Source organism: Lingula anatina, chromosome 9 (assembly GCF_051362555.1).
Source record: "Lingula anatina isolate TDL-2025a chromosome 9, LinAna3.0, whole genome shotgun sequence".
Taxonomy (NCBI): domain Eukaryota; kingdom Metazoa; phylum Brachiopoda; class Lingulata; order Lingulida; family Lingulidae; genus Lingula; species Lingula anatina.
In genome coordinates, this window is record NC_141775.1 from 16817571 (window position 1) to 16889403 (window position 71833).

General features: G+C 36.8%; 2 protein-coding genes, 3 long non-coding RNA genes and 1 pseudogene across 6 annotated transcripts; 2 read left to right on the forward strand and 4 right to left on the reverse strand.

Moving 5' to 3' along the window:
- Positions 1–18433: 18433 nt before the first annotated feature.
- LOC106166139 (uncharacterized) lies at positions 18434–45007 on the reverse strand. Of its 2 annotated transcripts, none has more exons than XM_086995398.1 (4): positions 44276–45007; positions 41669–41778; positions 20464–21387; positions 18434–20129 (listed from the first exon to the last, which is right to left on the reverse strand). In XM_086995398.1, the coding sequence occupies exons 1-4, from the start codon at positions 44991–44993 to the stop codon at positions 19704–19706; spliced, it is 2178 nt and encodes a 725-aa protein (XP_086851524.1). In that variant the 5' UTR covers positions 44994–45007; the 3' UTR covers positions 18434–19703. The 2 variants fall into 2 exon arrangements, with proteins under 2 accessions (XP_086851524.1, XP_086851523.1); XM_086995397.1 differs by having other exon boundaries at positions 41669–41781.
- LOC147760003 (uncharacterized) lies at positions 22314–23134 on the forward strand (annotated as a pseudogene).
- Positions 27745–30878, reverse strand: LOC147760004 (uncharacterized). The gene is made up of 6 exons (XR_015331058.1): positions 30676–30878; positions 30185–30353; positions 29413–29444; positions 29058–29089; positions 28504–28595; positions 27745–28292 (listed from the first exon to the last, which is right to left on the reverse strand). It is a non-coding gene; the product is annotated as an uncharacterized LOC147760004 (long non-coding RNA).
- Positions 30887–39561, forward strand: LOC147760005 (uncharacterized). The gene is made up of 2 exons (XR_015331061.1): positions 30887–31059; positions 38773–39561. It is a non-coding gene; the product is annotated as an uncharacterized LOC147760005 (long non-coding RNA).
- LOC147760006 (uncharacterized) lies at positions 33964–36651 on the reverse strand. Its single transcript, XR_015331059.1, has 3 exons — positions 35221–36651; positions 34884–34971; positions 33964–34468 (listed from the first exon to the last, which is right to left on the reverse strand). It is a non-coding gene; the product is annotated as an uncharacterized LOC147760006 (long non-coding RNA).
- Positions 45008–45012: 5 nt separating the features above from the next.
- Positions 45013–50418, reverse strand: LOC106179251 (uncharacterized). The gene is made up of 2 exons (XM_086995396.1): positions 47931–50418; positions 45013–45408 (listed from the first exon to the last, which is right to left on the reverse strand). The coding sequence occupies exons 1-2, from the start codon at positions 50236–50238 to the stop codon at positions 45362–45364; spliced, it is 2355 nt and encodes a 784-aa protein (XP_086851522.1). The 5' UTR covers positions 50239–50418; the 3' UTR covers positions 45013–45361.
- Between the last annotated feature and the right edge of the window lie 21415 nt (positions 50419–71833).

Consider the following 71833-nt stretch of genomic DNA (forward strand, 5'->3'; position numbering starts at 1 on the left):
GCACCACAAAACAGGTATTCTTCTTCTTACAGATGAAAGGACAGAGGTTCTACTGGTGTAACTGTTAGGGCTTTGTTTCATTGTGGAAGTAGCTGCGTATGATGAATGTCTGCAGCAAACATTTTTCTCAAAGGGTAGATAGTGGTCCGTCTTTTGCATTCAGGAAACTCATTTGTTACTTTTGAATATGCTTTTCACAACCCACAAGGCAACCCACCACGTTGAACGCGGGATTAAGTACAGTATCCAACGGATGACGCTCTGACGCCAATTTGAGGGGAAAAAATGCCGTTTTCGGTATTGGGATTTTCTTTATAACCAAGACAGCTATTCAAGTGATTCAAAAGGCCTCATAAAGCTGGGTAAACGATCGGTTGCTCAGATAGTGAGATATACGTGGCAGCGATTAACTTATCTCGTCAATATAGAAAGCTGTTAAAACAGCCAAAAACGTTCACAGGTTGCTTAACAGGGCTTATAAGTCAAATGCTTAGCTGGCAAATTTATCTGTTATCGGTTATACGATCAGATGGAACCATTGCTCATTGTCATCTTAAAATGTTTTGTTAAGGTGCTTTGAAAGGGCAGAAAATCGTGCTTTTGTTACATTTCCCGACCACCCGTTAGGCTTGTAAGCGTGCCGCCATTTTGATTGACAGCTCTGGAGAGGGCCCTAGCCTAGTGATGCCCAGCAGGGTGTCAAGGATATGTAGAAGGAAGCGCTAACAAAGGCGATTACGTTTAACCGCAATTAAGAGGTGTGAAGTTGCCTTTGAACGTTTCAATGGGTATCCCTCGGCAATCGAGTAATTTTACCTTTTCTGTTATCGGCAAAGTGATCAGATAAAACTGGGAGACAGTAGTAGTTCTTAGCTGATTTTTATGGTAACTGTGAACTCGGGGGTTGAGGGGGGGGAGATATTAATTTTTTCAAGAAGTCTTTTTTTGATTTTTATTTTGGGTACATTTTGAACTCTTTCTTCCCGCTTGATCTCTGATTTTGACATTGTTTTTCTCCAAACATTGCAAAATGCAAGTGAACATGCGTTTTTATTTTCATTGTTATTTTTTAAATCATACTGTCAACCCTTGCTTGGATTTCTCTCGTTTGGCCATTCACATCAATTTTTTGCGTGTCTCTAAAGCTCCTTGATTTCATTTATTGGAGAATAAAATTATATTTTGTCAACATTAGTTTTTACCTTCGACAAACGGCGTCCAACAATCATTTCCAGTTTCGTAACGTGTCGCAGATACGCTCACCGATATATATCGCCAAAATTAAGAGCTAGGCTAAAAGTATCGTTTCTAGCTTTTTTTTTCTCTTAGTAATACGTTTTTCGTACAAATACATTTCTCAATTAATTTAGATGATTCGATTTACTCTTTCACCCATTTATTAGGTATACATAAAGAAAAAAGAAAGACGAATAATATTAAACATTTCATGATGCTTTTATTTGAGCTGTACATGCGCCAATGGCTGTAACTGCCTTTCGACCAACACAACGTCGCCGCCACACACAAGACAAACACACGACTTGTAGGCACTTTCTAACAACTGTCCACTATGCCAAAGCCTGTACCCAGTAGCTACTCTTTCTTCCTCACGATCACTGTCAAAAGACTCTGAGGGCTGTTCAAAGTCCTTCAAAATCTTACGAGCGCTCACTCCAGGTAGATTCTCTCTCTCGGCATCCGACTGAACAAATACCGGTTTTCCTCCAACCGCCCACATACTCTCAAAATTTTCTTTCTTTCCTCTGGAAATTGACTTTTAACACGAACTTTTCTCTTCCCCATAGCGTACTCAACTTCTTCACTGCTTAGCTGATGTAAGATTTATGACCTATCTCCGCACACGTAATCGGCTTATAACTCATTGACTATGCTCCGCCCCCCTCATGGCAACGGCTCTTAGCAACGGAGTTGTCAGCCTGACTGGGGCGCGTGGCGGTTGAAAAACTCATCAAAAGACACATTTTGCGGTGCAAATTCAAATTAATTTTTACATCCAACGTTAGATACTATTTTGATTAATAGAAACACACAAAAAACTCAAAAACATGATTTTAAGCGTAGTTAACCCTATCAGTCACCTTAAAAGTCCATTTCCAGAGGAAAGAAAGAAAATTTTGAAAGAGAGTAGGGCCTATGCGTGGCGGTTGGGGAAAACAGGTGTGACAGGAATGGAAGTCCGAGGCATGGAGGTCCGGGCTCCCATATGATTAGTACAGGTTAGGGTTAGTTGGAGTATTGGGGTTAGTATATGGGACGAATATCACCTGTACAAAGTAATGGGTGGCGGACTACGGTTCCTAGCGGACTTCCATTTCTGTTACACCGGCCCTATTTGTTCAGTCGGATAACTGATTTCTGTATACCTAATAAATGGGTGAAAGAGTTAATCGAATCGCCTAAATTAATTGACAAATGAAAGAAAAATCGATAAATAAATTTAAAAAAATGCTAAAAGGATACTTTTAGCCTAGCTCTTAATTTTTGCGATATTAATACCGGCGAGCGTATCTGCGACACGTTACGAAACCGGAAATGATTGTTGGTCGCCGTTTGCAAAAGGTAAATTTAATGTTGACAAAATAAAATTTTATTCTCCAAGATATGATATCATGGAGCTTGAGAGACACGCGAAAAATTGTGATGTGAATGGCCAAACGAGAGAAATCCAAGCAAGGGTTGACAGCATGATTAAAACAAAAATAAAAACGCATGTAAGCGGCTTTGCATTTTGCGATGTTTGGAGAAAAACAATTTAAAATCACTGATCAAGCGGGAAGAAAGAGTTCAAAATGTATCCAAAAATGAAAATCACAAAAAGACCCCGAAAATAGTCAAGACTAGCAGGTAAAAAGCAAATAGGGTCTAAGTGTCATGTGTGTAAAAATAAAATATTTATTCAAAAGCCTTCTCTCAGCCACTTTTACCGCTGAATCTTGTGCAGCTGAGCGTCTCCCCTTTATCTTAGCTGGCATTTTGAGAGAGACCGCTCTGAAGTAATCACTGGATTTTTCCGTTGATCTGACGATTACCAAGTGCCGTGCAAAATAATCCTGCAGCGTTACCCGTCAAAAAACTCTTATTAACACAAGTGACGGCCACTTGCTCTCGACAGACAGTTTTATCTGATCACTTTGTCGATAACAAAGAAGGAATCTCTCAGGTAAAATTACTCGTTTGCCGAGGAAGAGCCATTGAAACGTTCAAATGCAACTTCACACCTCTTAATTGCGGTTAAACGTAATCGCCTTTGTAAGCGCTTCCTTCTACATATCCTTGACACCCTACTGGGCATCACTAGGCTAGGGCCCTCTCCAGAGCTGTCAATCAAAATGGCGGCACGCTTACATGCCTAACGAGTGGTCGGAAAATGTAACAAAAGCACGATTTTCTGCCCATTCAAAGCACCCAAACAAAATATTTTTAGATGACAATAAGCAATGGTTCCATCTGATCGTATAACCGATAACAGGTAAATTTGCCAGCTAAGCATTTGACTAATAAGCCCTGTTAACCAACCTGTGAACGTTTTTGGCTGTTTTAACAGCTTTCTATATTGACGAGATAAGTGAATCGCTGCCAAGTATATCTCACTATCTGAGCAACCGATCGTTACAAAACTTGCACCTATTGTTGTTAGGAATGTGGACTACAGCATGATATCAGGGGTTTAAGGGAAAATTGTTTGCTTGTAAGTTATCGCCTTTTGAAGTGAATAACCCATTGAAATATGGGCTGATTTAACATAAAAGATGATAATATCAAAAGTAAATAGTTTAAGACAATTCCCTGGTACCCCGCTGTAGTGCTTTCACCCAGCTTTATGAGGCCTTTTGAATCACTTGAATAGCCGTTTTGGTTATAGAGAAAATCCCAATACCGAAAATGGCATTTTTCCCCTCAAATTGGCGCCAGAGCGTCATCCGTTGGACACTGTACTTAATCCCCGTCATTAATTGGCCTTTTGGGAAGTTTGTTTTAATTTTTTACAAAAACTTATAAGCCCAGGGCTTTGTTTCTATGACTTTGGTCCTTTTACTATTAGTGACCTTAACACGAACTTTTCTCTTCCCCCATAGTGTACTAGCTAGACTTCTTAGCTGCTAAGCTGATGTAAGACTTATGACCTATTACCGCACACGTAATCGGCTTATAACTCATTAAGGCTTCGTTCACATGCAATGTCTATTTTCTAAATTCTATTTTCTATTCGCGCTATCTTATGATCACGGTCTGTGCACTGAATATCCCGCCGCGTAATTACTGGCAGCGCGAGCCAGTTACTATAAGTTACTATAAGTAACTTGCTCGCGCTGCCAGTAATTACACGGCGGGATATTCAGTGCACAGACCGTGATCATAAGACATGCCGCAAATAGAAAATAGAATTTAGAAAATAGACATTGCATGTGAACGAAGCCTAACTGTGCTCCGACCCCCTCATGGCAACGGCCCTTAGTAACAGAGGCGTGGCTTAGTTGTCAGCCTGACTGGGGCGCGTTCCGGTTGAAAAACTCATCAAAAGACACATTTTGCGATGCAAATTCATAAAGATTATTACATCCAACGTTAGATACTTTTTTGATTAATATAAACACACAAAAAACTCAAAAACATGATTTTAAGCGTATTTAACCCTATCACCGGCCTTAATTGGCCTTTTGGGAAGTTTGTTTTAATTTTTTATAAAAACTTATAAGCCCAGGGCTTTGTTTCTATGCTTTTATTCCTTTTACTATTAGTCACCTTAAGCATTTATGTATTGGTTATAGTCAAGTTATGGGGTCGAGGAAAAATACAGGGGTAAATTTTGGATTTCAAAATTGAGGGAAAATATAAAAGAAAGGATTTTTAAATGCCATGATCATCCTCAGTTTTTACTTACTAGTTGTATTGTCATTAAAACGAACATATATATTTCCTAGATTTTCTTACAAATCACAAGCAATCCATTTTATTTAAACAAAGACGTGAGCAATTTGTGAATATGCGGTAATTTGAAACAAAAATTCTACTTGGGGATCAAAATAAGTACAGGTATACTCACACATGCAACCACAAAGAAAAGTGACATAAATACCTTAATTAAGTAAGACAATTTAACCCTCATCCACAAGGAAATGGAACCCTACGTACATGTAAACCCTGAAACCGGGCCTCAGAGGCCAGGTGTACCATGAAAATCTGACTCCCCCCAAAAAAAAAACATTCAAAAATCTAATTTAATTTGAGTAAATGACTATGATCTTGTAGTATGCATAATGGAGGACACATTGGCACTTTTTGTTAGTTTGCAGGTGAAAATTTTCATGAAAAAATTTTAAAAAAATTAAAGATTTGTATTTAACCACCCAAGGACTCCCCTATGAAAAAGCTATTTATTTGACATTTGATGACCATTTCAACATCTTTTCTTTGAGGATACTTTATGAGGATATATTGAAAGTACTTGAAAGTTTAATGGTTAAAAAATTGGGTGAAAAAAAAAAAATAATAAAAAACACATTAAAAAATAAGAAAAATTAAAGATTTATATTCTAACACCCAATGACCCCCCTATGAAAAAGCTATTTATTTGAGATTTGATGATCATTCTGACATCTTTTCTTTGAGGATACTTTATGAGGAATATATTGAAAGTACTTGAAAGTTTGATGGTTAAAAATTGGGTGAAAAAAATAATAAAAAAACACATGAAAAATAAGAAAAATTAAAGATTTGTATTCTAACACCCAATGACTCCCCTATGAAAAGGCCATCTATTTGATATTTGATGATCATTCTGACATCTTTTCTTTAAGGATACTTAATGAAGAATATATTGGAAATATTTGAAAGTTTGAATGGTAAAATACTGGGTATGCTATATGAGAAGAATTCAGTAAAAAGGCGATGGGGCCAATTTCTTGAGTTAAAAATGTAGCATTTTGACAAAGAAGTGCAAAACCTACAGGTAGTAAGATGAATACTTGTTTTAAAAATATCCACCAAAATTTTCACCACCAAACTTTCAAATAATAACAAAATGCACATCTCTGTGCAAACTATGTAGAAAACAATGGTATGGTGACTGAATATAAAATAGGTCCTTTTCTTTATGGGAATCCAAATCTCATGGGTATAAAAATGAAGATTTTCATGATTTATTTTTCATTCTTTCACTCACTATTTTATCATCAAACTTTTAAATATTTCCAATATATTTTTCATAAAGTATCCTAATAGAAAATATGTCAGAATGATCATCAAATATATCAAATAAATAGCTTTTTCATAGGGGAGTTATTGGGTGATAAAAAGGACATTTTTAATTTTCTATTTTTCATGTTTTTTTTTTAGTTTTTTCACCCAATAGTTTACCATCAAACTTTCAAATATTTCCAATATAATCTTCATAAAGTAAATTTAAAGGAAAGATGTAGAAATGATCATCCAATATCAAACTAGAGGATCAGAGAGACGATACCGCCTCCGAATATTGTACCACCAGCTGGAGCAAGCGCATTCGTATAGACCCCCACATACACAAAATAAGGGACACAGCCACCAGTCTTGTGCTTGACAAGCTGTAAACATGCAATCAACAAGAATTTTCAATATTTGCAAAAAATATATGAAACTAAAAATGGTACAATCAAATTTAAGTTCATCGTAAGGTAGGTGAAAGGTCATTTTCAAGGTCACAGTAAATTGCCAGTATATGACTTCCTATTCAAGTTCAATAGTAACTATGGACCTATCTCTGCCAGGTTTGGAGTTAAAAGAGAAAGAAATTAGCAGAGTTCAGTTCATGATAATAAGTAGATCAAAGGTCAATTTCAAGGTCACACTTAGATTGCCAGTATATGACTTCCTATTCAATTTCAATAGTAACTATGGACCTATCTCGCTAGTTTTGGAGATAAAAGGGAACCAAAATTTGCAAAGTTCAATTCATGATAAAAAGTGGGTCAAAGGTCAATTGCAAGGTCACACTTAGATTGCCAGTATATGACTTCCTATTCAAGTTCAATAGTAACTATAGACCTATCTTTGCCAGTTTTAGAGATAAAAGGGAAGCAAAATTTACAAAATTCAGTTCATGGTGAAAAGTAGGTCAAAGGTCAATTTCAAGGTCACAGTAAGATTGCCAGTATTTGACTTCCTATTCAAGTTCAATAGTAACTATGGACCTATCTCTGCCAGTTTTGGAGATAAAAGGGAAGCAAAATTTGCAAAGTTCAGTTCATGGTGAAAAATAGGTCAAATGTCAATTTCAAGGTCACAGTAAGATTGTCAGTATATGACTTTCTATTCAAGTTCAATAGTATCTATGGACCTATCTCTGCCAGTTTTGCAGATAAAAGGGACTAAATGTTATAATTTTGGAGTTACCATAAAGTGCCATACATTTCCTACAGAAAAAATTAATTAAAATAAAGAAAAGGTCATTTTGGTCAAAATTCTTGAAATGGGAGGTGCTCTGAAGTTCCAGGTGTTCAAATTTGATGAAATAATGTCATTTTTGACCACAAGTTGTCTGATTTGCCAAGCCTTATGTATTATTTTTCCGGAGTTCAAAATTTATTATCCATTACCGTACTGCACATTTTGCTTTCACCACCAATATGTATTTTTTGATACAGCATAACTTGAAAACCGTATGGAATACAAAAAAATGGAGACCACCTTCAGTGTTGGGCTTTACATGCTCTACAAAATGCAAAAAAGAATGGGTCTCTAGCATTAACGGTTCCCGAATTAGAGACAGTTTTCAGTTTCGGTACTTTATGGCCGCTACTCCAGTGAAAATGCACCGATTGACCCCAAATTCACGGAGATGAAAGATGACCCGAAGGGTAACACTTTCCAATAATATTATTGGTTAAGTCTGTGTGGTGTCTGAATAACAGGGCAAAAAAAATTTTTTTCGTAAAAAATTTCATTTTTTTGAAAATTTTGGCCCGTTTGACCTTGAAATAAAGGTCAAAGGTCAAATCCAAGGGCATATTTGAAATCTACACATATGACTTTTGGAAAGCTGTCTGTAGAAATTTTTCCCATAACTCCTTCCGTAGGGTAGATAATTAGCATTTAATTTTGCCATTTTTAGACAAGGGTGCATTGCAATGAGTGCCACACCTAGACCCCAATACCGACAAAGCCCAAATTTTACGTGGAACGAGTTGAGATTATAGGTGACCTAAATCCAAGAGATGGGTACAGGGGCCCTTACCGTCTAGGAGGAGAAGCGGTAACGGTGACTTGGCAGCGGAGCCGGCGGAGCCGCAGGAGCCGGCGGAACATACGGGTCGGGACTAAAACCATGGGTACCGCCAGCGCCTACGCTGGTGGTACAATAAATAGCTTTTTCAAAGGGGAGACAATGGGCGGTTAAGTGCACATTTTTAATTTTCATATTTTTTTCATGAAAATATTCACCTGCAAACTTAAAAAAAAGTGCCAAAGTATCCTCCATTTTACATACTACAATATCACAGTCATATACTCAAATAAAATAAGGTTTATGAACATTTCTGGTGGGGGAGTCAAATTTTCATGGGGAGTCAGATTTTCATGTTACACCAGTCCCTTGCTCCCTTTACCTCCACCTGGGTGCATGAGTATACACTGTGTATGGAAAATGCAGAAAAACGTTTTTTTTTTTCCTCAAAATGGAAAGTTTCGCAAAGGTAGCGCAGTCTATCAGGTATGTAATAATGATAGAAGCTCTTCTGTTCTATTATCTTTGAAAACAGAGACGAAAAAGGAATAATTTGGCCCGTAGAGCAGCAATGAATCGACTATCTACGGAGATAATATCACCAGAGATATTCACGGAAATATTAATGTTCGGAGCCGAGATTTAATTACTGTACCCAGCAGGGACGACGTGTGGGGAGGCGTGTGAGAGGCAGAGAGGCCATTTTTAGGTCACCGGCTTTGTAAAGCCTAGCTTAATTCGTTGAGAATGCGCTCATATATATGCTTTTTACATCTTTCAAAGAATATATAAATGTAAGGTACATGGTGTTCATATTGTCTTAATTTCCATATAAACTTTTTACACATATACAGTGGTTTTTAAAAACACAATTTAACACAATGTTAAATATTCAAACATATACCACAGGAAATGTAAAACTAATTGATGAACTTATATACACACTGTATACACAAGCAAATTAAGATATATGTCAATCTATGCTCTGTGAATGAGAACAAACTATATCATATCTTACATGTAACAAATTGAAACTTTTCTGCACACATAAATATCTGTGGTGTTGTCATCTTTGAGGGAATATATATTACTATACTGAGAGTATAATACCTTGTATACATATTGATATCAATATAATAAATAGACTTACATGTATACGCATGTTAAATTATCAAACTATACTCTGTGTGGGACAAAACTGAGAGTATAATACCTTGTATACATATTAATATCAATATAATAAATAGACTTACATCTATACGTGTGTTAAATCATCAAACTATACTCTGTGTGGGACAAAACTGAGAGTATAATACCTTGTATACATATTGATATCAATATAATAAATAGACTTACATGTATACTTGTGTTAAATTATCAAACTATACTCTGTGTGGGACAAAACTGAGAGTATAATACCTTGTATACATATTGATATCAATATAATAAATAGACTTACATGTATACTTGTGTTAAATTATCAAACTATACTCTGTGTGGGACAAAACTGAGAGTATAATACCTTGTATACATATTGATATCAATATAATAAATAGACTTACATGTATACACATGTTAAATTATCAAACTATACTCTGTGTGGGACAAAACTGAGAGTATAATACCTTGTATACATATTGATATCAATATAATAAATAGACTTACATGTATACTTGTGTTAAATTATCAAACTATACTCTGTGTGGGACAAAACTGAGAGTATAATACCTTGTATACATATTGATATCAATATAATAAATAGACTTACATGTATACGTGTGTTAAATTATCAAACTATACTCTGTGTGGGACAAAACTGAGAGTATAATACCTTGTATACATATTGAAACATCTTCCACATGTATTTGTGGTGCTGCCATCTTTAAGGGATATATTTACATCAGTTACATGGTAATGAAATTATCAGAAGAATATATTTACATAAAATACATATGGATGTTTTTTAACATATATACAGTGCTTTTTACAAATATCCATTTTTGTTTGTGGAAATGAACTAAAGGAGTAATTTATAAGCTAGTTTAAATAGATGGGTATAATAACATAAGCTACCATAGCATATATAGGATCATGACACTGTACCAGTAGTAGGGACACAGTGTACTTGTTTCTGTTGTATCCAATGCATGTGGCTGCCGATTGGTCGCGTCTTGACCATGGCCACCACCTGGTGAATGACGTGGTAATAAATGAAAGTATATGGAAGAAGCACATGGCGAGTTCAATTGAGTTATGTTAAATCGGTCATAACATTGGCGACGAGGACGGGATAGAAATAGAAATACTAACATGGCACAGGGAGAACCGCCGATTCAATACATCCACGTGGCAGGAATTGTTCTGCACGTCACACCGTTTAATCCACCGGAAAATCGACTAAATACCGGACCAGCATGGGAAACATGGCTGGAGGAATTCGAAGAAGAAATGCAGTTGCAAAAAGTGCAAGAAGCAGACAAGGTAACTTGCCTTAGGCGCTACGGTGGGAAAGAGATAAGAAACAAAATAAAATACTTACCAGATCCTCCAGTAATTGAAGATGAAGAAAGTGCATACCAGAAGGAGGTACGAAAACTGAACCTTCACTATAAACCGAAGCAAAATAAAATGCATAGTGTATATGTATTCAATAAAACAACAAGGATCCCAGGAGAAACCATAGCTTCATTCACTGCCAGGTTGAGAGAAAAAGCTGAACATTGTGATTTTGGTGAGAATGCAGACGCTCGTATTTTAGAAAGGATAATTCAGACTATGGATGATAAACAGATCGTAACTAAAGCCATTCAAAGAAATTGGAACTTAGAAACCTTAATCCAAGAAGTGAGCCAGAAAGAAGATTTAAACAAAGAAGTTGACAATATGAGAAATGAATTTAAAGTGGCAAAAATCTCGGATGGAGTCAGCGTCAAACCTAAAAGAAGATACCCGCAACTGATGAAAAAACTCATTAATCCAAGCTCAAGATTGCAGTGTTCTAGATGTGGAGGACAAATTCATAACAGAGATAAATGTCCCGCTAGTGGAAAACAGTGTTTTAAATGCAGCAAGTGGAATCATTTCCAGAAAGTGTGCAAAACTCAGAAACCAAGTGACAAGCCAACCGCATACAGAGGCAGAAAAATAGTGAAGAAAACAGAGTTAGAAGATAGCTCTGAATCAGACAATGGGGATTTCATAAAAACTGTGCATGTCCACCGAATCAAACAAGAACATGTGGGAGAGACAATAGAGGTGAGAATAAATGACATTACATGTGAGTGTGAACCAGACAGTGGTGCTGCCACTAATGTAATAGTCCATGAGCCAAATTGAAAAAAGGCCTTATTTAAGGATTTGGCTGCACCCCCCGTCAGGCAAAGGTTTTATGATTGATTCTTGTAGTTTAGAACCTGAATTTTTCATTTCTGCTTGTTTCCGGCTTGAAATAATGTCCGTTTGTACCGGAAACAGGCCAAATCCAAGATGGCCGCCAGTAAATTCATGTGTCAACTGTAAATACAAAAATTGATTTAAAAGTTACTTAACAACTTAATATTATCAAAATTTGCACTGATCACAAGTACTTTGGCCTTCTTTGATTTTTCAGGCACTTTACATTTTTCAAGATGGCGACTGAATCCAAGATGGCGGCCATTTTCCTTACTTTTTGTGAAAAAATACAAATACCTAAATTTGAAATTTTTTTTTATTAACCAAAAATTAGGAATATTTTACATGTTTTGATGTATTTGAATAAGTTGATGTCTATATTTTTAATTTTTACCAGTTAATTTATCACAAAATTGTACATTTGAACACAGATGGCTCTAATCCAAGATGGCCACCACATAAAATGGGCTTTTTGTTTTGATATGTCAACAAGAGTTTCTCAGTATAAAACATCTCAGACTACTTAATGGAGGATTTATTGCACAGGTCATGGTATGAAATGAATGACTGAATAATTTAAATTGTTTTGAGATTTTGTTCAGGGTATAAAAATCCAAAATGGCCGCCAATTTCTGAATTCAAAACGTACATTATTTTGATTTGCATGTTAAAAAACATTAAATTGAATAATTAGCAAATTAAAAATATTTATTTTTAGATAAATTTATCTGTATTGAAATCTCATTTTGCTTCTTGGACACTTAATTCTGTCAAAAAGTGGTTAATTTTTCTTCATTTATCATGATTCCAAGTTTGCCATTGATAAAAATGAACTGCACGCTACCCGTATGGACAATACCATATGTTATGAGCCTTACGTAAAAGGCTATTTCTGAGCTTTATTGTTGAAGTATGGAATGGAATATATAACTGAATGATTCAAAATGCTTTTAGGCTTGTATTTTAGGGTTGAAAAGTTCAAAATGGCCGTCAATTTCTGGATTCAAAACAAACGACATTTTGATTTGCATGTTGAAAAGCATCAAATTGAATGATGGGCAAATGATTAAAGACTATATTTTGATAAACTGCAGTGTCCTTTTACTGTTTAGAATCTAATTTTTCCAAAAAGTAATTATCTAAGCTCCAATCATCAAAAAAATCCAAGATGGCCACCAACAAAAATTAATTTTAGGTAAACATGGATGAAAACACACTGTTGAGTCGTAATTTTATACATGCATATATTAGTCTATATATATATGCCTGTGCTTCATAAGGTTGAGTGAATCTCAAATGCTTTGCCGTTTTCTTGAACAGGAATTGATGCATAACACACAAGGGACAGCAATTTTTTTCAGCAGCAACTATATAGGTTAGTAAAATGACAATTTTCAATATTGCAGACAAAGTGCATGCCCAAAATGCCCTAACAAGAGTGACGTACATCATTTACAACTTAAGGATCAATAGTTTGTTATATGGGGGGTGGGCTGTAAAATTTAATTTTCATATTATAGCACTTCTATTGTTACATTTCAAATGGACTTGGGTTACTGGTACATTGCTTGTTGAAAGTTCCCTGTCAAGCTTGATGAAAGAACCAGGATCTCAGTCAAAAAAGGGACTTACTAGTAGTAGTGATAAGATTTCTCACATTCTGCTAGGTGTTGATCGTAAAGAAGAATCAGAATTATCCTAATCTCAAGCAACCAAAAGGTAAAATCTTTAATTTATCTGAAAAAAAGGGATGGATAACATGCAGCTGTAGCATTATTCTACATGTATAAATCCGGGAAGCAATCACTATCATAAACTAAGGGTGCTTTCCCAGAGATTTAGATCGATCTAGAGATTAAGATTTAGATGGACCTAACTCCCTGGGGGTTCACGCTAAATTGCAGTCAGCCAAGCGGGCACCATAGTTAATTACCCCCTTACAGCTTTTAGATGGCGGGACAGACGCTTAAGCTGGCCAAGCTGACAGTAATCTAGTGAGACTCCCCACAGGGATAGATCGATCTAAAAATCTATGGAAATGGGGTATAAGACCAGCAAAGAAGTTGCAAGAAAATGTCTGGATCTCCAAGAACATCTTTTGTCTCTTTAGAGAACAGTGCTGGATAATAATACATTCAGGGAACTCATGAAGTGGTGCTGCAAAGTGAAGTACATTGATGGTGAATGATGTATGGCACATGTAAGTGACGATGAAGGAGTTCAAGCACAACATGACAAATGATGTTTATGATACAATGTATATATAGGTGCAGGTAATTCTTGCACTTCACGGATAGGTACTGTTCAATATGATCCATGAATTCTTTTAAAATCCAACATTATTCTGTTGAGAGAAAAAAATATTTGGAGATCCAAACATTGGAGAAACACGACTAAAACAAACTTTCTTAATAAACTAATTAACAAATAGATCACCACCAAAATCTACTTACTTTTAGCCTAAAAAATGACCTATCCTGAACACTTCATTTAAGTCTATCCTGAAATTTTTGAGTTAGGCTGATAACAATCTGAGAAACCATAACAAATGGACAAGCGAAGGTGAAAATGTGACCTTCTCGGAAGAGGTAATAAAGCATGCATACTAAGCTCCCGCATACATGTGTGAATATGGATCAGAGACCTGAACACAGGGCAAGAGGCTCACTCTCTTAAAACAAAGGTGTTTGCACACAACCTTTGGCATCATCAGGCAAGCCAGAGTAACTATTACAGAAGTTTTAAACAGGCATTTCTGTGCTAAAGAAGACTAAGTTGACTTGGACATGTGAACTAGATGAATGTTGCATAGCAAAATCCCAAAACAGCTGTCACCTGTACTATTTGACCAATTGGTTTTGGGTAGTAATCTCAGAGGAAGACCATGGTTGGGACTTAATGACTGAAACTTGCAAAAGCAGCCTGTTTAATTCCACACAGTGACACACTGGCAAAGGAGTAAACATTATCTAGAGCAAAGTAGAATAAATCTACCTGTAATTGTCTCTCAAAGAAAGACTAAAAGAGGTCAACAACTCGCTACAGCAAAATGAACAGACTTTGAAGCAAAATCACCATGAAATACTGACATAAACCCTGTAACACCTCCCTTGCTTGTAGATTCTAAAACAGAACTTGCTTATAAAACATGGAAAAGATGAGCCATGAGAGAATCCGACGTTAGAAGACTATGGATACCAAATTGAGACATTCATTGCTGCATAAGACTCTTAACTTGAGTGGTGACCATATTGAATATTGTAGACATGAAACTGGTTTAAAATATAAAAAAATTAAACTTCTTAATAAAGTCTTAACTTTTTAAAATTATGTATTCAAGAAATATTTGACGTAAAGATTGTCCCAGCCCCATTATTTGAAAATCATTTGCAGTGGCACCCCATCTTGACTTTATTGATGTTTTTGGCCATTACTTACTAGCAAAAGGAGACTGGAATTCAATCAAATTAATTAAATGTATAACTTTTTAGAATTAACATTTGATTTCGATTATTTTTACTTTTTTATTTACATGAATGGCTTATGGTAAGAATTCACAGTTAATAGTAGTATGGTTGCCATCTTGGATATCCTGTCATATTTGAAACATTTGAAATATTTTAAATAGAGAAAGCTTCGAAATCATACCAAAATAGGAAAAAGGAGTCTGCAATATATACAGTTTTATCAAAAACATGTACATTACGCCTTCTGTATTCATTTTCAATGCAGTTTGATTTTTTCTCATTACGTACAGAGAATTTATGGGCAAAAAATCAGAAGGGATCATTTGTTCAATTCTGTAGCCTTCCAAAAATTTGAACTGAATTAAACAATACTGTAGATGAATTATTGCATGAAAAAGACATTCAATTTGAAATCTAGAAAGACATAAAGCTTTCGTTCATAATCAACTCACTATAATCAACTCTTTTTCATTGGTAGCCGTCATTGATTTATGGCAAGCAAGTAAAATATGATGAATTTAAGGAAATATGAATGGTCAAAGTAGCAAGAAAGGCCTGGATGTTAAAGATACATTAAAGATATACGTCACAGTGGTTTTAAAATAATGTTTCTTTAATTTCTCTCTCTATATATATTATTAGTAATGAATCAGATAAGTAAGCATATTTAATGTACGCAATAGCAGCCATCTTGAATATTAATTGCAATGTAAAAATCTGAGAAAGTTTCTTTGAAATAATTCAAAGAAAAAGTTATTAAGGATAAAAAGTAATTTTAAAATGAATTACAAAAAGTACAGAAATACTGTGTACGCAATTTAGTAAGGCTCTCAACGAGGTATTGTCCACACAGGTAGTTGCAGTTCATTTTCAACAATGGCCAACTTGGAATCATGATAAATGAAGCAAAAATAATCACTTTTTGACAGAATGAAGTTTCCAAGAAGCAAAATGAGATTGCAATACAGATAAATTTATCAAAAAATAAATATCTTTAATTTGCTAATTATTCAATTTGATGTTTTTCAACATGCAAATCAAAATGTCGTTTGTTTTGAATCCAGAAATTGACGGCCATTTTGGACTTTTCAACCCTAAAATACAAGCCTAAAAGCATTTTGAATCATTCAGTTATATATTCCATTCCATACTTCAACAATAAAGCTCAGAAATAGCCTTTTACGTAAGGCTCATAACATATGGTATTGTCCATACGGGTAGCGTGCAGTTCATTTTTATCAATGGCAAACTTGGAATCATGATAAATGAAGAAAAATTAACCAATTTTTGACAGAATACAGTGTCCAAGAAGCAAAATGAGATTTCAATACAGATAAATTTATCTAAAAATAAATATTTTTAATTTGCTAATTATTCAATTTAATGTTTTTTAACATGCAAATCAAAATAATGTACGTTTTGAATTCAGAAATTGGCGGCCATTTTGGATTTTTATACCCTGAACAAAATCTCAAAACAATTTAAATTATTCAGTCATACATTTCATACCATGACCTGTGCAATAAATCCTCCATTAAGTAGTCTGAGATGTTTTATACTGAGAAACTCTTGTTGACATATCAAAACAAAAAGCCCATTTTATGTGGTGGCCATCTTGGATTAGAGCCATCTGTGTTCAAATGTACAATTTTGTGATAAATTAACTGGTAAAAATTAAAAATAAAGACATCAACTTATTCAAATACATCAAAACATGTAAAATATTCCTAATTTTTGGTTAATAAAAAAAATTTCAAATTTGGGTATTTGTATGTATTTTTTCACAAAAAGTAAGGAAAATGGCCGCCATCTTGGATTCAGTCGCCATCTTGAAAAATGTAAAGTGCCTGAAAAATCAAAGAAGGCCAAAGTACTTGTGATCAGTGCAAATTTTGATAATATTAAGTTGTTAAGTAACTTTTAAATCAATTTTTGTATTTACAGTTGACACATGAATTTACTGGCGGCCATCTTGGATTTGGCCTGTTTCCGGTACAAACGGACACTTTTTCAAGCCGGAAACAAGCAGAAATGAAAAATTCAGGTTCTAAACTACAAGAATCAATCATAAAACCTTTGCCTGACGGGGGGTGCAGCCAAATTGGATTTTTTGGCCTTTGGCTCATGGACTATAATGGATGAACATCAATTCAAACATCTAAGCAGAAGATCAGACACAACCCTGAAACCATCGAAAGAAAAACTGAAAACTATACAATCAGAGCTAATCGTTCTAGGTGAGTGCCCAGTGACCATCCAGAATAGCACACGGGGGACCATCTCAAAATTCATTGTCATCAAGGGACATTTGGGGTGTAAACCACTGATAGGCAGAAAAACACTAGAAGACTTAGGAATGATGGAAATAAGGGAAGACGGCTCTCTTAAAGAAGAAAATGACTTGAAGATTAAAGTAGTCAAAGAAGACAAAACAGATGTTCAGAAAATCTTAGATGAATACAAGGATGTGTTCACAGGTATCGGGCATGCCAAAGACCCTAAGTCAGGAGCACCCATTGAAGTAAAACTGGAAATGGAGACAGATGTCAATCCAGTTGCTCAGAAACCGAGACATGTAGCTTTTCACCTTTTAGACCCTTTAAAAGAATTGTTAGAGCAAGGGGAAGAAGAAGGTATTTATGAGAAAGTCCCTGAAGGAGAAGCAATAACATGGTGTTCACCGCTCGTAGTACAACCTAAACCCAAGTACACTTCAGTTCGTGGGAAGCTAGAACCACACATGATCCGTGCAAGCATTGATATGAGGATACCCAATCAAGGCATGAAAAGAAGTCGCTGTGTACAAGCACCGATAATTGAAGACTTCACTTACCATTTACGTGACTGCAGTATATACAGCAAACTTGATTTGAGATCCGGGTACCATCAGTTGAGTATTGATGAGGAATCCAGGAAGCTAGCCACATTTAGCACACCTTGGGGGAATTACCGTCCAAAGCGATTGATATTTGGAGCTAAAAGCTCACAAGACGTGTTTGATGAGACCATGTTAAGAATTTTTGGTGACATACCTAACTGTTTGAACCAAAGAGACGATATTTTAATCGGAGGGAGAGATACGAAAGAACACAATGACACACTTAAAACAGTATTAAACAGAGCAAGAGAGTTCGGCATTACATTCAACTTAGAGAAGTGTGAATTTGCCCAGGAAGAAATATCGTTCTTTGGACAGGCAAGGGACTGAAGGCGGATCGCTGTCCTGAGAGAAAAGAAAAAAAGATCTAAAATAATTTACTAGTACATGTGTAATCAGGATGAAGGCGGATCGCTGTCCTTAGGAAAACTTTTTAGATTTAGCTACCATGTAATTGACTTTAATTGACATTTGTTTAAGAATAGATATCAGAGCATACAGCACCTAAGATGTGTGACTGTGTTGACTTTACACAAAATGAAAAACTGAGAAATTCATCAGATCCAGATCATTTAAAGATTAATTGACACAGACTGTTTTTCATTTAAGTTTACATGTTAAAAAAAAAAATAAAGGCTGGGAGGAATGTTGTATCCAATGCATGTGGCTGCCGATTGGTCGCGTCTTGACCATGGCCACCACCTGGTGAATGACGTGGTAATAAATGAAAGTATATGGAAGAAGCACATGGCGAGTTCAATTGAGTTATGTTAAATCGGTCATAACAGTTTCTACTAGTTTTACACCTTGTACATAGATGGGTATAATAACATATACAAGATCATGACACTGTAATAGGTTCAGTGTACCTGTTTCTACTGGTTTTACACCTTGTACAAAGATGGGTATAATAACACATACAGGATCATGACACTGTAATAGGTGCACAGTGTACCCGTTTCTACTAGTTTTACACCTTGTACATAGATGGGTATAATAACATATACAGGATCATGACACTGTAAAAGGTGCAGTGTACCTGTTTCTACTAGTTTTACACCTTGTACATAGATGGGTATAATAACATATACAGGATCATGGCACTGTAATAGGTGCAGTGTACCTGTTTCTACTAGTTTTACACCTTGTACATAGATGGGTATAATAACATATACAGGATCATGACACTGTAATAGGTGCACAGTGTACCTGTTTTTACTAGTTTTACACCTTGTACATAGATGAGTATAATAACATATACAGGATCATGGCACTGTAATAGGTGCAGTGTACCTGTTTCTACTAGTTTTACACCTTGTACATAGATGGGTATAATAACATATACAGGATAATGACGCACCTAAATGTTGGTGGCACAATAACTTGATGGTGGTTACGTAAAGGAAGAACACAAACAGGTTGTAGGGGTTCTAGATCTACTGTAAGACAAGTCAACATTGAAGTCCCCTAACAGCATTGATGGTTTCATGGGCCACTGGATTTTGCTTAAAATTTGTCATCTTCCTGTTAAAAGTTAGGGGTCTCATTTGATGCTGAACGTTAAATATTAATGTTTGCCTCACTAGATTTTCAGTAGGCTTGTTCAAAATCAGTAAATATACACTGTCACTTTATTTGTCTGATGTCAATATATGTGGTAAAACACCATTCGTTCTTAGTCCACGGTGACCCAAATAGCATAAAAATCTTGACACATACTGTTAAATCCTGTACACACATAGTTTTAATGTTTTCCAATAGGGTTTTCACCTGTTGCAGGTGTTGGGGGAGCTGCTATTCCTATTGCTAACGGCTCTTCACAAGAAGGTCGGCCACTTCCATGTTTCTGTAATTCATCCTCTACATCCTGGTAGCTGACTTCTAGTTCATCTGCCAGATACCAGAGACCAGAATCCCTGAATGCAGCTTTAAGATGTTTAATTGGGTCTTTTTTAGGACTGATTGCAAGGAGTGCTTTCAACAAACCTCTACAAGCATCTTGTGGATTTCTCTTTACATCATTTTTAAGTTTTGTTGTCTCCTCATCTGGTATTACATTAAACTGATACAGGTAATCTAAAATTCTTTCCATATAAATGGAAAGTTCTGCAGCAAAGTCAACCACTTTCTCTCTCAGTTTGTTGTACTCCATTTCACTCAGAAGTCCTTCCTAGAAGAGAAATATAATAAGCCACATTTACAACTTCTACTCCTTCAAACCATGATGTTGTGTAAATGACTTTCAAATGACAATACACTTAGTAATACTGGTAACCCCAAACAGCCAACCCATTGTCTCATACATTTAGTTCTAATTCTTACTCTTCCACTTGGAATACGAAGAAATGAAAAACTTTGTTGAATTAAAATTAAGATACTACAGAGAAAGAATACGTTTGAAATGTGGAAAAAATGGTTTTGGTGTCAAAACATACTTTGTCATTTAAAAACTTAAAAGACTGGTTACTTTATTTGACTATATTTTAGACCACAGTATCAATTACCTTGACTTCATCAATCAAATCTTGTGGAATGTCTTGCAGTCCTACTCTGTGGCGTTCCTTTAACTTTAACAACACACTGATGAAAGATGCAATGGAACCCTTGACTTGAGACAACAGAGAAGCCACAGCATCGGGAGGACATGGGGTTTCATCTGAAATGCCACACATCTTCATCACTTGGCCCCATACACCATCTTGAGAAAGTGTCTCATTTAATCGTTTTTTCACACTTGGAGGGATATGTTTATGAAATGAGGCTGTCACATCGTTCTCTTTCATGTGTGTCATTGATTCCTTTCCTGAGTAATTGTGGTAAACATTGAATGTAATATGCATGTTACCTGCATTAGCGGTGATATGTCTTAAAACCCCAGCAATCTCATGAGGCACTGCTGTAGGTAACCTTTCTAGCTGGTTATCCCCATGGGCCTGATTAAGAACTGTATTTCCCGTTCTTGTGATAGTCTGAGGGTTACTAACACCCTGGTCTTGATCCCCAGCAGCCACAGGGTCCTGTTGTGGAGATAAAGGTGGGAAGTCATGGCCTGATTGCCTACTTGTTTGAAAGTGGACGCCACCTTGTTCCTCCAGGTGGTGGTCAGTCATTGGCCCCTGATGTAGTCTGCTTTCCTGTCCTTCTTGGCGTTGATTTGGTCCTGTTGACTCACCAGGTAGTGTCTGAGATTGGAAATTGCCTTGTTGCAACAACTGGCTGCCAATGTTGGATTGAATCCTAAGTTGATTCTGTTGGTATGGCTCTTGCTGGTAATACTGCTGGTTTGGTCTCAACTGAAAGTGGTTGCCACCATGCCTCTGCAGTTCCACACCTGGCAATGGGTGTGAACTCCTTTGTGGAGCAGATCTTTCACTTTTTGCACCACCAGAATGGCTACCAAGATTGTATAAGTCCATAGGGGGGGCAACCTGAAAAATATAACAAGAAGTAAACATTACATAAGTGGCCTAGCAACAGTAATTCTTTTTAACTAAATACCTCAAGGTTATAAAGGAGGTGTCCAACTATTCTGGTTCTATTTATCAACACTGCACTTGTATAATCATTATTTTTGAAGACTACTATTTGGTTGAGAGGCAGTCACCAGAGGTCAATAATTGTAGTGATTTTACCTCACTTTACACCTTGGATCTCCACTGCCACTGTATGAGCTAATGTCATTGATAAGTTCTTAATGTGTCTTAATTCAATTATATTTTAAGGATGAGTGCAGATAAGGAAAAAGTACCCACCTTTGTACATGAAAAATAAATTGTGAATGACTGAAAAAAAATTGATGACAAACTTAAGTTAGGGTCTTTGGGACCGTTCACATGAAAAATCTATTTTCTAAAAATCTAAAACTCTTTTGGCAGTATCTTGTGATCACGGTCTGTGCCATGAATACCCCGCGGCATAATTACTGGCAGCGTGAGCGAGTTAAGCTTCCAAGGCTGTAATTAATTAACGGCTGTGCTCAGAGGAGATTCATGTGCAGCAGAAAGTTAGAAAGAAAGTAAATGGCGGTTGCTTTGAAAAATGTTTGTCGATTTTGTGCAACAACAAGTCAAAGAAGATGAGGTCCACATACACACGACAGATATTTTGTAAGATTAAGAAAGTTAAAATGAAAAATGTTCTTCAGATATTTTTCTTTTTAGGCCTACTCTTCTCATTTTATTTAAACTCCAGCAATTCAAATTGACCATTTCAGAGACACCTTGCATAACATGACAAATGTCAGAGATGGTGGAGCTTATGTAGTTCCACCATTTCCCTTCATCACAGTATCTAAACCATAGTTAAAATGCATAATTTGTGCCACAAGTTACCAGAAGGGTAAAATCTCTGCCCCATGTTGCTAAGTTGGATATCTTCACCAAGAAAGGTATACTTATCCCTGAAGGTACACAATGTCAACCACCTGCTGCCTGTTAGAAAGCTGAAACAAAGGTTGACTCCTCAGCTGCCTAATAAGAATGTAGATCCAAGCCTGAAGGATATTAGTGTCATTCCAAGCACAATGAGAAAGGTCTTAGCACATGCACCAACTCCACAAGGCCTAAATTTTCATGATCCTTCTGCCTTCACTGATGACCAGTACATGTCAGTGACTGGAATTGACAAGAAGCAATTTTGGGAACTAGTTTCCACAGTTTCCCATAGCATGAGAACAATGTTCAAAGCAAACTGCTGTTGGTATGTTACTAACAAAGCTGAGGACTGGACTATCATATTGCTTGTTATCCACATTATTCTGTGGCAAAAAGAGCACCATCAGACATGGTGTCCATGCTGCAAGAGAGACTCTCATGAAAGATCTTGTTCCAAAGAATCTTGGCTTTGAGGGCCTGGCACGTGAGGATGTGAAAGCCAATCACACCACGGACACAGCCAGAACCTTCTTTTCCACTGGGGAAGATTGTAGTATTCTTGTGCTTGATGGTACATATGTTTACATAAAGAAGTTCTCTAAATATACCTTGCAGCGTGCTGGACGTACATTGTCCACATGGGAAGACCACTGGTGAAACCCATGATGGTTGTAACATCAACTGGCTATATAGTTGCAGTCATAGGAGCACACAAACAATACGTGGTGCCTCGATATAAAACCAGACGACTTTTGTGTTTTTAATCTCCAAATACTAAAAAAAAAATCAATTAAGCTAATTAATAGGCCAAGAACAAGAACTTTTTATATAGTATATTTTATATTAATTATTATTGAAGATAATAATAATAAACGAGTCGCCTTTGATGTACGCTCTGCTATAACCTTTATTAAAAAATATCAATTTTTATGAGATTACAAATTGTATTGTATTTGGTTCCATTGCTAATTTGCCTTGCTTTCAAAAATTAGAACAGGCGCTCCAAAATCTTAAGAAGATGTTAAACATTTTATATTGACCAAACTCGCCCCAGGTTTAGAATATCCTCACAGCATTATCTACAATTAACCTTCCTGTAATTTTAAATGCATTTTGCAATGTTATTTTCAATATGCCCCATGGAACATTTTATTTAGAGAGTAGGGGAGGGGTGAAAAATCCCCATTGGGGCCACATATAACACCATATATACAATGGGAATCCCCTTGTAATGAAGCTAAAATAAATGTTATTCTAAGGAAGTCCGATGGATTTACTTTTTAAAACATAAAATCAATAGAAAATTTCTAAAATAAAATTTCAAAAAGACACCAGAGAGCAAAGTACTTCCTATTCAAGTTCTATAGTAACTATGGACCTATCTCTGCCAGTTTTGGAGATAAAAGGGAACGAAAATTTGCAAAGTTCAGTTCATGGTGAAAAAGTAGGTCAAAGGTTTATGTTAAGGTACAGTAAAATTGCCTCTCATGACTTCCTATTCAAATTCAATAGTAACTATGGCCGTATCTTTGCCAGTTTTGAAGTTATAAGTTCTGGACTTAAATGTTGTAAAGGTCAGTTCATGGTGAAAAGTAGGTTAAAGGTCAATTTCAAGGTCAAAGCTAAATTGCCAGTACTCTATGACTTCCTATTCAAGTTCAATAGTAACTATGAACCTATCTTTGCCAGTTTTGGAGATATAAGGGACTAAATGGTATAATTTCAACTAGAGGATCAGAGAGGCGATACCGCCTCCGAATATTGTACCACCAGCTGGAGCAAGCGCATTTGTATAGACCCCCACATACACAAAATAAGGGACACAGCCACCAGTCTTTTGCTTGACAAGCTGTAAAAATGCAATCAACAAGAATTTTCAAAATATGCAAAAAATATATATATAACTTAAAATGGTACAATCAAAGTTAAGTTCATCAAAAGGTAGGTCAAAGGTCAATTTTAAGGTCACATTTAGATTGCCAGTATATGACTTCCTACTCAACTTCAATAGTAACTATAGACCTATCTCTGCCAGTTTTGGAGATAAAAGGGAAGCAAAATTTACAAAATTCAGTTCATGGTGAAAAGTAGGTCAAAGGTCAATTTTAAGGTCACATCATTAAAATTGCCAGTATATGGCTTCCTATTCAACTTCAATAGTAACTATGGACCTATCTCTGCCAGTTTTGGAGATAAAAGGGAAGCAAAATTTGCAAAGTTCAGTACATGGTAAAAAGTAGGTCAAAGGTCAATTTTAAGGTCACATTAAGATTACCAGTATATGACTTCCTATTCAACTTCAATAGTAACTTTGGACCTATCTCTGCCAGTTTGGGAGATAAAAGGGAAGCAAAATTTGCAAAGTTCAGTTCATGGTGAAAAAAAGGTCAAAGGTCAATTTCAAGGTCACATTTAGATTGCCAGTGTATGACTTCCTATTCAAGTTCAATAGTAACTATGGACCTATCTCTGCAAAGTTTTGGAGATAAAAGGGCAGCAAAATTTGCAAAGTTCAGTTCATGATGAAAAATGGGTCAAAGGTCAATTTCAAGGTCACATATAGATTGCCAGTGTATGACTTCCTATTCAAGTTCAATAGTAACTATGGACCTATCTTGGCCAGTTTTGGAGATAAAAGGGAAGCAAAATTTGCAAAGTTCAGTTCATGGTGAAAAGTACGTCAAAGGTCAATTTCACGGTCACATTCAGATTGCCAGTGTATGACTTCCTACTCAAGTTCAATAGTAACTATGGACCTATCTCTGCCAGTTTTGGAGATAAAAGGGCAGCAAAATTTGCAAATTTCAGTTCATGGTGAAAAGTAGGTCAATGGTCTATTTCAAGGTCACATTTAGATTGCCAGTGTATGACTTCCTATTCAAGTTCAATAGTAACTATGGACCTATCTCTGCCAGATTTGGAGATAAAAAGGGCAGCAAAATTTGCGAAGTTCAGTTCATGGTGAAAAGTACGTCAAAGGTCAATTTCAAGGTCACATTTAGATTGCCAGTATATGACTTCCCATTCAAGTTCAATAGTAACTATGGACCTATCTTTGCCAGTTTTGGAGATAAAAGGGAAACAAAATTTGCAAAGGTTAGTTCATGGTGAAAAGTAGGTCAAAGGTCAATTTCAAGGTCACATTTAGATTGCCAGTATATTACTTCCCATTCAACTTCAATAGTAACTATGGACCTATCTCTGCCAGTTTTGGAGATAAAAGGGAAGCAAAATATGCAAAGTTTAGTTCATAGTGAAAAGTAGTCAGGCGGCTCAGTCCAAATTTTATCCAGAATTGTGCAAAAGATGATAAAAGCATGAAATTTTCCACGATGAATGACCATTGGGTGTTTGTCAACCCCCCGATCCAAAATAGATGAACACCCAATGGTCATTCATCGTGGAAAGTTTCATGCTTTTATCATCTATTGCACAATTCTGGATAAAATTTGGACTGAGCCACCTGACTATACCGTACTGCACATTTTGCTTTCACCACCAATATGTACTTTTTGATAGCGTAACTCGAAAACCGTTTGGAATACAAAAAAACGGAGACCACTTGCAGTGTTGGGCTTTACATGCTCTACAAAATGCAAAAAAGAATGGGTCTCTAGCATTAACGGTTCCCGAATTAGAGACAGTTTTCAGTTTCGGCATCTTATGGCCGCTACTCCCGTGAAAATGCACCGATTGACCCCAAATTCACGGAGATGAAAGATGACCTGAAGGGTAACACTTTCCAATAATATTATTGGTTAAGTCTGTGTGATATCTGAATTACAGGGCAAAAAAATTTTTTTTCGTAAAAAATATTTTTTTGAAAATTTTGGCCCGTTTGACCTTGAAGTAAAGGTCAAAGGTCAAATCCAAGGGCATATTTGAAATCTACACATATGACTTTTGGAAAGCCGTCTGTAGAAATTTTTCCCATAACTCCTTCCGTAGGGTAGATAATTAGCATTAAATTTTGCCATTTTTGGACAAGGGTGCATTGCAATGAGTGCCACACCCAGACCCCAATACGGACAAAGCCCAAATTTTACGTGGAACGAGTTGAGATTATAGGTGACCTAAATCCAAGAGATGGGTACAGGGGCCCTTACCATCTAGGAGGAGAAGCGGTAACGGTAGCCGTCCGGCGGAGCTGGCGGAATGATCTGGACGGGACCGAAACCATGTGTACCGCCAGCGCTAACGCTGGTGGTACAATAATGTGCCATACATTTCCTACAAAAGAAATTAATTGAAATAAAGAAAAGGTCATTTTGGTTGAAATTCTTGAAATGGGAGGTGCTTAGAAGTTCCAGATGTTCAAATTTCATGAAATAATGTCATTTTTGAACAGAAGTTGTCTGCCTCGCCAAGCCTTATATTTTATTTTCGAGAGGTTCAAAATTTATTACACATTACCGTATTGCATATTTTGCTTCCGCCACCACAATGTACTTTTTGATACAGCATAACTCGTAAACCGTATGGAAATTTAAAAAATAATAAAAAAAAGAAAAAAAAAAGGGAGACCACTTGCAGTGTTGGGCTTTACATGCTCTACAAAATGCAAAAAAGAACAGGCCTCTAGCATTAACGGTTCCTGAATTAGAGGCAGTTTTCAGTTTTGGTATCTAATGGCCGCTACATCTTAGATGACCCCAAACTCACAGAGGTGAAAGATGACCTTAAGGGTAACACCTGCCAATAATATTATAGCCCTTAGCAAAATTTAAGGCTTCTTGCAAACAGTTGCTGCAAATTTGCAACAAATTTGCAAGAGGGAATTTACCATGTAAATTAAGTCTCTTGCAAATTTGCTGCAAACTCCCCACAAACTTAATCAGCATGACAAAAGGGAATCTGTCACAGGTTTCTTGCAAATTTGCTGCAAACTCTCAAGAACCATTCATGCGAATTTGCTGCAAACTCTCCACTACAGTTCTTGCGAATTTGCTGCAAACTCTCCAGAACTGTTCTTGCGAATTTTCTGCAAATTCACTAGAAGTTCTTGCAAATTTGCTGCAAACCCTCCAGAACTGTTCTTGCGAACGCTCTGCAAACTCTTAAGAAATCCTTCTTGCAAATTTGCTGCAAACTCTCCAGAACTGTTCTCGCGAATTTTTCCGGAAACCCCCCCCCCCCAAAAAAAAAAAAAAAAAAAAACAAATCGAAAAAACATTCTTCTGCAGTACCACTATTGCAGTAGACTGACAACTAATATTTAACCCAGTGATTATGCTTTATTTATGCCAGTTCTTTTTTTTAATTAAATCATGTATGCCATATTTGAAATCATTGAGTAGCAAAATTTTATTACTGTATTTTAGCCATATAGTACAGCTGGCAGAACACATACAGAAAATTATAAAATGAATGAAAAAATAGCACACACAGAATATCAGTAAGAAACACCATAAACATTTTTCAATATTTTATTTTAGAAACTTGCACATTTAAATCAAATTAAATCAACATTTGGTAAAAATTGTTCAGATGTCTCTGATATAATGATACAACATGAATCTGCTTATGCATTTTATTCATTGGAAAGAACAGTAACCAAGCTATAAAGGATGCTTTAATTTTTAAGAGGGTTCAACAACTTTATTTACATCCAAGTTTAAAGAAGTCCGAGTTTAATTATCGAGTCCTTAGTAATATGTCTTAATTCTGTTAACTGGCTTCAATATCTCAATCCTGTTAATGATTCACTGTAATGTATTTTGTGTGTATAAGTATATAAGGAGTAGAACTTAGTATAAGAGCTCAGAGTGAGTTTGATCAGTTGAACCGATAGCTAGATAGTCCCTGCTGTCCTAGGAGACTCCAAATCTGTCAGCCAGAGAAATAAACGTAGAGATCAGGCAGGTTGTAGTTGATCTCTGGAAAAACATATCACCGCTGTTGTTTCACCCGCTAGAGAAGTTGGACCAAATGTCGACTGGGATACAAGCACCATATCACATCTGAAAGACAAGAAAAATAAAACTTGACATTTCTTGTAAAATTTGTTGCACTCACAGGTAGTTTGTCAAGTAAGCTTCTAGTAGATTCCCTTAATAAATACACCTATATATATATATATATACATATATATGATTTATGTTGTTAAGTAAAACAAAAATAAATTTAGCAGGCATGGTATAATCTAATCACAGTTAAATATACTTTTCCTACCTTTTTTAAGGCCCTCTTTGCAGTGTGAATTTTTGCACTCATAGTGTGCTTAATTGCTGGCCCATCCATTTTCAAGTTGTTAATAACATACACTGAAAGAAAGAGAATTTAAACAATAAATAAAGAAAGCATGACTTCATTTAAAAAACTTAATGAGACAGATGGGTGGGGATGGATATGGAGGGCACAGGGTATGCGTGTGGGGAGATATAGAGGGCACAGGGTTGGATATGGTATGGGTGTGGGGAGATATGGAGGGCACAGGGTTGGAGATGGTAAGGGTGTGGGGAGAGATATAGAGGGCACAGAGTTGGAGATGGTGGGAGTAAGACGGGGAACAGATGATGCACGAGGCACTGAAACACTTTCTTCAACTGCTGCATTACAAGCTGGCTCTGATTTTTTTCCTTGAATAACATAGGGAAAGCTTTATTAAATTTGAATTTAAGTGTGTAAAATGTACTTATTATTTAAAAGAGGAAATTACAATTTTTTCACCATTTAGTGGAAAATATATGCAACAGCAATTGCAGGTCAATTAACAATATACTTACACTACTACCATTGCTCTGGTTGTCCTTTTTATCTAAAAAAGTTAAAACATAAAATGTTATTCTACCAAAAAAGTGATGCATTAAGAATATATATTGATATATATGAACAGTTCATCATAGGTTGCATGGTTGTTTGAACTAAAACAAAAAGTGGGGTTCCTGTTATTCAGAAGCAAGGCAACACTGAAACATTTTGGATTCTGTGTTACTATATAAAAAAAAACCAACAATAATTATGGAATTATCAGACATATTAGTTTCACAAAGGAGAGGTAAGTCAGTATGAGGGTGATACACTTAAATTCTTAGATTTGTTCAGAAGTCTTTGACACTCACTAAAAATACATTTGCTCACCTTCTTTTCCTTCTGACATGCATTTCTGTAATCTAAAATAAAAGGAGAATAGCTTTCAAAGCATTCTTTTAAAACACATGTATTTGCACTTTGATACTTCTCCTTTCTGTGGAAATGACCAAAACTGACTTTTAAAACCATCAAGACTATTAAAACTATAAATTTTTCCTGTGACAGATATGATTGAATGTGCAAGTTTTTTTTTTTTTTTTTTCAAGATTAAAAGTAATTTCAAGGGGTTAAGTTTAAAGGTGCATATAAAGTAAATTTTGGCCATGCACATAAGCCAACAAAATGCCAGCATATAGTTTCAAGTAGTATAACTTAGAGGATTACCAAAAGGCATAGTTTAATTAACCCCCCCCAAAAAAAAAAAAAAGAAAAAAAATATTTGAACAGATTTTTCTGCTAGCACTCTATGCTGTATATCAATGGGCAAAAAAAAAAAAAAAAAAAAAAAAAAAAAAAAAAATAAATAAAAATAATAATAATAATAGGTCATAAAAATAGGCTAAATTTCTGGCCAAAAATTTAAAGAAAGGAGCAGTCTAAAGCTCTTTAATGACCAATCTGGTGACTTATTCAGTTTACCCCTTGTCATGTTAAATTTATTTGAGTAATTAGGAAATTTGAAGAAGTAGTTTATATGTGTTACTGGAAATCCATGTTACAGCGATGCTCTGTTAATATGTACCTTAAGTGCTGTATGAACCCTTCTGCCCTTTGAATTTATTTCACCTAAGCAAACTATACTAATTGAGAATACACTTACCACTAAATGTAAATCACTTTTGCCAAATACATGCAACCATCCCAAGGAGCCATGAGTGTCTCTCCAACAGTAGGGACTTCCCCTTCTTACTCTTCCTCCCTCTCAAACTTCGAAACGTCTTCCACTGATACAACTCCATTCTTGTCAAAACCAATAGTAATCCACGTCTCTATAATTTAAAAAGAATATAGTTACACACTTATTCCACCGTTACAGAGAGAGAGAGAGAGAGAGAGAGAGAGAGAGAGGAAAAAAAGAAGAGAGAGAGAGAGAGGAAAAAAAGAAGAGAGAGAGAGAGAGGAAAATAAGAAGAGAAAGAGAGAGAGAGAACGAGATGGCCTTCCCAACAAGTACCATACTAGCGCCCCATACTAGAACTGTATTTAGAATCGGTTTACTTTCTACCTTCTACTCGCAGGCATGATGAGAATTCTCTGAGTGTAGTAAAATCCTATCTTGAATCAAACGTTCTGATTAATCTTAGCACTCACCTGGCTTTGCAATCAACGCATCATAATTTCTAACTGGTTACACCAACTTAAAATCAGCTGCCGGTAAATCTCAAACCGTCTTCTTCTTCAAAATTTCCCGTGATGCATCAGATCGCGCATCAACCTATCACGATTAATCGTTTTCATGACCGTTTCCGGTTGTCAGATAATCGCTGTTCATGAGAGCTCCCCTACATGTGGACCATGAATATGATCTATCGATTAGAAAAGGTAGATTCTGCCAACACCACTACAGATCTGCTCCTGCATCCAGACCAACTAATGTTTACTGGGGTGGAATTGTTGAAAAGTCGTCAAGGCTGCGCGTGTCTTTATTTCGCGGAAGATGAATCCCAGCAACACTAGCAAACCATGCAGTGAAAGGTACGTAGCAGCTTATCTAGCAAGATAGTTATCAGATGATTGAAAATTATCATCTCAATATTTGAGTGGGTGTCAACAGAGACTTGAATGTAGGAGGTCTCTCAGGTGTCTCTTCAGAAAAAAAAAAAAAAAAAAAAAAAAAAAAAAAACAGCACGAAACAGTTTGATACATTGTTTAAATAGTGAGTGTTAGTAAATATTACTTTTTTTCTTTGCATTCCTAAGTTACCATCAGATTTATATTATCTTTACATTGTTTTATTAAAAGGGCCATTTGGTTTGTGTATTTTTTATGAATTGACATTGATAAAAGTTAAATAATTTTAATGTCTTAAAACTGATAAATGCCATATAAAATGCATTTTTACATTAAAAGCATCTTTTCTGCTTACATTTTAGCTTGTGTCAAATAATGATGACATTTTAAATCAAGTCTATAACAATCCAGTGAAGTTAAATAGCCCAAATGTACTTATATGTCAGGTTACATTAAATTTTTGAGGTACAGTTAGATTAGGCTCTGCTGTGCTGTATTCTTCAAAGTGGAATTGTTTAGGAAAGCTTATTAAGAGACAGTTTGAGTCTTAGGAGATGGAGACTTGCTTGTCCTAAACAACAAATAATTATTCACTTTACAATAGTCCCCGAATCTTTGATACAGATCAGTGCTATAGTAATTAACAGTCAGGTGTGAATAGGGCTCTTCCTTGCTAGCAGCACATCTTGTGGGCTGAGCATTTCAGATAGTTGTCGGCCAATTGAAAATTGTCACCTTTCTAAGAGTGAGTGTCAACTAAGACTTTGGAAGGAGGATTCCCTTTAGTGTTTCTTAAGACATGACAGTTTGATACTTAACTGTGTATAAAATATTACCCTTGTCTACTGTTATTACTTATTTAGTTTATTCTAGTTTAACAAAATCTAATAAAATTAGCTGTAGGTTTCTGTGTATATTACCATAGTTAAAGGTACATTTTGAACTGAGTGTGGTGAAACATGGATTCCCAGTAAATGCTTATTAACTACTTCTACTAGTTTGTTATACAACTAGAATAATTTATTATACATGACAAGGAAAAATCACTTGATCAGCATAAAGGAGCTTTTAACTGCTCCTTATTTTAAATTTTGGCTGAAAATTTAACATACAAGTACATATCTTACTTATCTGCCTGGATTATATCGGCATAGCAAGCTAGCAGAAAATATTGTTCAAATATCATTTTTCGGGCAGTATTAAATGATGTCTTGTGGTAATTACCTTAGTACTATTTAAAATTTTACTGGCAATTGGTGAGCTTTTGTGGCAAAAATTTACCATTTATGCATCCTAAAATTGATAAAATTTTGATGTCTCTAGGTATATGCATAACAAAATGCAATTTTCCATTATTAGAACCCCTTCCACAGTCATTTGGGTTATTTGTCAGGAAGTGAAATGCTTTTAATTGAATCCATTTATAATCCAGTGAAGCTAAATAGCTTAGGTAGTCCTAAAATATCTGTCAGATAATATAGAATTTAAAATTGAGTTGTAGTCACATTAAGCTTTGATGACCTGTAAATACTCTTTGAAGTGGAATTGTTCAGCTAAGCTTGTTGAAAGACAGTATGTACCTTAAGGGGTAGATACTTGTTTGTTGTTAAATGCTTCTCTAATTAGCAAGTAGGAATTTTAAGGTCCATGATCTTTACCTAGATACAGATCAGTTATTAAGTGTGTGTCCATGATAAGACCAGTCAGAGGGTGGCAAGGTGGGGGTCAACAGATTTCAACCAAATTCATAATATAGTTGCATACATAGGAGATATTCATATTGAAGGCAACAATCCCAAAAGAAATCATTGGATATAATTATAAAATAATATTAAATGTTTTGGCCATTTTTGGCTTGATTTTCAGCTTCGGTCAATAAAGCCACTTCATAAGCAAATATGTCAAAACTGATGACTTTTTAAAATAAATTAATAATTTACCTATTTAAAGCAGCCATTTGCCATTGAGAATATGTTACTTAATTTTAGTTTAACCCACAAACTAACGAGCCACGCCCATTTTTATAACCCCACCCCCCAAACTCACTTTTCTACCAAGCAATGTTCAAGCATTCATATCTCTCTTTTTGCAGGGTTGACAGCCATAAAATTGTATAGGGATCCTGAGCATATATTGGTCTCATCATACAAATTTTAAAAAGTGTGTTAAACACAACAGAAGATATTGAAAAAGTGCCTCAAACATAAGCAATTTTAGCAGAAAACCAACCGACCGAAATCAAGATATCAGTACATTTTGAGATAATACCTTCCAATAATCAAATTTAATCAAAGACTCACAGCCAGGAATTCAAACAATGCTTTGATAAGGGCAAATCTATCCAATTTTTATAAATACAAGATGGCTGCCATCAATTCTGTCTCAAAATACAGTTACCATAATTCCTCAAAATAATCAAGAGGTCCATTTTTGCAGGTTTTTTATTTTGAGATCTGTAATACAGGGTTGCTCAGATAATATTCTTTTCAAACAGAGCCATACAACTTCTGAATAAATTTAAATTATTAGTGTCAAGTTATTCAACCCCCCCCCCCCCCCCCATTTAATGAGTTATTACTATGCATATCCAATGTCATCAGCATTGCGTATATACCTTATTTTCAGGGAGAAATAGAGAAAAATAAAAAAAAATTACAAAGGATTTTTCTAAAGGTAAAAGGGAATTACTGTATCATTTTATCAGTTTTCTCAAGTGCAACACTAATTAATCCACTTGAAATGATTTATATTGCATTTTTCAACCATTCTTTTTCCTTTCAAATGATTCATAGGTTTTGTTAATACATGTGATATCTTGTTATCTATATTCTTTTTCTATAAAGAAAATTAAAACAAAGTCAGCAACATACAATGACAGGAGGAGTACTTTATTTTCATATTATCGATTGGACAGTAAAAGAACAAAGCAGTTACTTTTCACAGGAGTGAAATCAAGCTATGAATCTCCAAAGTTCCAATATCACGGTCATCTTTTCCATATACTGAACACAACAGTGATGGGTAGTGTTCCAGAGATTTTAATCTTATAACTGATTGATCCCCAAGTTTCTTCTTCTGGTTGAGAGATCTAGGGTCTCCTTAGACAGTAATGATAATTCAGCAATCTTAGAAAAAGTGTGGTAACTTGAAGCAACATGCCACTATAGTTTAGTGTGACTGAACTGTCAATTGTCAATATTTGGCAATCCAATGGAAATCCAATTTGAAATCCAGAATTCCATGATAGAAAGACAGAGTTGGTGCTCACATCTGAATCTGATGAATTTGCCTGTGCAATTTCAGGTGACTCTTCTATTATTATCTGTAAGATTGTCCATGTCAAGGTTAACATCCAGGCCTAGGATGTAAAATCTGAAAAATAAACATAACATCAATAAATGTTTTACAACAACAGAGGCTTACTGTGTTCAGAATAGAAACTACTGTAGCAGGATCAATCTATCTCAGCGGAGTATCACACTCAGGCTCAGTCATTTAATCAGCTTAATTGTCTGGCACACCCCCTTGCAAAGCAACATGAACAACATAATGGACCGCAAAGTCTTCTTGATTTTACTAAAGTACTTTTAGTTGTACAAGTGTTCTGTGTAAGTCTTGAAAATTGAAGCACAGTGTGTTACAAAGTCACATAAAGCTAAGTGGTTAACTTCAATTTCATTGTAAACACACATAAATCTGCATATGAAACTAAAATATAAAAAACTGGCACAAGTAACATCCCCTAAAATGCCAAAACTGAATGTGAAACTGAATGTGTGTTACATACCTTTGATTCTGGGAAAGAAATTTCTAATGAAGCTGTCTACAAGCTGTCTCTTAACTGTTTGTGTTATGATAACACATGTAACAAAGCCCTAGAATTTAATGCACAAATATATTTGATAAGTTAGATACACAGTTAATTCTCTTCAGCACACATATTTACCATGAAATAGAAATCAAGTAAAATTCTATGAATTGAAATATACCAGAACATATTTTAATTCTGCTTAATATTCTTTATATTACTTAAAAATATTCAAACTTATTATTTAAACTGGTTTGAGTTTTTAGTGTATCTGATTCTAGTATATTTTATATATAGTATATATATGATCACTTACCTTACAACAAACATCCAGAGCTAAATTGATGAGCTGGATATATTGAGGAACCTAAGCCTGACAACAGTTTGAAGTGGTTCAACAAAAAAAAAAAAAAAAAAAAAAAAAAAAATGCACATTCTAACAGGGGCGGATCCAGAGATATTTTCTGACAGTCTTCCAAATTCTCTTTGTTGATCCATCCTACATTTTTGACCGTCTTACGACAGACAAAATTAGATACCCGACAATGTAAACTTCAAAATCTGAGCCTCAATCCGCCCCTGCTGACGACCAGCTGCTATGGTCATTTCTTGTGATATTCTGGTGCACACCAATCCTTCTGAGATGTACCTAAGCATCTCTAGTGCGTGTTCTTAATAAAATTAAGAAAGCATTATGTTTTAACACTGTAAAGACGATGTGCTTTGCTCCACAGTTGCTCCGGTGATAATCCTAGTACCCGCCATGTTGAAAATAGGTCACAGAGTTAGCATTTTTATTTTACATTTAGTTTCTACAACATAAACAAATTTAAAAAATGTATTTTTGCTTCATAAGTTTGTCTGAAGGGCAAACAAGATTGTTTTAAGGGCTTTTCACAAACCTATACATGGTTTTGACTTATTAATTTAGTTGAAGAAACAGATAAGCATTTCAGTAGTATAAAAATATTCGTTTTTAGGCCCTTTTTAAAATTGTTATAGTTCTAATTTTACAAGGTTTAACACAGATTTTATTTCACAAAATTCATTTTGCAACCCTTTTCTATCAGCACATACCAAAATTATATGGATACAACCTGCAAAAAAGAAGATGTGTGCATTTAAAGAAGGGGAGGGGGTCAAGCATACGGAAAACATGCCTTATTAGAATCAACCTTGTGTGGTCACGACAGTGCCCTTTCGAAAAATCTGTACTGGGTATTAAAGGTCTTTCCTTAACCCATCATATGGCATACCTAAATAATTCCTTATGATGTACATGATTTTTAAAAATAATATTTAAAATTATAGCTTTTCAAGAGCTAAAAAATGCAATATTTTGGCAAAATTGCGGATAAAAGACCTTCCCCCATATCTCTAAAACCAATGATCCAAAATAAGAAAGCCAGTGGCTCACAATATCTTTCATGTTGATGGTTTACCACACCAAAAATTATTAAAATCTGCTGACCCCCACCTTGCCGCCTTCTGACCGATCTGTTTGGCTTTCTCATGGACGCGCTCTTAACAGTCAGGTGTGAACAGGTTTCATCCTTTCTCTCAGCATCTTGCAAGATGAGCATGTCAGAGACTTGAATGGGGGGGATGGTGGGGGAATCTGGCAGGTGTCTCTTAAAAAATAAGTTTAATACATTGCAAAAATTTAAAGGTTATTAGGTCAAAAGTGAAAAAAAAAAAGAACAAAAAACTACAAGAAAAGATTCAGAAAATAATAAGGCCACACTTTTTTAATTTTATGGATGACATCCTGCGCGCGCACCGATTTTCGTCCGTTCTCCCAAAAAAAAAAAAAATCCCCCCCCCCAAGGAAGTCGGTTGTCGCAAACGTCGTTATTGAATTTGCCGGAAAATGCAATCGGCAATCCTCGGCTAATTCCGCAAGCTCCATGCTGTCATTGTCGACTGCGGAGACATCCGAGTAGTTCCGAGTGCGGAAAATGAGCTTTCTGCGCATGCGTATTATCACCACGTGGAAATATGGCCGCTTTGCCGTCAAATTCATCTCTAGCATTAATTTCAAAATACACGACAATTAAAGTCATAAAGAGAACGGGGGCCGTCGTTTTGGATTGGTTTGCCATTGATATTGGACATGGAGATATCACCTTTTTTTCAATTATACGAAAGGCTGGCCGCGGCCAGCGATCATCGCCCGGAAAATTTCAGTGACATTCTGTCCAAAGCAGCACATAGGCTTACCAGGGTTTTTTTGTAGCGAAAAAAGGGTCGACAAGAGCGTCGTGGTATTTGGTGGACTGAAGGTTGGACAGGCCACCCAATAGTTGGCTGCTACGTGTGAGTCGAAGTAGACAAAATGGCATCGACCGAAATTACCTTTTTTAGATTTGGTAGTAGGAAGCATAGGCCTATCTTTGCTTCATTTTTTAACAATTCTGTGAAGTGTTCACAATGCTTAAATTTTCTGAGAGTACAAATAAAGACACGCTGTTTATTTGATATTTGTTTTATTGATTGCTATACCAACAGAATGCATGAAATAACCTTAAATAGATTTGGTAATATGCAGCATATATATATTCATGACTTTTTCCCTTTCTACGAAGTAGGCCCTATTCACAATGCTTTAATATTTTGAGAGCATGGATAAAGACATGTTGTTAGTTTGATACGTGTTTCTGTGGTAAATTAGTGTTTCCAGCTGTGTACTGAAAACATAATTTTTCTTAAGCAGTTTTTTTTTTTTTTTTGGACTGTTTTTTTTTTTTTTTCGCCCGCTCGCACCGATTTTGGGGTCCCTAGAGGATGTCATCCATAAAAATAAAAAAGTGTGGCCTAACAAGTGCCAAGGAAAATATAATTTTCTAGCATTGAGGACTATCAACATTTACTTGATAATTTTACAGTGCAATTCTATTCGAACAAGCCAATAACACAGACATAAGGAATATATACATGTATTACTATATGAAGACTATCAATGTACAAACTAGCAGAAGAAATTTAAAGGTATTCAGGCACTAATTAGAGTTTAAGAGCCTGTGAATTACATGATTTGAGTGACATCTAGGGTTTTATTCTTAAATGCCCGTTCCACAGCATGCTTAAGCAGAAATACATTTTTACTATTAAGAATGTCGGATTGGGGAGGGGGGGTGTTAAAGTCGAGGAAAATTAAATAATCAATGCACAAATAACTGTAAATAAAACTTTATTCATACTTCACTAATTATGTAAGATGAAAATCCTGAAAACCGAGAATCAAAGTTAAATGATTACTTTTCAAGAAGGACAAATGATTGAAAAAAGGAATATATGCAACTGAACTTAATAAGCATGGGTTTGCTGTTTTTTTTTTTTTTTTTTTTTTTTTTTTTTTTTTTTGTTAAGTTTTAATAATTTGCATTTAATTCTTTCATTGTTTCATTCTGATGAACCACAGGGCTTAGAGATTTAACAAACTGAATTGAAATCTCAGATAAGAATCAGTGTGTAATATGTTGGTCTGCTTAGTTAATTATCTCTCAGGTGTGTAGTTTCCATAAAAGAACCAAAGAGCCATTCTGCTGCACTGTAATTATCCATGAAAATTTGAAAGACCAGATGTGTCAAGGACACTGAATTTGAAGTTCCACCCTTACTAGTATGCATTTCAATTGAAGGACCACTGTTCTTTGCTTAGATAGAAATCAGTTTGTTTATGTAGGTGCTATATAATGAAATGAGAATCTTTCTGCTTTGAATACAATGCTACTTACTAATCTATAGTAAATGGGGACTGAAAATGTACATCTTTTTTTAATCATGAGTCCTGTTATAATAAATTTGATCAATCTAGGCTTATTGTGACATATATTTTTCATAATTCTTTTTTTCTTATTTATTTTAGACAAGATGGCTGACCAACTTGGTAGAGTGAGACCCAAAAGATAAAGACCTTATCCTGAGAATGCCAAAGAGTTGGATGTACAGAATATTAAAGCAACAGCTATATGTGACATATCTGACACAATAACACAACTAAAAGAAGTTTGTGAAAATGACAATGGCAAAGAAAACTGTGGTGCTAACTTCTCTTATAGCGAAGAAGAGTTGAGTAATGAAGTCCACTGTGATGGAGATTATAGTGACAGTGATGATGATTCAATGGAGATACCTGTGATGACCCATGTGACAAACCAATTTACCCTGATCATAACTTGACAGTGCACCTTAGTATTTTGCTCATTTTTCTGTATGCCGTGGTCTGCCCATGCAATTACTGGGAGTCAATTAAGTGATCTTCACATGCTCATCAGTATACACTGGTTTGCAAACTCACCCTGGGCTAAAGAGTTTATTTGTTTTTAAGAAGTACTTCTAAGGAATGTCATCCCGTGTAGTGTTGATTTTTATGTTCATTGATAGTTGGTGGGTTACATCATAATTCAGTATTGCTCCAAATCTGCCTAAATCATGAAAACCCTATGAAATCTTAACATCATCCTGGTTACTCGGTTTTATAAGCAGTAAATCAAAGTATTAATTTGATAATAATACATAAGAACTTAAATTATATCAAGTACAAATGTTATAATGAATAAATAATCATTTATATAAGCCTTTGGAACTATTTTTTTATGTGGGGTTATGTAAATAAATAAATTTGGCCAAAAAGTGGGCAAAATCCATAACTGTACATGAATTGTTTGTCTTTTTTTTTTTTTTTTTAGTACAATTTTGTTAGTTTGAGTAAGGATGGATTCGAGAATGGAAAAGAAGTTTTCAAATGCCTAAATCTTGATTATTTCAAAAAAAAAAAAAAAAAAGTTAATTTCTATTTTTATAAGTTTTTTGCAAACTGTAAGCAAATAGCCCTTTTTTTTTTTTGCAAACTTCTTGTGAACTGTAAGTTAATTTCTAAGTTTCTTGCAAACTTGTCGCGAACTGTAAGTAATTGTCTAAGTTTCTTGCAAACTTGTCGCGAATTGTAAGTAATTGTCTAAGTTTCTTGCAAACTTGTCGCGAACTGTAAGTAATTGTCTAAGTTTCTTGCAAACTTGTCGCGAACTGTAAGTAATTGTCTAAGTTTCTTGCAAAGTTATCGCGAACTGTAAGTAATTGTCTAAGTTTCTTGCAAACTTATGGCGAACTGTAAGTATTTGACTAAGTTTCTTGCAAACTTTTTGCAAACTGTAAGTAATTGTTCAAGTTTCTTGCAAACTTCTTGTGAATTGTAAGTTTATGTCCAAGTTTCTTGCAAACTTATTGCAAATTGTAAGTAGACTGCTGAGTATCTCGCAAATTTTATGCAAACTAAGTAAATGTCATCTTGCAAACTTCTCCCAAACTATTTACAAATGTTTAAGTGTCTTCAGGTGTCTTCAGACTTCTCATAAACTAAAGTTTATAAATTTCTTAGTTTCGTGCAAAAATCTCATAAGCTGTTAGTTAACTTGGTCTTTTTTTTTTCTTTTTTTAAACTTAATACTAATATTTTGGCTTGAAAATGGCACTTCCTGACACCCATGCTCAGTGCAAACATCATTAATTTAACTGTTTGTTAGTAAAAAAAGGTATGGACTTTCTTGCAAAACTCAGGCAGACTTTTATATGAAAAAGAATTTGCAAATTTGCTGCAAACATGAAACAATTTTTGCAATTTCTTGCAAATGAATTAACTTGGTGAGTTTCTTGCAAACCTTTATGTAAATGAGGAGTTTATTGCAAATTTACTGCATTTGCAACAATGTTAGTCTTTCTTGCAAACTTCCTGCAAAATGTTATGTAAATGAAGGTTTTCTTGCAAATTTTCTGCAAATTTGCAACAGGGTATATTTATCCTTGCAAACTTTCTTCAGGCTTTTATGTAAATGAGCAGTTTCTTGCAAATTTGCTGCAAATTTGCAACAGTTTTAAGTCTTTCTTGCAAACTTCCAGCAAACTTTTATGTAAATGAGGGTCTTCTTGCAAATTTGCTGCAAATTTGCAAGAAAATAGAAGCTTTCTTGCAAATTTGCTGCGAATTCGCTAGAAAATGATAGTTTTCTTGCGAACTACCTGCAAACTTTTAATCTTCCTACAAATTTGCAGCAAATTTGCAACAACTGTGATTTTTCTTGCAACAACCTGCAAACAGTTTCTTGCAAACTATTTGGTTTGCAGCAAATTTGCTGCAAATTTTTTGCAAGTTTGCTGCAAACTTTTCATTTTGCTAAGGGAGGTTAAGTCTGTGAAGTTGCTGAATATCAGCACAAATAATCTTTTTTCGTAAAAATATTTGTTTTTTGAAAATTTTGGCCCGTTTGACCTTGAAACAAAGGTCAAAGGTCAAATACAAGGGCATATTTGAAATCTCCACATATGACTTTTGGTCAGCCATCTGTAGAAATTTTTACCATAATTTCTTCCGTATGGTAGATAATTGGCATTTAATTTTGCCAATTTTGGACAAGGGTACATTGCAATGAGTGCTACACCTAGACCCACGCACCGACGAAGCCTAAATTTTACGTGGAACGAGTTGAGATTATAGGTGACCTAATCCAAAAGATAGGTACGCAGGCCCTTGTAGTCCAGGAGGAGAAGCGGTAATGATGACATGGCAGCGGAGCCGGCAGAACAGGCGGGTCGGGACTAACACCATGTGTACCGCCAGCGCCTACGCTTGTGGCACAATAAAGGCAGTGACCAATTACAACTTTACACAGTTGTCAGCAATCATCTACGACATTGAAACTATGTCTAAAATTTATCAATAACACACACACACACACATAATACTTGAAGAATAATTAAAGCCTCACCTCAACTTCATCTGAGGTGTCATTGACACAGCATTGGTTGCTAAACTTGGGTTGTGGAGTTGGCTCATTCTGTTGGTTTTGTCCCTGCTCAACCATCTTCATTGCTTTTGCTGCTACAAAAATCAACCAAACATCACCATATTGTTCCAAATACAAAGTGGATAAAGAAATAATCTTTATAGTTTTACATGGTAGTTATCAGTGGCATACACATCTGTAATGTATCATTACTGGTATCTGACAGGACACATGCACTGTGCAGATGTTGTAAATTGTACTGTTATTGCACAATACCATCCTTAAATTAACAACACAGAATAATAATTCTTATGATAAGACTTAATCGAAAAAAAAGCAGAATTTCGGCTGATGAATCACAGGGACGATAAAAAATAAATAAAAAAAAAGATATAAAAGTTGCAACTAGTAGATGATGTGCTGCAGCAGTGTAAGAAATTTTGCCATTAAAAAAAGCATTGTTATATATTTTGTATATGTGAAACATAATTATATAAAACTAAGACATGGGATAAAATTTTTAGAGTTTTTCTAGATAAAAACTAGAAAATCACACAGAGCGCAGATCACTAAATATTATGATTATAACATGAAGTTTTTTCTTTAGTTAATAACTTTTTAACCTTCAAATACACATATTATTATATTGAAATCTGCCTGGCTTATAGACTGTTCAGAAGGAATTTTATCAACTTTTATTTTTTTTTTTTTTAATTAAGAGCAGACCAAGTACATTTTTACATAATTCTAATGGGTTCATGGAAATTGGTCAGTAACAGTAAAAAGTCTCTACACTCTACGTACATTTTTTATATGCCTAGCTGTGTGCTTACCATAAAACTAAGAAATTCATGTTCAGGCATTAAACAATATAAAATGTTTTTCTTGTGACTTGTTAAGAAAGATCGTCGTTACATGTTCCAACGTTCAAATTTTTTATAATTTTTTTTTTGTTTGAAGAGACACCCAAGTACATTAAAAATTTGCAAAAAAAATTGGGGGTCACCAACCAAATAAGAGAACTAGCCCCAAATATGATACACCCTGCATATCGCACTAGTCCCCATTCAAATCAATGGGAAAATGGGTGTTTTTTCACTATAGCACTATTTTTTATGACTTTCTGACGTTCAAATTTTTTTTTAAAAAATTTGGTGTAAATAGGCCTCCAAGTACATTTAAATTTTACCAAAAAAATTGGGGGTCACCGACCAAATAAGAGAACCACGCCAAGTTGAAGTGCATTACACCCTACGTGACGCACTAGTCCCCATTCAAATCAATGGGAAAATGGGTGTCTTTCACTAAATCGTTATTTTTTATGATTTCTTTTTTGTGTGTGTGTGAGTGTGTGTATGTGTGGAGAGACATCTAAGTACATTTAAAACTTTCATTATGTTTAACGGTTGAAATGAGTATACTCAGCTATTTTCAGATTTGTCATACTGATGAGGTGTAAGCCATTAACTTAACCAACAAAAGAGTTTTCAAGAGAGTAATAAGGAAAATGCTCATGCATATGAAAATAGTTTATTGCCGTTGTCATTTATTAATAAATATAACATGAATGTGACATCGTAAACACTGTGTTTTCAAGTAAAATGAAGCATCTGATACAAAGTATGAAATGCGGCATTCACATGCTTGCTTGCGGTGCGTTCAGTACACTTTGTTTACACTGACAAGTCAAGGTCAGAAATGCACAATTTTTCTGTATAATATAATGCAGTTTCAATTTTGATTAGTGAATTTCCTTCAAGCTCTATGGCCATTTTCTGAACATTTGTATAAGCTACGAAATATTTCTCAGGCCAAATTTCTCTAGGTCCAAATGAGTGGCGTTACGACGCACTTCTGGTTTTCGTCGAAATCTAAGCTACGGTTTTGTGCAGCACATTCAGGGCGTTCTACCTGAAAATGTACGCAGCCGCTTTGATTGGAATTTAAAACACTTATTCTTTACATGATATAGCACCTACGTGCATAATTGGTGATCTTTAGCTGTCATACATTTTGTAGTGCCAGTTCAATTTGAAAAAGGAGCTATTCCGACGATTTCTTGAAGGGCAAGTCTATGAACGGCTACAGTTGTCGTATGGAATCATAGTCGACAAGCGTTGTCCAAAATCTGTATCGATCATACAGAGTTACAGACAAGTTGATAATGTGTGTTTTTCTTATAGATAATTGTTTTATTTCCTCAAATTGATTAAACAGACTGAAGTGTCGTTAGAGACGATTGACGATGCGCTGAAATTGCGCAAATCGTCAAATTACGTAACGACCGAGCTACCTTAATTAAAATGAAGCATATTATAAATTCCATTGAAAAGAGTCCTTCATCCATATTCAAAATCCTAATCACTAATGGGTTCATTGAAATTGGTCAGAAACAGTAAAGTACTATAGAAAACTTCTTACATTTTTACTAAACATCAGCTGTGTGCTCACTAAATTTAAATATATGCTGTTTTTTAATGAAATAAAGGCAAGCATATTCATGGATAAAAACATTGTAAGACTAATTAACTTTCAAATTTTTTTACATGTAATAAACATATCCATCCACAGTTAATACATGTTACTCACCTTGTTTCAGTTGGATGTACTTGAATGTCTTAACATTGCCGCCATCCTCTCCCACCACCAGTTGACCTGCAGGGTTGATGACTACTGCCTGGGGAAACTTCAACCCATCATCCTCAGTGACAATGTATCTGATAAACTGTCCCTGTGGACTCAGTGCCACTATACTGTGGTTATCCCAGTCAGCAATGAAGATGTGACCATAGCTGTCTGTGCACACTCCTTGTGGTAACCTCAGTTCACTGCCTTCTCTGCTGCCGTCATACTGGTACAGATGATCACCAGTAGGTGACAGCACATGTACACAGGGTCCCCACGTGTCACTGCCCCAGTCTGATATCACAATGTTATCATTCACACTGTTCACTGTGATGTACACTGGGTATCCACACATACTGATTGGAATAGTGTTCAGGAGCTGTCCACTGTCTGCATGGAATGTCAAGATGGACTTCTTTCCAGTGTCATAAACCATCACATGACCTTGTCTGTTCAGTGTAATACCCTGTGGAAACTCCAGTAGACGCCGACCCATGGTTGTCACCTGCTGACCTCTGGTGGAGTACACTTGGACACAACTGTCACCCTCTGATGTTATATACAGGTGACCAGTCTGTGACACAGCCACATCATATGGATAGTTTACTTTAATGACAAACTTAAATTGCCCTTCGTGTGTGAAAACTTTTGTTCTGTTGTTTTTATAATCCACAACAAACATGTGTTCATTATCTATGGCTATAAAGTGTTTATGCGAGCTATCTGTCTTCCGTTCGAGGCTCGTGTGTCCTCTCCTCGCACCGAGTGTCCTTATTAAGCTCTGCTCTACGTCGCCAGATCCGCTCTCCGTATTCACAGGTCGAAGCTCCTTGTGTAACTGTGTGGGTATATACAGTAGAAAGGTGTGTAGGTGAGTCCGCACCCTCTCGCGTCGTGGCTCGAACTGCCCTTTTTCTAATATACTGCACTCCCGCCAGGTGGTGTAGGCTCATCTCCGTAGTTCGGGAAGTGCTTCCGGCACAATCACAACACTCCTCCCCTCTTTATTTGAAAGAGATGAGTTTACTTTCAAAATTTTTCCTGATAGAATCATACAAGCAGTTCCTTAGTAATAACAGCGGTGCTCACCTGAAATTCTTGAACTATATACAAGTTAAAAAGATATTTACACAAAGATACATGTACAGATTTACAAAGGAGTCCCCAAAAACAAAACAAATGACTCCTGTGAGAACAAAATTACTTTACATATTTACAAAGGCTGAGTCTACAAAAACAAAAACGACTCCAGCATAGACAAAAATACTTATTTACACAGGAATCTACAAAAACAAAACAAAAGATTCCTGTTATTCAGAGAACACAATTGACAAATTCTGAGAATGACGTCTCATGGCTTCTGCCATTTCAGCATGACAATATTATAACTGTCACACAGGCATCACTCTTGATTCATCACTGTGACTCTGGGAATATTTACAATCTAAGTGAATGATCATTAGAGGATAAAGTCAAAGACAGTAAAGGACCAATATCTGTCGTATGACAATTATCTGCATGACATACGCGTCACACACTCTTGATCTATCACTAAAGATTGAAGCTCAGTAACGATATAATATCTGTCACATATGAGCTAAGTGTAGTGATGTAAAATCTCCTACACTGTTCTTTAGAGTGCAACAATATAAATCTGTTACACTATACGGTAACCACAGTACAGATGTTGCCCATATAGGTTAAGATCACTAGTTAGATAACTATTTAGTCTCCCTCTCTGGCTACAACCAAACCATGCAACTAGACATTATCCCAGTGGCTGCAGCATGTCCTTACAGTACCATCATCCAAGTTCACTTCACACATAAAGAGACAACCAGTATCCCTACCCCTTTAAATAAAAAGTAAGGCCAAATGTACATATAGCTACCAGACAGAGATAACAGTCAACTAATCAAAATCCATTCAATCTCCAGGGTTTAGATTGTAATTAACAGAAATGAAACACCTTTCAGAGATATAAACTTTCATAAAATAACCTTCTGAAATTAAGGTTACCTGCTACCGCATGAGCAATTAGACCACTTTAGATGCACCTGTCATTCACCTTAAGACATCCTTAAACCATCTAAATTTTAGTCCCTCAATGCTCTAATCCAGCAGTAACATACAAACGGTATCCCCTTTTTACAGATCATCCAGAAACATTCCAGATAGACACTTGCACTAAACATGGTAATAAGGATTCCGGATTCCAATATATACCATACAGCTTGAATAATAAGCTTTCAAATACAAACCAAAACGTTCACGTCACTCATAATTGTTATCTCTGCACTTGCCAAAAGTTAAGTCCTATCACTGGAATTTCATTGCACAATGTATAAACCAAGATCAAGAACTATACAAAGGCAAGATTTTTTAAATGAAGACCCAGAATAATACTTGTTAGAGTGATCTTTATAACAGTTAACAAGACAACGATGATGAATAAAGTCCATATTGCAGATTTCCAGCAATAGCAACTTCAAAGATAAGACTTTCGTTACCAAGGCTACCAAACTCCAATTAACCGTAATGCCTTGTTGAGTGACTTTATCATTCAACTTTATTTGCAGAAAAATATCAACATGAATACCTTTTCTTCACCACAGTGACTGTAATATCCGCCAAAACACAGCAGCAATAATCACTTCAGCAAGTGAACCAACTAGAGCAGAAACATTACAACTTAACTGTTCAAAAGACCATGGCAAACAAATATCGATAGGAAATCTGGGATGTCAAAGTCAAGTTATGGTAAAACAGAGCATGGATTTGATTAACAAAATGAAGTAAGAGCAACAAAATATAAAGAAATGACGACTGTAAATTTGAAAAACGAATATTAAGATACAAATGATACAGCCCAGACACACCAATGTCAGACAATAAATAGAACTTAAAGGAATATAAGATAACAATGACGGAAACAGACTGAAGAGATAACAATACATCTGATAAAGTCTAGGCACACCAGCATCTGACCATAAAAAAGACATTAAACTAAAAGGAAACAATCTCACAAGCAGCATCAGCTTGAAGCTGAAATTGTGTTACTATCATTTAATTGCAATCAAGAAACTTGCTCCGTCTTGTGCTGGCAGAATGACCCCTGTCACCTGTGAGTGTCAATTGTCATTATCCAAACACAAGGTCTGATTCTGACGACAAATGTCACAATTTGCTGCAGAAGCCCTGAAAGATCAATGCAGACAAAGACATCTTACAACAAAAAGAACAGACAAAAACCCACCAGGATCATAAGGCCAATTGCTAACATTTGAGAAAATTGATTGTACAGTACTAAATGATTGTCCCGTCCCTCTGTAGCTATGTGCAGCACTTAAAAGTGTTTGCAAAACGTGCAATGACCACTTTGCCTCCAACATGACCACCAGTTTATTTAATCTACCCTTCCCTTTAGGATAGCCCATTTCTCTGAAAACTTGAAACCTCCCTAGTTTCCCTTTAAATACAAAACAACTGATGTCATTGTGATCACAAGCACCACTGACAATGTTCACTTTATCAGACATAGCTTCACCAGCCAGGAATTTGTCATCAGCAGGTACAGGTTTTTCGCCAGAATAGAGGGACTTTCTATTTTGATCTTTACCTGGGACGTTGGTTTTATCATGTAACTCTTCAAACAAACCTGGTATCCTTTTACTCCCTTTCACTTTTTTGATTTGGTCGATGGAATTGCCTGAAGAAAATTCAAAATGTGACACATTGCTTAACCTGGAATGATTTTCAAAATCCCTTAGCCCTACCCTTGCTATAATTGGTTTTTGATCTTTATTTGGCATTTCTGTCATTTTCATCATTTCACCCCTTACTACAAGAGTACCAGCTTTGATATCAATGATCACCCCCAAATTTTGTAAAACGTCATGACCTAAAATCATTTCATCATGAATGGGAGCTATGTACTGTGTTTGGAAAGTACTGGATCCAAGTTTCATTTTCAGAGAATCGATGAAATAACCCTTCAGTACTGCATTGTCACTTGCCAGACTCATTGCAACATCTCCCAATATTGATGGTTTTCTTTTCAATTTTTCGTAAACTTTTGTGGAGAGAATGGTGACCTCCGACCCAGTATCAACTCGGGCATGGATTGGTAAACCTCCAAGCTTAAGTTTTACGTAAGAATTTGAAGCAACAGTCTGTTGAATAGGAGCTTTTGGTGTTAAATTTTGATCTCTCTTGTTAATTGGTTTTTTCCTTGCACACTCAGCTGGGTTAGGTGTTTTAGTGACAGCTTCTAGAAGATCTAGTTCACTTTCACTTGTTTGTGTAGAAATGTTACAGGTGTTTGTTGACAACTGAGGTACAGGATTGCCAATTTTGTGATTGGATTCAAGTGGATTAGTAATCTCACTTATACTGTTAACATGCACATCCATTCGTGTAGCAACATGGCTGTTAGGCTGGTGAGGTTGAGTAAAATTTCTCAAAGCATTCTCCTTATTTTTCTTCAACCAAATTTTGTGTTTTTCACAATCCCTTTTAAAATGATCTGGACTATGACAGAAGAAACAGGTTTGTCTTCTACTCAAAATTGGTGTTGCTAATTTCAACACAGTTTCCACTACTTTTTCAAGGTTGTGCACAGGTGGAACTTCAGCAGATTTAACACTTTCTTTCTTTCTGTTTTCGAAGAGCAAAGAAACATGCTGATAATATTTCACTTTGTTTATAGCAGCCTCTATGCTTTTTGGTAGTTCTAAACAAGCATACTTTCCAGCCTCCCAGTCTGAACAACCTAAACAAAATTGTGTTATTGCCTCTTTATTGATGAAAGATTCTGGCAGATCCACATAGGCTGACATTGCTAGAGAAAGGACCCTTGCTGCCCAATCACCGAGAGATTCATTTGGTTGTTGGTAAGAGTGTTGAAATTCTACCCGGGCAATTTCAGGCAAAACTTCATCACTAAACCGAGTTTCCAACTTCTGCAAAATTTCCAAATATGAGAAGTCTTTACCCGATTTTGTAAGGCGTGTGTAGTAGTCTAGAGCATTTCCTTCTAGACTCCATGTTAGATAGTCTTTTGATTGAATATCGGACCAACCATACACTTCTTTATAGCTCTCAAATTTATGTTTGAAAGATTGCCAATTACTTTTCCCATCATATTTAAGAGAATTTGGAAGATCACTGGGATTTCCCCTCTCTTCCCTCGAAAAGTTTTTAAATTTTTTGAATTTACAACTTGATGGTTTTTGTAATGGAGCAGGATGTTTTAAAGAATGTGTAAAGTGATCCTTTGATGTTAGTTTGCTATCCCATTCACACTCCTCCTCAGAAGATGATGTTATTCTTCTAGGGTTTAAACAAGATCTAGGACAATTGTTAGAAAGGTTTTCCTCATCTCCACTGCTACGAAAACAAACAGCTTCAGAATGAGTATAAGCCCCCTGAATGTCATTGTTAGCACTACTGCATGGTGTTTTAGCAGCATGTAATTCTGTTTTAAAATGACACCTAGATCGAGAAGTATCTTGTTCCTCATTGGAAGAACAAGCATGGGAAGAAAGTCTAGACTTCAGCTCACTTAATATTTCGCTTGATGGTTTTAGATGTTTTTGCGAATTTAACCGAAAATGGCCAGTTTCCGATTGACATTTAGAAGACAGTTTTTCTCTTCGAACTGATTTAGAATCAACTTTGGGCACTGAAGCCATAGCCCCTTCATCTGATTTTTCCATAGCAGCCAACCTGGCTTTTTCCTTCTTCAGTTCTGAAAGAGTTTTCCTTAATTGTAATAATTTGGCAAAGTTTTCCGAAATATGTTTTTCTAAATGTTTATTGGAGAGCTGTTCTCTAGAACTTTCGTTTTCCTCCAGTTTAGCATGACTGAGAGTAGTTGCATTGGTGTACATTGAAGCAGGTGATCTCCACTTTCTCCTATCATCCATAACTGCAATGAGTATATGAACAATAATAAGTCCAAAATAAAACAATATATACAAACTTACAATGGAGAATGTGATAATGAGATACTTGTTGAACCTGAAACAATTACCAGCATACAAACAGCACACCTGAGACCAAAAGTTGCTAGGCTTAAGTGAGACTAATTAACAGTGCATTAAAAACTCCTGGATTTGACCAGTTCACAACAACACTTGAAAAGCAGTGTGAAGCACACCTTGAATTTCAACTTGGTCCCAATAAACTAGAGTAATGTAAGGTTAAAAGGGTAAAAGTGGTTGAACAGTTCACAAGAAAAGTCACAAGGCGTGTACTCAAGTGTAAGAAACAGAGTTGCCGGCTAACCTCACGTGAATGTATGAGCTTCTAAGATGATAACAGCTCACCTGTGATACAGTTGAGTGAGTTTGTCATGGAGAACGAATACGGCGAGTATGTGGTGATATTATTTTCAAAAACTTGTCAAAATTTCTTTATTTACCCTAAACGGATTCCTTATGGGCCCATGCAAACTAAACTTCATTGAAATGAATTCAGTTACCTGATGCACCTGCCCCTCCCTTAAAAAAAAAACAAAGAAATTTCTGACCTCAAGTTTTTGAACTTCCCGCGTATTTTCTTACGATCCTTGTCGCCAATAAAGTGTTTATGCGAGCTATCTGTCTTCCGTTCGAGGCTCGTGTGTCCTCTCCTCGCACCGAGTGTCCTTATTAAGCTCTGCTCTACGTCGCCAGATCCGCTCTCCGTATTCACAGGTCGAAGCTCCTTGTGTAACTGTGTGGGTATATACAGTAGAAAGGTGTGTAGGTGAGTCCGCACCCTCTCGCGTCGTGGCTCGAACTGCCCTTTTTCTAATATACTGCACTCCCGCCAGGTGGTGTAGGCTCATCTCCGTAGTTCGGGAAGTGCTTCCGGCACAATCACAACAGCTAACCCAGTTATGTAGGTTATTTCTCTATCATATCCCAGTTTAGCACTAAAGGAATGCACACCTTCTGCCTTGTCTAAGAAAACAGGAGGATGTGTAGCTAATGTTGTATTTGTTTCCTGTCCAGCTAATGGAGGTTGTGTCTGTACTGTCACCTGTCCTGATCTTGGATTTACACCTCGTCTAGACTGCCCTAACATGGCTTCCATTCCGACAGTAGATCCTGTAATATTTCTGTCAGTGATTGCTAAACTTTATGTTCACTTCTGGTGCTGCTGCTTTGAGATCACAGTAACATAAACACTTGCTCCATATACCTACACGTCGGTCGGATCATATCTCTTTCTTTATCAAATATGTTCAGCATTATCCCACAATCTCTGTCCTGTTGTGATCGGAGTTTTTTTCCTTCCTCCACCTGGTCTGCTCTCCATGTGCCAAGATAGGCCACCTCAGGTGAGTGAGCTAGGCCAGGTGGGGACAGCACGCCCCCTGCAGGAGATCGTCACTATTGTGACATCACAACTGTCACAAAGTCAATTGTCAAGATTCTGCACTCCGCATAGGACGTGTCTAGAACGACGATCCATCTACCATTCAATCAAAGAGCATAACAAATAGCCACGCTCGGCTGTCACCTTGATTGGATAGTAAACGATTGTCGTAAAATCGCTAAATGATATTAAAATCGGGTGCATAAACTAGAAAACCACCTAGGACAACCTAAGACTGCCACATTAATCCAATACAATGCAAACATAAACTATAACAAGTGGTTAAAGCCTTCAAACCGAATGTCGTAAAGTCCCCATATACCACCCTGAGCTTCAGAGATAACTTGACACTAACCTCTTCACTATAGCCTATCTTCATCGTGTCAAGTTACCTCTGACGAAAATAGTTTGACCTAGTTTATATAAGCCAATCGAATCCATGTTTCAAAATTTTTCACCAAAGTTTGGTGAAAACGCTGATTGGTTGACCGTCAATCGGCAATCCTCGGCTGATTCCGCAAGCTCCATACTAACAACATAGTTATTGTCGAGTGCGGAGACATCCGAGTAGTTCCGAGTGCATAACCGTACACAAAGAAAGCATGGAGTATATCGGAATTGAAACCAGAGCAGTTTGATGCCCTGCATAATTATCTACTGAGGGATGATGTATTTTGCGTGCTGCCCACAGATTACGGCAAGTCCCTGATATTCAGCCTTATCTTTGATTGGTCCGGATTTGAACAAAGCGCGCTTTGACTCGTTCGCGTTCATTGGCTAGATCGTTCAATGAGTCATTGAGTGCGGGCTTTAAATTTGATTGGCGGGCGGCGGAGGCAATCGAATGTGGTCAGAGGTAACTTGACACGATGAAGATAGGCTATAGTGAAGAGGTTAGTGTCAAGTTATCTCTGAAGCTCAGGGTGCCATATACCTCCGCCATGACATGAAGCAAACAAACACGTCTTTAGTGTCCAAATCATATACCTCAAGTGCCGACAAGACACTCAGCGTTTATTTACATGCAAATCAGGCAGATGACCAAGTGTCACTGCTAGAGGCAATTACGTACTATACAGCTGTGTTTACTCGTTACAATCGAATGCACTTTACATAATACTGGCGTAATCACTTTTCTTTCTCTTTTTCTTTCTTTCTTTCTTTTTTTTTTTTTTTATAAAAGGATTAAATAATGTGTAATAACGGCAAAATCAATACAAAAACATTAGTGCAGTATGTACAGAGGTGTAACAGTAGAGTGTCAATGTCAAAGGTACATGCAAGTCTCCTCTCCGTTTATAGATAACTGAGTGTCAGATTCATAGGTATAAACTCTTTTAAGACATTATTACAAAACATAATCAGTAAGATATCTGGGAGTTTGTCTTTTTCTCGTAGAACGTCTAAGAGTTTGAGCTGGTTGTTCACATAGATCTGATGGAGTTTCAACTTCACCATTTTCGTTGCTTTCGTCAACTTGAGGCTGAAATTCATGGAAAGAGTCAAAGTCATTGCAAGGTTCCTTGTCGTTGTCAGCAGTATTTACGTTTTCATAGTCTGACAAAGATAAGTCCGAATCATCGGAGTTGTCACTACATAAATCGTTGACTTTTCTCCATTTATAAACGGGTACCTTATAACAGTCTGATTGTTTAACTCTATAAGACATAGATCGTAGCTGATTTCCTATGAATTTTTGAACATTGCACCAGTGACCATCGACTTTTACCACCATGTAGCGATCTCGGTCGTAATTCTTTGTCTTGTCGTGATGTAAATAAACGATATCTCCTACACTGAGATTGTTTTCGTTGGCGCTTTGTTTTAAAGGCGCTTTAGATTGCATACTACTGTCGTGGTTTTTGGCTCTTATAGAATGCTGATCAATAATCAGTTTTCTATCTGAAGTGGGAATTTGTTGACAGGTGAATTGATCCCTCTGAAAAAGCATTTCCCTCGCAGACAAACCTCCTCGGCGCATTCTAGAATTGAGCTGAGCAACGCACAGGCTGAGAGTAGTTTGAGAAATAGAATCACGCGAGGGATCTTTGCGTAGAATTTCATCTTGAAGTTCCTGAACTGCTTTTTCCGCCACTGGATTTTTATTGATGTTTTTGGGACGTCCTATTTCGATGACTAATCTAGACGATCGAAGGCACTCATCTGATACTAATGATTTGAATCCAGGAGCAGAATCAGTGCGAATGACAGCAAATGGACCGTCAAGTGGTCGCATTTCTGCACACAGTTGAATGAGACCTTCCCGTAAACTATCCTTAGTTTCGTCCTTCACAAAACACGCAGTTGTGAAAGAAGTGACCGTTTCTCTTACAATCAGTATATTTTGTGAGTGTCGTTTCATAATATCAGCGGCAAATGAAGCTCCAACTGTAGGTGGGGGTTCTTCTGAAGACTGTTCCTGTTGAAGATGAGGAATTTTTTTCAAGGAAGCACATCGATGGCATGAATGCGATGTCTCGTCGGCTTCTTTGTCTAAGTTCAACGCGTAAAAGTAGCGTTTTACTACGCTCTTAAGCTGATAACTGGACGGATGTTCTAAACGGATGTGGAGAGCAGTAAGAAGTCCGCTTAACACCTGTCTGGGAACTACTATAAGATCACGTTCGTTTTCCAAAGGTGATTGACGGCGTACTACTAGAAGACCGTCTTTTGCGATGGTAAGACCCTCAATGTGCAGATAACGTTTCACGTTAGACACTCCGTTGTTTTTTTTACTAGGTCGCGTACCTTGAGATAAGTGGGCCTTAGTTCGACGTAGATCGTAGCATTCTTGTTGAATTTGAAGCCATGCTTTCCGGTTGGTGAATGGTAGCTGTTTGATCTCGCTAAGAACATCGTTGGTGGAAACACTAGATACCACGCAGTTTTGTAGGTCATAGACAAAGTTGCAAACTTGACACTTTTGGCTTTGGCATTCTTTTGCGTTTCTACTTGCGAAATCAGTTGGAATATTATCTGAACCTGCCAGGTGTTGCACAGAAACGTGATATCTACTGGCTAAAGAGAGAAATGTAGACACTCGTGGACTTGCAGAAAACTCTCCTCTGCATAATTTAACATGTGCTTGTACGCAAGGCTTACTGTCAGTTAAAACATGCGTTTGGTGACTTGACTGTATAATATATGGAGCGAAGTGTTTGATCGCAGAAGCTATAGCTAACGCTTCCAGCTCACACGGTATCCAAGTCACCTGATGTTTTCGGAGTTTTGCGCTGAAAAATCCAGATAAACGAAGCTTATCTCCGCGTTTGGCGTACAAAGTTGCAGCAAGACCAGAGTGTCGAGAGGAGGCATCTGTCACAAGCCAAAGCTCATCGTTGATCCGAGGAATCATAATAGAACGATGGTTGAGTAGAGCTTTCTTTGAATTTTCGAAGGCAACAACATTCTCCTCCGTCCATGACAGTTTATCCTGGGACTGTTTTCCGGCAGTCATGCTATCTAGGGGAGCAAGTATCGAAGCACAGCCAGGTAGTACGCGTGCGAATGCTTTATAGGCACCAATGAAGGATCTGAGCGCGAAAACTGTCATGGGGCGGTCGCAGTTCGACAATGTAGCTATACGGTGAGTGTTGGCAGAGAGAAAACCACTTCTCCAAGTCCATCCGAGGATTGTTGTTTCCCTTGGACAAATCACGGTTTTGGTCGGAGAAAGACGAAGATCACACTTGCTGAGAGCTCGTAGAACCTGTCGGAAATTATCCATCAGTTCTTTCACAGTTTCGCCGCCACAGTAAAGATCGTCGGCGATCTTACAAACGACGCCTTTCATTATAAGATCACCAAGGACACGTGACATCATCTCTTCTAATGCTGTCTCCGACCCGGGCATTCCCATTGCTGAACGTGTGTAGACTCTTACTCCCTTGAAAGGAGTAGCAACTCCACAATATTTCATAGAATTCTTATCCAGTGGAATCTGATAAAAGGCACTGGATAAGTCAGTGGTAATAATGTGTTTCCATCCTCCAATGTTACGTAATGTTGAATTTACGTCAGGTAAAAGAGACGGTTGAGGTTTGCAATATTTTCCAACTTCGTTGAAAGCAGTAACCAAGCGGAACGAACCGTTGCTCTTTTTTACCAGAAATGAAGGGTTCAGATATTCGACATTCACACCCACATCTTCCGGTTTTGCGAAGACGCCAACACTCTCCAGAAAATCAAATTTCTCTTGTAGATCGACAAGTTTGTCTCTGCTATACTGGGGAATCCTGCCCTTCCTCTGGGGCGGTTGAGTAGGACCCATGTTTACCACCGATTTAAAAGGTCCCATAGCACCGTTGTATCCGGGGATTGACGGGTTGAAAACATTGTCATATGACACAAGTAGTGTCTGAAAATCTTGTTTGTCCCCTGATGTCAACAGAGAATCTGGATCCAACTTTACGGCAGCAGAGTGAAGTACTGGTGACGCAATAGAAATGTTGGCAGGCGAAGTATCCAAAGTGGATGGCTGGAACTCAAGAGATTTTTCACTATCGCTCACTGGACAGACAAAACCAATGTGAGAGTTGCGTTTCACAATACATGGTAGTCCGGTGTCGTTTGTAAGTCTTATTTTGTCATGAACTGATCTTACGACTTGCGGATTTAACCACACAGGCGAAGAATCATTGCCATAGACACATGGTTCAACGGCGAGTTCCTTCTCACCAATCAAATTATCAGGAATGACAGTTTCAATACAGTCTCCAGGCCAAAGCGTGGAATTTATTGGTCCCGCGCGAAGTATATGAGACTGAGTACGTTTGATGTTTGCTGTAGATCGAACGTTTTTTCCAGCATCATACGTAATAGAGGAGCCATCTGAAAAAGAAATTAGCTTTCGGGCTGGTCTTAAAGTAATATCGTTCATCTCTAAAAATGGAGTTCCGGCCAAAATTTCGGTACTCAACTGGTCTACTACGAGAGCCTCCAGGAAAAACGATCTCTCATTTCGAGTGAGGTGTATACGAGTTTCACCTATAACGTTCAAGGTGGATTTCCCGTCTGCCTGGCTGGCTGTTTGTGACTTGTTAGGTAAGATGGGCGCTCCTATCTCTATTGCAGTAGTCTGACTTATCAAATTAGACTCGGCACCACAATCGAGTGTTAAATGAACCGGGTGTTGATTGTGATAAGCATCGAAGCATGGCGAAGGACTAATGCGGACACGTTGAACCTCTGCACTGGGAATCTCAAAATTTGTGTTGGTAGACACGTCTGCTACAACAATTTCCTCATCAGAGGATGACTCTTCATTGCACATAACCTGGTGAGTCCTGGTGATGTAAAGTTTATCTTGCTCGGGTAAAAATTTGCAAGTGCTGAGAAAATGATCGTAGCGTTGTCGACCGGCCTGTTTACAAAGCGGGCAAGAACGTTTTTTTGCGTTGAAAATAGGACCGTGCTCCTTTACGGGAGAGAAAATTTTGGGTTTTTGCTTTGTAATTGATCTCATGGCACGAATTTCCTCGTGAGAATTCAATTGATCCAATAATGAATCTAAAGCTTGAGATATTTCAGGTTTGATTGAAGCGAGAGTTCGAGATCGTAACTCCGTTCCGTATCGCTCTTTCACTAGCAAGGGCAAATCTTTATGAATTAACTTCAACCAGGTGAGTATGACAAAGTTTTCTAAAGAAGGCGAAATTTCTTCGTCGTCTATCATAACCTCGTTGTGATGAGTAATACCACCATCGGCGGTGAGCAAATTGTCTTCTACAAACGCCATTAAACGCTGATATAAATCCTCCGGCCTCTCGTCTGGTTCAAGTTTTATTTGCGCAAAGTCTAGAAAGTGAGCGCCGGTTGATTGAAAACCAAAGTGTAACCGAATAGACTGCCAAACAGAATTCAGACTGGTAGAGCTTTTCACAATTGATCCACGTGAAATTACTGGACAAAAGTTGGCTATTTGATTTAGCATAGACTCTAATTGGGTTACCTTTTGTTGTGCTGTGCGTCGTTGTCTCTCAGAAATGGTATCGTCGTCGTCGACAAATCCGCGTAGAGGATTTTGTTTGGTTTTCTTCAACCATGTCACACTACTTGACAAAAAGTGCGAAAATGTTGCATCTTGTGAAAGCAGAAACTCGAGATTTTGCTTCCACTTCTCGAAGGATCCTATTGTCTCCGTTTTTGTAAGCACCCATTGCTTTGGTGCTCTAAGTGAAGTTGTATTTGTACTAGCCATTTTCAAATGTATCTCTGACGTACGTAGTTACGAACTTTTAAAAATATCGCTGCCACCACGCCATGACATGAAGCAAACAAACACGTCTTTAGTGTCCAAATCATATACCTCAAGTGCCGACAAGACACTCAGCGTTTATTTACATGCAAATCAGGCAGATGACCAAGTGTCACTGCTAGAGGCAATTACGTACTATACAGCTGTGTTTACTCGTTACAATCGAATGCACTTTACATAATACTGGCGCTCCATAGAGACAATAAAATAGAATGAGCTTCTGAAACAAAACTCGGCCAACTTAAACATAATAATCGAAATAAAATACTGCCGGGCATCGGAGCGGCCTAAAACTTGGCACGCTTACCGCTAATACTGCAAGCTTCATCATCCCGTCGCTCGTTTGTAAATTCCGTGCACAATCAAACCGTAAATCAAAATTCCACCTCTGATGTTTAAGTTGGTCCACTCTAACCTACCATTACGAAAAAGAAGCCATGCCATTGGACAATGCGACCTCTGCGGTTACGTCATTTCCTGAATTGGATTGTTGAGAGGACCAAGATAAACATCAGGGGTGATATTTGGTGATATTTGGCTTTACGGTTTGATTGTGCGTATGCCATGCACGGAATTTACAAACGAGGGACGGGATGATGTAGCCTGCAGTATTAGCGGTAAGCGTGCCAAGTTTTAGGCCGCTCTGATGCCCGGCAGTATTTTATTTCGATTATTATGTTTAAGTTGGCCGAGTTTTGTTTCAGAAGCTCATTCTATTTTATTGTCTCTATGGAGGTATATGGGGACTTTACGACATTCGGTTTGAAGGCTTTAACCACTTGTTATAGTTTATGTTTGCATTGTATTGGATTAATGTGGCAGTCTTAGGTTGTCCTAGGTGGTTTTCTAGTTTATGCACCCGATTTTAATATCATTTAGCGATTTTACGACAATCGTTTACTATCCAATCAAGGTGACAGCCGAGCGTGGCTGTTAGTGCTAACAACATCACCGAGGTGATAGTCCGCCGAAGAAAAATACAAAAAATAAATAAACAGCAGAACAGACTGTGATGGGCGGTTCATTCACCAGCCAGTCACATCACCAAAAAGAAAGTTATAGTCCGTTCAAAAAGTTCTCATAAATAAATGAAAAGAAAAATGGAATGCAAAAATAAGATCCCGGTTTTTCAGAAATTATATCAAATTAGACTGTGGTCACGTGTTAACACAAAAATAAGCTACATAACAGTTACAGGCGGCATGACGTCACAAGATGGCCGACTAGGGTAAAACATTGGCTGGCGCCCATTACTCTCAATGTTAAATTGGCGAACTTTGATCGTTAATATCAAACAGACCAGAGGACAATTACTTGTGACAACCACTTGGCCATATTCACTAGGGTTTTTAGCGTCAGTCATGGGCCTCAGGAGGATTTTCTAAAGCTGCAGGTGATTTTATCAGCGATAAAGCCAACCGTTCTCCAACGGGCTGCAATTACAGTTTACACCTGATATTATCTTTTATCAGATATATCTCTGGAATCTTGTCACTGACAGCACCTGAATGGGACTTACCTGGATTTCTCCCTGTCAGAAGAGCTTTACAGGTGATTTAGGTGGAAGAAAAAGATCGGTGTTGCGGTGTTCACTTTATTTATTAGTGTCAGTATATAACCTCAGCTTGTGTTAATTTTATCAACCAGAAAAACTATATACTTGTAATAATATTTTGCTTTGATTTAAATGTTGATCAGGGAAAATAGACTTTATATTAACTTTCACGAAATACATGGAGCTTATGTCTTGTATAAAATTATTTGTCATTCGTTTTCCATGTTTTTCAGCAGTTTTGTGGTAATTTTTGAACTGTGAAGCACAGAAAGGTGAATTTCTAGCTATGCCTTTTGGTTATCATCATAAAAAAACTTTAAAGCAATTATTCTGATACTAATTATCTCAGAATTCAGCAACAAATATAGAGTAATTAAATAGTTGTAAAAATCAATTTTTTTATCAAACTTTATTATCTTTGGTCAGATTATATACAGTGTAATAAACATGCATGTCACAGAAGAAGACCCACAGGCTTGCTGTACAGTCAAAGTAATGTACAGTTTTAATGTACAGTGCAATACAAATATATTTTCAAATTGCCTACTGCATGAAACATATATTAAAATTTAAAAAAAAAAAGAAATAAGTGCATTGCATTCATCAAAGCTGAACATCTAAACAGTTTTATGTTTCTTGGCACTTCTACACTCCTTGCAATACCACAACCTTGCTTTAGGCAGTCGCTTCAATTTTAAACAGTCTAAATGGAATCAATTGCCACATTTGTCACATGCTACCATGTCCCTATCTTCCTTTGATGACTTGCAATAGCAATACACAAGTTTGCTGGTGGATGGCATTACTGATACATTTACATTTTCAATACGCCTTGTAAGAAGCTCTGGCAAAATGCACTTTTTCCAAAATGATGCCAATTTGGAAGTCATGGTCTGAATGTAACTATCATCTCTTAACACTCTGGGGCCGGTTTCACAAAGCAGTAGTTAGTTAGCGATCGGTAGTTAGCCTATCGCTAGTTAGAGTGCCGTTTCACGAAGCAATCGCTAGTTCTCTCGCTCGTTATTGTCTCGTTGTTGCCTTGGATATTTAACGACTGGTCAGACCAGTCGCTAACTCTAGAGTTTCATCGAACGCATGCGTAATGAGTGAAATAAAAAGGTTGCTTAGTTACCATTGTCTGTCGTTTGTCTTTGTATCCAATATGGCGGCTACCTTTCTTGCTATCCGTACCGCCAGACGGCAACGTAGACTACGACGTTTTCATGAAAGGCAGAATCTATTAGAATATACACACGATGATGCAATTTACGAGAGGTTGCGCCTAGCTGTGACAAAAAGAGCGGCAAAAAGATGGTGGAGATCTATGGGCGGCGGTTTATACAAAAATGCAAAACGCGATTTGTCGTCGTCGTTATCAGATCAGTCGAAATGAAAACGCGATTTGTCGTCGTCGTTATCAGATTCGTCGAATTCAAAACACGATTAGTCGTCGTCGTTATCAGATCAGAAGGCAAAATACGACTAGTAGTCGTCAAAACGCAACTCGTCATCAAAACGCAACTAGGCATCAAAACGCAACTAGGCATCAAAACGCAACTAGTCATCATCAAAACGCAACTAGTCATCAAAACGCAACTAGGCATCAAAACGCGATTTGACGCCAGATGGCGCCCATTGTACGAAAATCTAGGCCAAGTCACATGATCCACAGTGATCAAAATGGCGGACGTTATTGAAGCAGCATTATCATATTCCTCGCTCGAACTCGAGAATTATCTCGAGTTCGAGATATATTATTATATATATAATATCATTATTAGATTGTACGCGTAGAGATAATTCTCGAGGAATATGATAATGCTGCTTCAATAACGTCCGCCATTTTGATCACTGTGGATCATGTGACTTGGCCTAGATTTTCGTACAATGGGCGCCATCTGGCGTCAAATCGCGTTTTGATGCCTAGTTGCGTTTTGATGACTAGTTGCGTTTTGATGATGACTAGTTGCGTTTTGATGCCTAATTGCGTTTTGATGCCTAGTTGCGTTTTGATGACTAGTTGCGTTTTGATGATGACTAGTTGCGTTTTGATGCCTAATTGCGTTTTGGTGACTAGTTGCGTTTTGACGACTAATCGTGTTTTCATTTCGACTGATCTGATAACGATGACGACAAATCGTGTTTTGCATTTTTGTATAAACCGCCGCCCATAGAGATCCTTTACGACGACCTCAAAGCAGACGTTCTTATGCATTTTCAGCCACCAAAAATTGGAGAGTTAGTGCTTTCGTAACACTTTTACGCAAGAGTTCCACTTCCGGCAGACGGTTTCGAGACTACGGTGAGTAACGAGAGAACTAACGACCTAACTTTACGACTGAACTTAGCGATGAGTTAACGACTGCTTCGTGAAACACCCCTCGAAAATCGCTAAGTTTGCTCGTTAGCGAGGTAGTTCAGTAGTTAGTTGTTCTAACTAACTACTGCTTTGTGAAACCGGCCCCTGACTGCATTCCCACAAATTTAGATCGATCCATCTGGGGCCGGTTTCACAAAGCAGTAGTTAGTTAGCGATCGGTAGTTAGCCTCTCGCTAGTTATAGTGCCGTTTCACAAAGCAGTCGCTAGTTCTCTCGCTCGTTTTTGTCTCGTTGTTGCCTTGGATATTTAACGACTGGTCAGACCAGTCGCTAACTCTAGAGTTTCATCGTACGCATGCGTAATGAGTGAAATAAAAAGGTTGCTTAGTTACCGTTGTCTGTCGTTTGTCTTTGTATCCAATATGGCGGCTACTTTTCTTGCTATCCGTACCGCCAGACGGCAACGTAGACTACGACGTTTTCATGAAAGGCAGAATCTATTAGAATATACACACGATGATGCAATTTACGAGAGGTTGCGCCTAGCTGTGACAAAAAGAGCGGCAAAAAGGTGGTGGAGATCCTTTACGACGACCTCAAAGCAGACGTTCTTATGCATTTTCAGCCACCAAAAATTGGAGAGTTAGTGCTTTCGTGACACTTTTACGCAAGAGTTCCACTTCCGGCAGACGGTTTCGAGAGTATAGTGAGTAACGAGAGAACTAACGACCGAACTTTACGACTGAACTACTGCTTCGTGAAACACCCCTCGAAAATCGCTAAGTTTGCTCGTTAGCGAGGTAGTTCAGTAGTTAGTTGTTCTAACTAACTACTGCTTTGTGAAACCGGCCCCTGGATTGACATAACTTCCTGGGGGTTCACGCTAAATTGTCAGCCGATCGCGTACGGAAGTTAATTACCCCCTTACAGCTTTTAGTAGGCAGGACAGACATTTAAGACAGAAATCTAGCTGACTGTAATCTAGTGAGACTCCCCACGGGGATAAATCGATCTAAAATGTGTGGGAATGCAGTCTTAGATTGCATTCCCATAGATTTAGATCGATCCATTTAGATCAACCTAACTCCCTGTGGCTAAATTGCTTCACGCAAAATTGCTGTCAGCCGAGCGCGCACGGTAGTTAATTACCTCCCTACAGCTTTTAGTAGGCGGGACAGACATTCAAGACAGCTATCTCAGGCCTACCCAACTACCAGACTCGGCACGTACGGATCCAGAATAAACCGGTATATGAGACCACACTACCCGTTTTCAAGGTGTGTGCCAGATCGCATTACAGAGTATCATACCCCATCACAAATTTTGAAAGCCTACCTGTCATCGGTATCGCGCCTCGTTTTCGTCAAGTAGGAGTCATATGAATACAACAATATGGAAATCGGCAATCCTCGGCTCATTCCGCAAACTCCATACTATTGTCGAGTGCGGAGACTTCGGAGTAGTTCCGAGTGACAACATGGCGACAGACGACTCACTGAATCTCGTCCAGAAAATACTTAACCCCCGACAGAATATGCTTCCACTATCCAAATTAGGTTTACTTTTCTAAATGAATATATGTTTGCAAGTTCTAATTTACAAAACATCATTGGCAATGTTCGAACCTAAATTTTATGTTAAAAATTGCGGTATTGTCAGATTTTTAGCATAAACAATGAAAATTGCAGCAGGGCATGAATCTAGATGAGATGCACTACTTTCCAACCCCGCTTTAGACCACCGTGGAAGTGAAGAACAAAAGGTTCAGACGCGGTGTAACTCGCATAACCGCACGTCTGGCATGAATGCGTTATAACCCGCTAATGGACCCGTGGTCTAAATAAGATAGATCCCTCGTCAGCGAGGGTTATGTGACATCCACTCGTGCTTCGCACTCGTGTATGCCACATAACCCTCGCTAACTCGGGGTCTATCTATTACTAGGACCATTGCTATCACATCGCGCACCAGGCAAAATCGGTGAAGTGGCTGATACTCTGCAATGCGATCTGACACACACCTTGAAAACGGGTAGTGTGGTCTGATATACCGGTTTATTCTGGATCCGTAGGTGCCGAGTCTGGTAGTTGGGTAGGCCTGAATCTAGCTGATAGTAATCTAGTGAGACTCCCCACGGGGATAGATCGATATAAAATCTGTGGGAATGGAGTCTTACACTAAATTTTGATTCTCCATACTGCAAACAGCCGACTGTGTTGCACTTATCGAACGATGACCTTAACTGTTTACCTGCTATGACATGGGTCACGCTGATCAAATACGTGCATTCTTGGAAGGTGACACACAAATATATTTTATTTGTGAGGATAGCATAGCTACGGACAAGAGCGCAACACTCAGTATTATACAACTGCGGATATACGAACACACCCTGTGTAACTTTTGCTATCGATTAACAATACGCCTGTGCTTCACTTAGCACAACCCGTCCTTTTCCGTCTTCATTTGAATAATGTAAAAAAAGGGGTTACTTTTAAACTTTTTTTGAGGGATTAAGAACTAATTACAGCGCCGTTTCTGAGTCAGGGGTACTTGTATGAAACCCTGAGCTTCATAGATAACTTGAAATTTACCTCTACACCATACCATGGTATAGTGGTATAGTGTACGGTAGTGGTAATTAAGTTCCAAGTTATCTCTGAAGCTCAGGGTGTTGTATGAGGGCTGATACACTGTACATGTACATGTATGAGGTCGAGAGTGCCTGAGAGTGATTCCTCCCTCTTATTTGGAGCATGTTTGAACTCAAGAACATCTGAAAGCGGCTTTTGGTCAGTATATTTCTCTTTTTCCTCTGACTTATCCATGCGTGACGGCACTCGTTGCTGACGCACATTTTCTCACACGCAATTAGAATGTTCAGATTTTTCCAAGTTGTACTTGTGGTTAAAATTTTGATTTGCTTTTATGTTGAAAATATCATCCCACCTTACCTTGAAAAATAAGTGAAAATCACACCTAACGTCATATTTGATATCAACGTATACGACTTAAATTCATAGAAAACTCATAGAGGATGAATTTCATAATGTCTGTATTTGCCCATATTACACTTATCTAAGGAAATATATATATCAAAATATGCCTGACAGAAGCCTTCGGTTCTCAAACTAATAACGTTACTTGTAACTCAAAATTTAACAAATAATAGAAAAAGCAAATTTTCATAAAGGCCTGAAAGCGCCGAGATAAAACAGATGTAAGACTTTTGCGAAAAACTTCAGTCTTACATTTAATTTATTAGCATCATTATTATCATTATCATTGTTATGATTGTTGTTGTTATTATTAATATGGCATATGGTATGTACACTATCCATGTACCGTAACAATGCTAAAAATGTCACTGGGAAATAAACTATCACTGCAGTAAAAGACATGGCTGTTTCCCAGAAAGATCAACCTGCACAGCACTTTTTACTTAAGAATTTCTTTCTTTATTTGTTGCTTTGGCCAAAACTAAGAAAATAATGGGATTTTCTCCATTTCTAAAAAGCACCATTTTCTCCGCTATATCCTTTATTGCATTGCAATATCTTTAAAACTGCTGACGCTATTGGACTTGTAAATAAGTAACGTTTCTTTCTTTCTTTTTATGGGTGGGAGGGAGAGGCGGCCCGATCTATGTTTATACATGTGCGTCAACTGTCACTAAGCGTAAACATAAGAACGAAATGTATGCAGTTATCCTATACAATGAGAAAAATCTTTAAACTGACCGATTTGATACACAGCAAGCAGTTTGCCTTCTTTTAGGTGTCCATGTTTGAATTTGATATAAACAGGTTTGTAGTTAAGAGGAGAAGCGCATGAACCTTGGACAAAAATGTCATTCGTTTGACCGCTGTGCAACATTTCACACGTAGTCATTGATAAGACAAATGATAAGGTAAATGATCAACTCAATTCAAATAATGATAAAGTAACTCTACTTGGACTTTGCAGAACGCTGATATAATTAAGCTCTTGACTCTTTATCTCATATATTAAATTGAATTTACTTATCTGTTGTTGCATCAGAATTGAAAATATCTCTTCTGAAATTCCTTATATATATATATATATATATATATATATATATATATATATATATATATATATATTAAATCAGATCTATGGCCATCAACTGCTTTCATGCAAGGGGATTAATAATTGGGCCACAAAGGTGAAAGACATGTTAACGTGTCTTGGACTATCTCATGTCTGGGAGCATCAAAGCATTGGATGTAGCATATTATCTAAAATATATGAAGCACGTTAAAATGATAATTTAATTCAGGAAATTCGTGTAATAATCCAAGAACCATATGAGTTTTTATTATTCAGACACTTGACGGACAGCTTTGACCTGCAATACTACCTGAGAAAAAATATGTCTTTAAAACAAGACAAATGATATGTAAATTTAGAATATCAGACCATGAACTCATGATTGAAAACAGGAAATAATGCAACGTGCCAAAAGAAGACGAAAAAGTATGCTATCCGACTAAAAATTTATGATGAATTTCATTTTGTATGTATTTACCCACGTTACAGTGATCTAAGGGAAAACATATTCTAAGTATTACTGGCAGAATTGGTATTCAAACTTATACAATTACTTGGAACTGAAAATTTAACAGATAGCAGAAATCTTGTCAAACTTTTCACGGAAGCCAGCAAGCGCCGGGAAAGCATAGATATCACTACTCCTATAAGATGACGACAATGGTCTTTGTCTAGGAGGAGATGTAGGGACAGTAATTTTTATTCACCTAATGATACAAACCTAAAAGTACATCCACCCTAGCAGATAAAGCTGTCGTAAAAGACATGGTTGTTTCCCAGAAGGATAAAAAAAATTCAAAATGATTCTGAATTATGATATTTACTTGTATATAATGCAAAACAAATAACATGTTAAAGCTATCATTTTTTATTTATTACAAAGGGAATTAATATTTAAACAGTACCGAGTGAAACTGCATGGTGGGAGTTACCAAAATTTCTTGATTACACCCTGTACATCGCAGTAGAGTTTGTCATCCTGTGTTAACGGGGCACAATCAGATCTCAAACGCACAAATGATAGCGCTATAGCTACTGACGCAGCAATACTACCATCAAACAACCACTACTTCTCCAAAAACCGGGTTTTACCGTTTTTTTATGATGAAATAGGTGTTTATTTCACATGTAAATACCACTAAAAGTGAATACCTACCTTACTGATGTTGATGTGTCTCGGATTAAGCCTAAATTTACTGTAATCTCCCCTCAAATACAGATAAAGTATACTACTCAAGCAGAACCTCTCGGTCCAATTAATGCGTGTTGATATCACACTGCCTGGCTTTGGTATGGGACAAATACAAATCATATGATCTATTTTCTTTCACATCGAGGCTGAAAGAAAATGTATCAACATATTTAGTGGGTATTTTTGTGATACATACAGCGGTAGACCCGGCGAAACATCGGTACTGCTAACGGAAGAATATCTGGGTGAACTTTGAATTCCTTTTGCTCTAATTAAGTTATTTTGATAAAAGAAATACATTTCATCTTTTTGTCCTGCAACTCTCATACACAACTAATAGCACCATGACTGTTGACACAAAAATGCTAACTTCAAACAACCAACTAGAATGAGTCAACCTGACTGCGCAATTTATATTCACAGTATTGGAAAAACTCACGTCCATGATACAGTGCCGCCGGAATCTCCCCTTACTTACCCTCCGGGTCGCTGCGGGTTACATACGGACGGCCTGGCTCGGTTACTATGGAAATAACATTGTCAACGCTGTTTGGTTTCTGTTAACAATAGTTCCATACCCTGCCCGTCGGGCAATTGTCGTGACAAACTTTCTGCTAACAAAAGAGCCTAACCCTAGCTAGCTGAGATAAAGATCGCAGGTGAGCGTGGTCGCAATTAAGTGTTCGTCCAAGCGTTAATTGACCTTTAATGCGCGGTTGCTTCACTCTACTTTGGTCACTCTACTCTGATACGGAGATTTTAAGTATAAGAACTTGCCAACGGTGATTTTTAAAAGTCGCTTTCCCAAAAAGATTCGGTGATGACAGCAATTTTTGTGTACATTGTAGCTATGAATTGATTGAATTTACATAGAGTTTAAGAAATGAATTTGAGTTTATTAAAGATCAAATAAAACACTACTTGTACATGTAATATTTATTAGGCTTCAAACTGTCTTTACTATATACATATTGTTAACAAGATCGAAATTTATTTTTATAGTATGTCCTTATATTTCTATTAGTTTTGTTCATAGACGAAATGCATTTTTTCCAAAAAGACTTGTCAGTTGTTTCAGTGATAAACATTTTGTTAGCCATATCTTTAATATAGTTCAGTCTATATTTGCATAAAGGATCTCTCCCATCTACACCCGTAACATTTCTGTCCTTTCGTATTCGTTCATCAATCGTAAACAACCTTCCCATTAACTGAACGCAAAAGTTGTCTGGGGAACTGGCCCGTTGTCGAATTTCGAAGATTTCTTTATTTGACAAGGCGACGGGTGGCCGGCCGAAAGACTGATTCCTTGATTCTGTAGGACACAAAGTAGGAACTGTTTCTCTATCATTGTTTGATATGTAATTCAAAACGATAGGAATAGTTCATCTTTACGATCCAAAGCCCAAACTTAACCAAAAGCCTTCTTCATAAAAGAAATTAATTAAAAAACTGGATTACAATCTCTCGGGCTAACTTCACTGGTTGGCACGTGTCATCTCACATTAATTAACAATCAGTTCAGGTTAGCTTTATTCATGCTTGGTAAACACAGTGATTAAGCCCTGACTATTACATAATCACTACTGTGTGACACGCGTCGTCTAAAATTAATGTTAACATTGCGATGACGCTCTTCAATCCAAACTAATCAATTGCACATAATTCTAAATCAACTGACACGTGACAACAGGATTGTTTGTGTATCTGGACTTCCTAAATGGCCAATAAGTATTTTGTTTAATATAATGATACCATAGACGATCAACTATAATCATATATGATAAAGTTTCTCTACTTGGACTCGGCACAACACTGATATAAGTAAGCTTTTGACTTTTTATCTTAAATATTAAATTTAATTGACTTGTTAGTTGTTGTACAGGGTGACCCCCCCCCCCCAAAAAAAAAATAAATAAATAAAGATTATTTAATTTAATGGACCTTTAAAGGTTTTAATAAATTTTTTATAGATTCTGTTTTATTTTATTTTATTTTATTTCATTTTATTTTATTTTATTTGGGGTGGGGGTGGGGGGGGGGGGGGGCCTGTATCAAAATTGAAAATATTTCTCTAAAATTCTTTTATTTTATCTTAGATATATCTTATATATCTATCAATTTTTCATGTGCCAATTTATAATTTGTAATCGTATTTGGAAAATATTTTAAACTGGTGGTCTGACTCCAGAAACCTAGAATAAACAGTATATGTGCATAGTGCACACACTGGACAATAGAAGTGTCACCCGTTCTGAATCAATACTTTGGGGGAGATAAATGACTATGAAATGATATGCTCCTGGTATCATTTTATTAATATATTAATTTCACAAAAAGACCAACAATATAATTCCATGGTACAGCGGTTTTATACTCATTAATCACATTATAAGTAGACAAGGCATTATAACTTCGATTACTCTGATACTCTGGGGTGACACTTCTATTGCCCAGTGTGTGTAAATATAACAAGGCAGCAAAGCTGTCAAATGTACAGACAAAAAAAAAAAAAACAACAGAAAATAAAGATGCAAATAAGTGAAAAATTAAATTTTCACAAAAAACTGTTAAATTGCCAGAAAAATTTACCAAACAGACTGCATTGCCTACTGAAGCTGTATTTTAGTCCCATGTTTCTTTCCTGATTTTGATGCAATATTACATAATGTTTAACAGCTTAATGACCATCAATTTTTAATTATTAAGTATTTGTATCACAAATATTCAGAAAATGCGACGAGCAAAGGTCTTCAGGCCCATGGAACTTCAAAGTCACACCTTGAAAATGCCAAAATGTAAACAAGACAGCACTGTTCTGAAATGGGTTTATTTCCATTTTTAACACTTTTTTAACATAAAACAAAATAAACATTTCACTGCCATTTTATATGACCAACTAAGAAAATTGATGAGATGGGAAAAGTATCAATAGAACAGTGTTAAATGTCCAATTTCCTCCATTCTGAGATTCTGAACATAGTGGATGATTGAATCTGACAAACTGCACTGATATGAGTTTATTTCCATTTTTGACACTTTATTACACAATACATGATAACAAGTTTACCATGTTTTTTACATAATCAACTAACAATGTTGTAAAGATGCAGGAAATATCAAACAAACACTTTTAGGCATCTTATTAGTTAAATAATGAGACTGTTTACATGCCTTATAATTGAATCTGAGGAAATGTGAAAAAACAGTATAACTTCTAAAATAATGGCCCGATTATGCTGATTTTCGAACTCAACCTGCGTTTTAGTAACATTGACCACTCCTGTGAGTATAATTACAATTGGCCAATCCGTTGCATTTATATTGAAAATAGTGAAAAAACAGCATAAATTCCCTAAAAATGGCCCAATCATGCTGATTTTCGAACTTGACCTGCATATTATGAATATTCATCAGTTCTGTAAGTTTCAAGTCAAAAGGTAAAATGGTTTTCCACTTATCGTGTTATCGGTGCTGCATATATGCTGAAAAAAGTGAAAAAATACAGAAAATGTGCAGAGCTTCAGGCGGTTAAATATCACAAATGCAAGTGTTTGAGAAAAAAGTTATTAAGGAAAATAAACAAAACTAGATAGGCACTCCGAGAGTGCAGACCTCTGCCCAGGCAGCAATTGTTGATTATATATATATATATATATATATATATATATATATATATATAAATTACCTGCATAATTGTACCACCAGCGTTAGCGCTGGCGGTACACATGGTTTCGGTCTCGTCCGGATCGTTCCGCCGGCTCCGCCGGCTCCGTTGGCTCCGCCGGCTCCGCCGGACGGCTACCGTTACCGCTTCTCCTCCTAGACGGTAAAGGCCCCCATACCCATCTCATGGATTTAGGTCACCTATAATCTCAACTCGTTCCACGTAAAATTTGGGCTTTGTCGGTATTGGGGTCTGGGTGTGGCACTCATTGCAATGCACCCTTGTCTAAAAATGGCAAAATTAAATGCTAATTATCTACCCTACGGAAGGAGTTATGGGAAAAATTTCTATAGACGGCTTTCCAAAAGTCATATGTGTAGATTTCAAATATACCCTTGGATTTGACCTTTGACCTTTACTCCAAGGTCAAATGGGCCAAAATTTTCAAAAAAATGAAATTTTTTACGAAAAAAATTTTTTTTGCCCTGTTATTCAAACACCACACAGACTTAACCAATAATATTATTGGAAGGTGTTACCTTTCAGGTCATCTTTCATCTCCATGAATTTGGGGTCAATCGGTGCATTTTCACGGGAGTAGCGGCCATAAGATACCGAAACTGAAAACTGTCTCTAATTCGGGAACCGTTAATGCTAGAGACCCATTCTTTTTTGCATTTTGTAGAGCATGTAAAGCCCAACACTGGAGGTGGTCTCGGTTTTTTTGTATTCCATACGGTTTTCGAGTTACGCTGTATCAAAAAGTACATATTGGTGGTAAAAGCAAAATGTGCAGTACGGTAATGGATAATAAATTTTGAACTCTGGAAAAATAAAACATAAGGCTCGGCAAAGCAGACAACTTGTGTTCAAAAATGACATTATTTCATCAAATTTGAACTTCTGAAACTTCAGAGCACCTCCTATTTCAAGAATTTTGACCAAAATGACATTTTCTTTATTTTAATTAATTTTTTCTGTACGAAATTTAAGGCACATTATGGTAACTCCAAAATTATAACATTTAGTCCCTTATATCTCAAAAACTGGCAGAGATAGGACCATAGTTACTATTGAAGTTGAATAGGAAGTC

Excerpts from the sequence above, each read along its gene's own strand:
- LOC106179251 (XM_086995396.1), bottom strand. The coding sequence starts at position 50,238 with ATGGATGATAGGAGAAAGTGGAGATCACCTGCTTCAATGTACACCAAT. Across the intron at positions 45,409-47,930 it reads TGATAAAACCAACGTCCCAG|AATTTCAGGTGAGCACCGCT; the intron begins GTAAAGATCAAA and ends ATATAGTTCAAG.
- LOC106166139 (XM_086995397.1), bottom strand. The coding sequence starts at position 44,993 with ATGTTTGTTGTGGATTATAAAAACAACAGAACAAAAGTTTTCACACAC. Across the intron at positions 41,782-44,275 it reads GTACATCCAACTGAAACAAG|CAGCAAAAGCAATGAAGATG; the intron begins GTGAGTAACATG and ends TGATTTTTGTAG. Across the intron at positions 20,130-20,463 it reads ATTTGATTGATGAAGTCAAG|GAAGGACTTCTGAGTGAAAT; the intron begins GTAATTGATACT and ends TTTCTCTTCTAG.